This window comes from Lepeophtheirus salmonis, chromosome 1, assembly GCF_016086655.4.
Source record: "Lepeophtheirus salmonis chromosome 1, UVic_Lsal_1.4, whole genome shotgun sequence".
Taxonomy (NCBI): Eukaryota; Metazoa; Arthropoda; class Copepoda; order Siphonostomatoida; family Caligidae; genus Lepeophtheirus; species Lepeophtheirus salmonis.
In genome coordinates, this window is record NC_052131.2 from 54,540,425 (window position 1) to 54,601,372 (window position 60,948).

At 34.0% G+C, this 60,948-nt stretch overlaps 1 protein-coding gene across 1 annotated transcript; it reads right to left on the reverse strand.

Moving 5' to 3' along the window:
• Positions 1-50,195: 50,195 nt before the first annotated feature.
• BBS8 (tetratricopeptide repeat protein 8) lies at positions 50,196-53,015 on the reverse strand. The gene is made up of 3 exons (XM_040727498.2): positions 52,362-53,015; positions 51,992-52,306; positions 50,196-51,333 (listed from the first exon to the last, which is right to left on the reverse strand). Exons 1-3 carry the CDS (start codon positions 52,962-52,964, stop codon positions 50,749-50,751), a joined length of 1,503 nt encoding a protein of 500 aa, XP_040583432.1. The 5' UTR covers positions 52,965-53,015; the 3' UTR covers positions 50,196-50,748.
• Positions 53,016-60,948: the final 7,933 nt, after the last annotated feature.

Below are 60,948 nucleotides of genomic sequence, written 5' to 3' on the forward strand. Positions count from 1 at the left end.
CTATGTGAAAAATCACTTGCATTGCATTTCTAATTAAGTACTCTTGAACAATGGTTCGATTTAAAGAAGTTGTATAAAATAAACATGTTAATAAGTCTATTTTTCAAGATACAACGAGGTAATAATAAAAAATGTTAAATTTGGATTTCTTTGTTCCAAATGAAAACAGTAAATTTACTTGTCAAACATTTAGCATTTATGTTATCTACAATAATATATATTTACTTATATAGTATATTTTAAAAAATGAGATATTGGTAGAAATTTCTCCTTTTCATAAGTAATTTTTATCTTTTTGTCTATTTTTGCACTTCGGCAAAAAATTACATAGCGTGCAATATCATAATTACCATGCTGATTTCGGTTTTTTTCAATATACTCAATATTAACAACATTCTTATCAATAGTCTTTTCCATGGATTAAACAAACAAAAGATAGGAATAAGAACATTGGACATCTATATCTAGTGGTACACATTTTATTATTTTCATTTTGGGAGAATAAGTTAAACGAGACGTTTTGTGAGGACATTTATTTAATAAAATCAGCTACAAATAGTGTTCAGCACACCTTCTATTCAATATGTGAACCATCATCTCAAATAATTGCCTCATAACGAGGCCTAAATCCCTTGTAGGCCTTGACTATGTAGTCAGACTCGAACTTGGTCCATTTCTTTCTGGTGGAAGCCTCTAGATACTCGACACTCCTGTGAGGAGTAGGACACACCCTCTCCTCCAGAAGCGCCTACATAGAGTAGTGCAATAGGTTTTCACGTCTAGAAGTCTCAAAAGGCTGGAAAGTTGTCTCTCAGGAAGGCCTGGGTGTTAGCAGTGCAATGACACGGAGTTCTGTCTTGAGTGATCACAAAAGTATCCCCAAACTCTTTTTTGGACCAAGGTAGCACTTTCTAATTCAGAAGTTTGATATAAACATCTGCATGGAGCCGCTCCTTTCACTCAAAAAAAAAAAATGGGAGGCAGACTTCGCCTATACTGCCCCCTAATTTTCTTGATCTGAAGACATGTATCACTGAAGCTGAGACATTGCTTGGATGTTCGGTTCTGATGTAGCGGCTGTTTTGCTTATTCAGAGTGAAAAAAAAATCGAAATAAAACAATACAATTTGCCAGAATTTTGGTTGGCCTCTTCTCTGTTCTTTCCAATCGTCTCAGCTTGCTCTGTTCAGAGAATGGATGTCTTGTTGTCCGCCTCTGTGATTTTGCACCAATGTCATTCCGGATTGAAAATAATAAAATATGCACCACTAGATCAGATCAACGCTGTATTCCACGATTGTGGAATAAATATTTCATTGATCCGTGCCATTTTTTTAGACTAACGCCAAACACTTCAGACTAGCCACCAAAAAACAAAACAAAGAACGTCCCACCTGTACAACTATTGATAATGTAAACATCGTATTTATTCAAAAATCTACTACGTTAGTAGTCCTAAAGATCACTGTAATTTCATCATCCTATAACAACTACACCCTAAATATAATATATAATAATTTATTTCCTTTCAAAAGTTGTTAAAATAAAAACATATTAAAGCGAATAATGATATCATATCATATTTTCTAATAATGCATTTCCCCATGATGATATTTGAAAAAGAAAAGGATATAAAAGAAAAGAAAAGGGTTTTAAAATATCAGATTAATAAATGACACTAATAAGTCTTGAATTTCACTCACTTAACTCATAAGCACGTCTATCTCTCTCTCTCTCTCTCGCTATCTCATTTTCTTTTTTAAATGTTTGCCACTTATAAAATACACGTAATATGTATACTTTATCCTTTTTCCATTTTGAGTGAAATTTCTCTTTAACAGAAAAACAATTATCTTTATGGTTATGTGTTGAGGAAATATAAATGGATAGAAAATAAAAATAAATATATCTTATCATGATTATATATACAGCCCCTCAACACATAAGCAGGCTAGAACGATTTTTCACAAAATATAATATAGTATCAACAAATTATTCTTAAAAAGTAAATAATAATAGGAACTTTGGAATAAAAACTCTCTTAAGACTTTCTGACTAGAAAAAAGCCGCTCCCGCGTTTTAAGACATACTTTATACACTGCGTATCTAAAGTGATCCATAAAATATATCCTGCCAGTATGTAAGGATAAAAGAAACTAAAATGAACATGACAATCCCGATAATTAGAAGAATGTACATGGAGGAAAGGAGGTTAGCACTTATGACCTTACATTAGATCAGCTGCAACCAGCTGTCAGAGAACCGAAATATCCCATATCGTAATTAAAAACGACAAATTATATTATAAAATTACTCGGATGTCGATTTTCAATTCTACTCCGAGTTCAGTAAGGTGACTTGACACTCTGAGCAAATCCTCATTGTTCCTCTTTGTCTTTTTTGAGCACACCCACTGGTGATGACTTTATACTTAGACGTTTCTTTCTTAATAATTATATAAATATGTAACAAAATAAAGGTGCATCCAGGCTGAACCCCACATTTATTATTGTTATTTAAGCCATAGAACACAAATATGACCATTAAGACTTTCATCTGATAAAGGTTTGTCCTGTAAAGCTTTTTAAACATCTCAAGCTTCTAAGGTATAGCAACGATTCAGTGCCTTATTTTGACATGAAAAACTATACAGAATAAAGTCAAAGTAAATAACAAATTAATAAAAACATTTGAGCATTTGAAAAATGAATTATTTATTACTTTATCTTGATTACGATTAAAGTCTTTAAAGGCCAAAACTTTATCGGATGAAAGTTTTAACTGTCATACTCGTGTTCTGTACAATTTAAATAAAAATAAGAAATGTTGGTTTCAGCCTACAGGGGAAAATGCGGTTGCATGGTGTGGTAGGAGCGTTGGAAGATAAACTAATTATGCTATGATTACCAACTAGAAAAAGCGGCTCCCGCGTTTTAAGACATACTTTATAAACTTCTGATCTATAGTGATCCATGAACATATTCCGGCAGTATGTAAAGGTAAAAAAACTGCAAATGAACTTGGCCATCCTGACAAATTGATGAATGTTTGGGAGAAGAGAATCTTAGTTGTCATAACGTGTCAGTAAAATAGTTGCATGCAACTATGACAGGAAGGACATAAACTCAAACCCCTCTCCGCATATAGCAAAAACATATATGCTGGAGTTTATTTGAGGTCGATCCTCAATTCCAATAAGGGCTTACACATTTAACTCCTTCACAAATGGGCAGTGTTACTATCCTTCCTTCAAAAATATGAACGTAGACGAGACGGACACTTTTTGTAGTTGTAGTCTGAAGAGTGGTTTTTTATTATCCAAACCTGTCATCATTATTTTTTCATTCTGGAGAAAGAAACATCCATGTATAAAGTGATTGTGGTTATGAAGGATGGAGAGAAAAACTGAGAAAAATTAGGAATTATATAAAGTAGAAGTCTTTTCTACCTGAGGCACAACTTGATTTCATATTTTGCAACGCGATATGATTTCACAATCAAATACTCTCCACTCGACTTGGACGCCAAAGTTACTTTATTCTGAACTCAAGAATACTTTAATATTATAGACAAAATATTATTATTCATACTATATAAAATGTTTATTTTATTTTCTAAGAACTTAAACTGTTCTTAATTAAACACTGATAACCCTCCATTAGTGAACATCACTTTTATAACGCAGTTAGTGAACTACAGAGTGAAACACGGAACTTTTTTTGATCAGGAAGCCAAACCAAAAACTTTTTATGAGAAAAGTATATTAAAAAATGTTATTCAAAATTTGTTTAGCTATCTATCTTGGCAAGAATTATTCAATATGACAGCTTCCAGTCTCTATCACACACAACAAAGACTTGAGACTGTAAAGTATGATATATTTTTTTTCCATCTCTGATATTGATTAAGACCCATGTTAACATCAGATGTGAGTTTTATGATTTATAAATCTAGAAAATGAATAATCTTCTAGAGAGTAAAATACCTTTAATGCTATAAAAACACTCTAATTAAATTAATTTTATTATGCACTTTACTAAAAATGTACATCAAAGATGCATTCAAATTATTTATTTCTTATTTTCAAAGGATATACTTTCTAAAAATATATACATATTTCCGAATAAAAAACAAATACAAAAGTTAACTTGTTAACATTTGCGCAATTTGAAAAATGTTGGAAATAGAGATGATTAGCTGTAACAACGTTTTATTTAATTAAATACAAGTAGCAGCTATGATTGGAGAGGGGGTACACAAATGACCAAGGTTATTCCCAGTTCAGGTTCACCGGTTCTATCGGTGCCGGTCTCGTTTCTTTCATTTCAACGGTTTTGTTTTCAGTTCAACTTTATCGGTTCTTTTTTATACATGATCAGTTTGGTAATAAGCATTAAAAAGAAGGGGCGTCGCTAGTTAGGGTTATCGAAACCCTATTCGATGCAAATAGGGCAGCAGCTACCTATGACGAGAGTACATGGTACCTCAAGTTCCAGTTGGGGCCTCAGCTTAAAATGTATTAGTGTAAGGTAAGCTTGGCATAGTGAAGTTTGAGAAACCCTGGCTTCAGAAATATTATGGTTATTATATCATAGGCCCTAAACCCACCACTTTGTAACTCGACTAGGGCCAAACCCCAATATTTTCTAAGTCCAATCCACTTCTAGCATCAATATCTTCAACTATGGCAGTACCCTTAACTTTTGCAGTGAAAAAGGAAATAACAACGAAGATCTATTTTTAGGACTCCAATGTTGACTTTGAACTATTTTGAAACTAATCAATCAAATACTAAAAAGCTTAAAAATACAACTTTATCCACAGCTGTGTACAAAAAATTACAACTACAAAAATTGGGTTAAAATTGCATAAATCCATATCTATTACTGGAAATTCAGTTTTTTGGAAAAAGAAACAAATGAAAAATTAACCTTTAAACAGACCCTCCAGCCACCCCTGGAGAAATCACCTTAAAAAAGACCAGAATTGGGGAATATGAGCCTCATAATGGGGAGAAAGACTTTTAAAATTTGCAAAAAAAATTTTTTGTAGGTAGAATTAAATATTTACCCGAAAACAAGACAGTTTATTGAACATATGCTATAAGAAAAGAAAGCCCCATTTGGACCTCTTGGTCATAAAAACAAAAATAGATTTTTTTTGTTTAATTTTATATTTGCAGTCAATAAAAAAACATAATGATAAAAAAACCCTGGTTTTATTACGTTTAACTCCTTCTTCCTCATTTAATGATCCCTTAATGGATTTCAAAAGTTTTTTTTTTTTTTTTTTTTTTTTTTTTTTTATTGTTAGTATTCCTCCTCTTTTCTTTTATTACTATGTTATACCTTAGAGCCTAAGGTAAACATGAGTTCTTCTCTACAAAATTCAGCTCATTTAATATGCAAAAAGATATCAAAGGATTAGGATATAACCACAAATATATATACATTTTTAAATGTACCCTGGGGTAAAATCAACCCCAATACTAGTGTTACGTCTCATTATGCAAAAGCTCTTAGACGGTCATAAGTAGTGCTCTGTTGGTCCTTATTTGAGACCATGGTCAGGTTCAGTGCAGTCCCATCCATTCCAATTACACCTTTTGGCCCTTAAAGAAGGTAAAATTGAACCTTTGTGACGTCATTGAGGGTGTATCTCGTATTTTTAAAATTATACAATAAAATAAATTAAATTAGGTTGGGAACAGAGAAATACAGTATTTCCGCCATTATTTTTAAATAAGTATATCTTGTTTATTATTGATTATTTTCTGATTGAATCATATTAAATATCGGAAGAAATATCACTTTTTCTCAAAATTGTCTCCAATACGCATAGATCGGCTCACGTTTTCACGGGTTTTGTTTATGTATTACTCCGGAGAGTGTAATTATTTTTCTTGCCTTGAATTTAACAGTGTTTTAGTTGTTTATTGTATTGAAACGGGATATGAAAGGGAAAAAAGCTTGTCTGGATCTGCTTTTGATATTTAATTAACCAACATTTTGTACAGTTTTGTCGGAATTTGAGGATTTGTTAACATATCTGAGGCTGAGGGGTGGAAAAGGTTCTTACGTAATACATGACGTAAGATTTAAGTTTACTTCATTGATATTATAGTATGAGGGAAACAAGGATAGCAAAGTGTTATATTCGCTCGGAAAGAATGGCAGCGCTCCCACCAGATAAACGGCCTGATGAGGGTGTGTGTGTGTGTGAAGAAGATCAATGAAGAAAAGGAAAAAACTTGAATGAAGACAGAGCTGTAATTGAAAAGCGGGCTGTATACTATGATAAGAATAATGAAGCATCATATTCTAATAGAATAAAAAGAGGTATTCAAAGTTGTCGAACAATTTGTGAGGATCCTATCTTGGGAAAATTTATTTAGATTAGAAAGATTCTGAATGTAAAAGCATGAAAAGATTCCATCCAGAATTAAAACATTATAAAAAAATTTGGTCCAACTATCCCTTAGTGAAGATGACTTGCAAAGAGTCAATGACTGTAAAAGTAGACGTTTAAAAAACCAATAAACATCCTCACCAGATTTTCAGAAGTAAGGGCTAAATTAAAGATAGACGATGGAGTCTTCCTTAATATTAGAGGAATGGAAAATATAAGGAATAGAAGTTATTGTTAAAAACAGTTCAGAGGATGTCTTGTCTGGACTTAGAAAGATTTTAGTGGAATTTGGCGAAATAATTGGCGATCTAGAGGACGTACTACAAAATGTAACATCTGAAAGGGATGCTGATATTGAAGGTTCAAAAGTTTTGAGCAACATAACGCACGGTAAACTGTGAATAAAGTTAAATCCCAAAAGAAAATTGCCCGCATTTCTTACAGTTAAAGGGTGGGAAAGTCGAATTAATATCTGATATGCAGCTAGTGCAATGCTTTAGGCGTTTTAAGCCAGGGCATACCAAATCAAAGTGCCCACTAACTAGTAAAACTACTTCTACGGATTTTGAAAAGTATTTTAGGACAGAATTGGGTCTACCGCTGAGAATTGGAGGAGTGGAAGAGAGACTAATGACAGAGTGAACGATACGCCAAGAAGAACTATAGAAAGAGGGTTTCAATTTAGATCACCAAAAAATATGGATAATCGTTTTTTGAATCAAAACAAAAATGCAAAAGAAGACGATCAAGTTATAGTTATAATTGAAGACCCCAAAATTAAGACAAATGAGAACCAATTAAACCAAAATAAATGTTCCTTGAGAGAGAAATAAGTATTGAGGAGAAGACCAGTGGAAAATCAGAATCAAGAAAAAACACTCAATCAAAAAAAAAATAAGTAAAGGAACTTTGGGGAGCCCAAAAGAGGAATCTAAGAAAAGAACACGGGAAATCAATCAACTGCACCTTGAATAGGAACCTCCTCACAAGGAATAATTTAATTTAATGCGTTTAAAATGTGTATCGACCAAATTTTATTTGTGTATCAAAAGTCATGAAAAGAAGTTTGGAAGGATATGAACTCTTCAAGTTACTAAATGAAGAAAACATTGAAATTGCATTGATAACAGAACTTCCTATGAAAAATGATAATTTCCAACAAATTAATCACGGTTATAATGTATTTACTCCCAGGTTTCCAACAGGAATTGCTGCAAGGGTGAGCATAATGGTTTCAAAGGATCGGAATGCTATAGAGCTTTTGGAATATGGAAGTCAAGATATGATAGCAATTACCTTGAGAATTCAACAAAAGCAAGTAATAAGGGTATCGTATTATGCAGATATAAAACTGAGGTGCAGATTCCCGATTCTAGAAAAACGTTTAATTAAATGTAAAGAAGAAAAAATACCCTTAATAATAGGTATGGACACCAATGCTGACAGTTCTTTGTGGGGCTCAGAAACGACCAATAGAAGAAGTGGGAAGCTTCTAATAAGCCAACTAAATTGGACCATAAATATGAATTATGTTCCGAATGAAATTAGAAATGGAGCCGGTCCTAATAAGAAACCTCATGACTGTAAAATAGTCTGAATTTTCGAAGAAAATACAACCTTTTTCATTCTTTTTTAAAGATATTTATTTAATAAATATTACACCAATATACACTTATTCAATATTATTGATAAAATTATGTACTTTCCATAAAAAATTACAGAGTGTGAATCTATATTAAGTATATTAAAATTTATAATATGTTCATCTATACATAAGGTGTACAAAGTACATTTTTATTTGCGCATGCCAAACGCAGCACAGGTAGTACTTGCCTATAAATACTTTATAAACGCCTCGTGTGACGATTGATGTGATTTCTCACCCTCCAACGCACTCGTAAAGAGGTGTATTGGACAAGAATGTCTACGGATCTCTCACCCAAATTTGGATTTGCTCCAAGCTACCATCATGACAGTGGGGTACAGCACGAACATAGCTTTCATCCTCACGGGCTTTTAATATGTTTACCATTGTATTGAGGCTATTACTGCTTGTGAAGGAGAGGATATCGACTGAAAGATATTGTAAAATACAGTTATTAAAAGTATCACAAATATATTTTGAGTTGTTTTTTCTTGATTCTATAAAAATACTACAAGTTTTGGGTACCCTTCCGTATACATATATATTTTGTTTTGTTTTGTGAGTCATGGTTTGGAACTTTTCTATTCTTCATATCAAGGCTGCGCAAACTATTTATGCCGCCACTTTGGTGCAACTTCTTGGCTGACGCAGACACTTAGACTCCTGATTTTTTGTTATATATCTTGTTCAAACCTGCACCAGTTGAAAAAAAAAATGAAATCAATTTATATTTGGAAAAGACACGAAGCTATCCTTGGAATCTACGACGTGAGAGACAACATAACAACCAAGATGAAGCCCTGGATCAACATAGTTTCCAATGGAAGGCCATACATGTGGCAGCAGGACTTGACTCTCAGTCAAACCTCTACAAAAAAAAAAAGTATCAACTGACTTTTAGACAATTTTGACGACTTCATCTCGATAGACTTTTTTGTGTGGTGTCCAATGGAACGATAAACCAACCAAGACACCCCCCCCACTTCCCCACCCTGCAACCAAATATACAAATTTATCACTCGGATCAAGAAGGAATGGCAAGATTTGTCAATGGACCAGTTGGCGAAGGGCTACTCATGCTTTTAGGCCTGGTGTAGAAACTGTAATTGAGACTGTATGTGATTTTATTAAATAAAATAAATAAGAATCTCTCAAACTTTTAAAATCAGTTCAGAGAAAAAGACCAATGAAAAAAATCATTTTCACAGTACCTATAGCTTGCCCACCCTGTATTTCTTTTTTTTTTTATTTAAATTACGCTGAATCTTTCACGTCCATTATTTCCTTTAATATTTTTAGTCAGGCCGAGTCCTTCTTACATATTACATTTTACATAATATGAAGAAAAGATCCCTAATATCTTAATGGAGCTTGCGGCATAATTGTATGCACATACTAAATATAATGGACCCCTTAAAATTACGTATGCAAATCTCTATCAGAAGTGTAATTTATGAGGTAAATGCATATTTTGGATTCTATGTATCGTATATATCTAAAGATATTTATATTTCTTCTAAGGAATTAACAATTTATCTTGGCAAGAGATGTACAAAATAGACATTAGTTGATATCAAAATATTGGAACCAGAATATACATAAATACAGGGGTGGGTAGAAGCATCTAGTCAATATTTTAAAGTAAGTTTAAATAACACTGTCCAACACCAAAAATGGTACAAAAACAGTATTTCCTATATTTAACAGAGTTTGATCCCTTGATTCCAAATATGGCCTTATTTTTTCTCTCATAGCCTTCAGGCCTTCAGAAAAAGGTCATACATTTGTTTGATACTTTTGACTATTTTTAAGGTTCAAAACAGTTTTAAGCCCTCGATGATGAAGATAGGCATAAATTATATTTATATATTTTAATGCCGACTGTTAAAAAATTCTAAAACAATTTTTAAAAATGTATGCATCATACTTGTAACTCTAGTTATCTGTGTTTAAAGTGGAAAATAGATGCTTTTTATTCAGAGGCTCATAGCTTCAAGACGAATCGATTCAAAAAGTTTAAAAGTATTGCATTTGATAGCTGAAAGTATGACCTTTAATTTAAAAAAATAGCCTTTTGAAAAACACTCTATATCGTTGTCAATTTAAGATAATGCCACGAAAATATTTCAAGGATAAAACTCATTTTTGAACTGATCTCATAATAAAAGTCCATAAGTATTCGTATGCCCCAACTACAAGAGATAGAAACAAAGAGAGAGAAGAAGAAATGAGATAGAAACAAAAAGAGAGAAAAAGCAAATGGTTTTGCTACAAGGACTCCCTTGAATGTCTGTTTTTTGGAATCCCTTACTCACTACGGTTATGCAAGGAGTCCTTTTTTGTCCATGAAGCTTGAAATAATTTATTTATACAGTTTGAGACATGAGGATAAATGTTATAACAAATTGTTTAATATATTTTTTCTTTTTCTATCTTTTTGTTTCTATCTCATTTCTTCTTCTCTCTCTTTGTTTCTATACAATAAAATTTCTACACAAATAGCTTCAGGGATCTCAAGGAGTTAAGGAGATGTTCATTTACTTTCCTTCTCAGCTCTGCCTGCAACTAGAAATCACACTGTTTAAGGTCAGGGTGTTGTAAAGCTAATCATCAGCTTTGATAACGACGAGGAACTGGCTGTTGAGGTAATGCATGAGAGTTTTTGCAGCATAAGAAGGTGCTAAGTCTTGACTCTGAATGAACCTTGTATCTGGAGGGTATGTGGCTTCCAGCCTGAAGGGTACCTGTATCGAACAGGTAAAAGATAATGTACAAATATATACTGAATGGTCAGGAGCTACTAGAGGGTGTCCACGATAAATTGGAACTACTTTAAACTTGATCCAGATCCATAATGTGGATATTCGGGGTTAAATCATACTAATATAAAAGGTTGCGTGAACAATACACTGTAACTTCCACTACAATTGTTTTGACAACAAACAATAGTCATCTGAATGAATCAGATTCTGAATGGTCTGGAGATCATGACGATAGGAAGTCAATAAATGGATATATTTTCCCATACAATGAAGGACCTATATCTTGGAAAAGTCAAACACAAAAAAAAGTGTTATTTAGGAGAGGGTTTTCTCCCCTTAAAATGTCAGTGAATGTGATAATGAATTACTTAGCCTCACATCCCACGTCTTCCTGTAGTACCGTTGTAACAACAAAAGTGGCTTTACTAAAGAATCAATAAAGGCTGGAGGTGTAATCATCAGAAAAGTGGTTGACCAGATTCATGTAAGTTTCATTCAATTGAAATCCTCTGTTACCTCAATATATGTGGGATGTTAAAATGATGCTTCATAATTTATAAGATTCAGGGTATCCAAATAGCTTTATCATATGAAATGATGGCAAAAAAAGACCCTTACTTTAATAGCTTTTTATAGCTGCCGTTACTTCTTTAAGTTTATTAAGTTCAAGCTACAGAACAAATATCGATTGATCTAATTTTCTCCCTTTTTGTCTCTAGAAAAATTCAAGTTTATTCCATATTAGAAGTGGTATTAATTTCGCAAGTTTTGACAGCCAGAGAGACTGGATGCTGTTAGATATATCTTTGAATATGTAAATAAGACTAGAATTCAACGATAAATTGTTTATTATTTTGAGGGGTAATTGTCTCCCCTTTGCAACTCAGACTGCTCGTAGATGGTTAAGAGAGATCTTGCAAACGGCAGGTATTAAGATTCGAAGTTTACGACGTATTGCAAACGGATTTAAAGATATTTAGTAAAGTATATAATAATTATGTTTTAATTTGTGTTCTTTTTTTTTTCGACTGGCTTGGAGTAAAACAACTATATAGAACTATTTTATGTAATAGATACGCTATTATATAAAATAGTAGACCTTAACTAACTGTCCTAAATTAATGGCATATTTATTTGAAGCGGAGCTATACATTTGTCAATAGTCCCTCCAGTCATCCCTTTTACTTTGTTGAAGGTACGCCTATTAGCAGAAAGAGGAGGAAGTAAGAGAGGTAACACATGTCGTAGAGGGAGAGATTCAGGATTTTCAGTTTTAGTGTCTGATTCTAAATTACCTAGGATAGAATGGAATTACAAATTTAAAGCAACGCTGTTAATAAAATATGACATTAATACAGTAGACTTAGTTAATGTCTACTATTCATTTGAACATAATTACATTATTTTTCCTGTACTTAAACTATTTTAATCTAGAAAGTTCTCCTCTTTATGGCATTAATTCATTTTCTCACGCTAAAATCATAAAAGAGGCAGCTGATATCAACAAGGTCCTAATTCAGGTGTACCATATGTCTCTCCAACCTTTATCCCTCGTTATTACAAAAAAAAGCAATAACTGTACTCTGTTCAATTTTAGTGCAGTGTAGTCTAGTACCATTTTTTAGTCCTTTTAATAATAAGGAAAACTTGATCCCCCAGGACGTTATTGAGGCGTTTCTTCCTTATTAATTAATGATCATCAGCTTTATTTAAGGATCAGCCATACCCTTGATCGAATAAATTAGTATCAACACACCCCTAATTAGCACAAAATTGTAAAATAAAACGAGACATTTAAGACTTTTTCGAAAATTAGAAGTTTGTAATCCAGAATGTTACTCAGGGGTTTCATTAATATTCCTAACAGGCGATGAACACCCCTGGGTCTTCAAATACGGAAAAAAGAAAGAAAATCTTTGTCTCATCTACGATTTTCTCCAACTACAATTGCCATGATATAATCACAGAAAATTTGTTCCAATGTCCCCTAATTATATATTTGAAGGCCGCATGCGAAGATATAAAAATGATATATATAACTTTTTAGACTTCTGTTCTATTCAATACCAACACTTTAAAGTATTATTAAACCCGTCAAGCCACATAATGGACTTTCATTTTGCAGAAATTTTGCATTTTTTCGTCACTAGTAATGGTAAAGGTCACAGAGTATTGGCGGAACTGAAGTTTCATTTTTCTACGCAGTCAATCTACAAAACTGAACATAACTTTTTGTAGAGGAGGTTGAACATTGGAACCCTTACTGAGTAACTAGGAATTTTCAATTATATATGCCTGAAATTCTCCAGAAAATCTGAACGAATGAAACAATGAAGTCACTTTAAATTTTCTCCGCCCTCATGGTCCGGCATTAACTTATAGTTTCACTAAAAAAAACTATAAATAAGTATGTACTTGTCTGTTAATAGAGTGAGGAGCTTCGCAAAACGTTTTAAAATCAGTGGTAAAGGACATAAATAAATCACTAATTAACTTGATTTTGCCAAGATGAATGTGGTTTCATTTGGAGCTGCCTCATGGAGGAGGTTTGGAGAGCACTGTATCTAGGGACAGACAGATTTGGATGTGACTACCAAGCCAACCAGCGAAATGACACCACTCTGTAGTCTCTGGGTTAAGGTACATGACCAGAGAGTATCTGAACTCAAAGCAACCATACTATACATACTTAACAATAAAATAACAGTATATTAAATATATTTTTTCTAAATACCCAATGAACCAGAGTTCATCAGTCCATCTATTATTAATGGATTATACCACGGCAGAGTGGAATTTCTTGTGAAAGGTTATCTTTTTTTTATCTATTTCATTATTGATATACATTCATTTATATTATTCAACATATTGAGTTAAAATTCCAATTTAATAAAACTGTATTTCCGAAAATATCTTGTGGTGGAGAAACCCCATAAATCAGAATACATCGCTGGCCATGCCCCTTGGTTTGATTTTACAGCTCATACTGAATATAAGTTTAAATGACAATGCTTTCATTAAGACCTCTCTCTAATTTTTTGCAAAAACACTATCCTTTTATAGAAATATAATGGAAGTACTTGCTCTTGAAGTACATTAAAGCCACTATTTTTTGAAATCGGTTTACTCTGAGCGGAGTCTCACTGAATTACGAGGATTCTTCGAACAAATCCCAAGCTTTGAGGGACTCCCAAACAGGCTCTCATACTCACATCAGTCAAAAAATTCAGACATGTAGGGTATGCAAACTATCCATGCCACCACTTTGCCGCGCTCTCATGGGCAAAGGAGTACACTGAAGCAGCTGATTAATTTTTTTAGATAGTTAGTACAAACTTGCAACACCAAAGACAAATTTATCATAGGAATTCCAGGATTTGCCAAGGCACTCAGTGGGAAAGGCCTGCTAAAGCTTTCGGCCTCGTATAGAGGATGTAGTTGAGGCTGATGATAATTTTATTATATAAATAAATCAAGCTTTCAGAATCTGGTTTTATCTTGGTAATTTGATAAAAGGTTCGGGAGAAAAATTGCATTTAGAAAAATATTTTCATGGAACAGATAGTTTTCTTTTGGTCAGATAAAAATCCTGACAAAAAGTTATCAAGATTGGTGATCATGATGTCGTTAAATGCAAAAACACACATTAGACCCCACTCTACTCTATATAATATTGATTTACTTGACTACTCTTTTGACTCCCTTTGTCCAACATACAAGTAAAGAAAGAGCAAAGCATATAAAAAATAACAAAAATCATTTTGTTTTTTATTATCATGATTATTCTTGTGGGTAAATAATGAGGTTTTGATGGGTTTTTTTCGGGTGTTAATTGAGTTTTAATGTCTATTTATATATATGACTTGTGTCTACTCGTCTGCACCGTTGTATTATTGGATAAAAAAATGATTATAGTTAGTAGGCTAACAAAGAACTTTCAAATACGCGGGAGAGACTGATGACTGTTGCAAAATTCCCCTTTTCTTTAACATAACAAAAAAATCTATATATTAGAACTATTGTGTAATATAATGCAAATTATTATCATACAGGGTTGATATTATTTAGTTGTACTAGGATTTAGGTATCTAGGATACAGAAGTGATGAAAGTATTGATATTTTATATTTGACAATGTCCATATCATAGTATCAGGAATCGCCACCCATCCTTTGTATTTTCAAAGAAAAAGCATCATATGTTGCTGAAGAGGAGAAGGTTACTGCTTTTAAGTTTTCTCTAATAATTGGTTCTCCACAGAACAAAGCACTCATGGGTAAATTCGTGTCTGTGGGAAGGGCAAGAGTATTTTTCTTCAGCTTGATGAGAAGGATTTTGTGGACACACCTGGAGAACTGCAGATCTGCGTTGATCCATGTTTTTGGTTAAAACGGACTTATTTCTCGGTTGACATTGTTCATTTTTTGTTGAAAGTTTTTATAGACAATGGTTTACAATCATTTATTCGTGTTACACATCGAAACAAAGGAGCACCATTTAAAAAAATGTTGCATTTTAGAGGAAGGGGCCTTAAAAGATTCAGTTATTATTTAAGCTATATAATTTACGAAGAACTATAGATCACAAAACCTTTTTTAATCAAAGTACAAACCTACATACGATTGAGAAACACATCCATATTTTCATAATTGAAAAAAAAAAGTTAATGACGATAAATAAAAGTAAATATTTATATAATATATGTATTTGTTAAACGAAAAAATTAAGCTCATTTATATATATATATATATTAATTGTATATATATATATATATATATACAATTAAGTTATGAATTTATATTTGCTTAATTCCTCTCTTAATATTTATTATTATTATAGTTGATTATACATTTCAAATAAATATAATTATTCAGCTGTTATATTAATATGTTTATATCTCATTAGCATATCAATACCAAAACAATATTGAAATAAATAAACAGGGTGTAATAATCAAATCAAGATATTTTTTTTTAAATCTTTAAATTGTCACAGAAGCACACACAATTTTTTTGGCAAAATTATTGGGAAATTGGCTTGAATTGCACAAATATGAATGTTAAAAATGAGCATATTTGATGTATTTACCTCTATAATCAATCACGGCCTGCATCCGGGACCGGAAGGAGGAGCAAGCATTGACGATGTAGTTCCTTGACATGTGGGTGATTGTTTCCTTGATGGAGGCAATCAGAGAGCCTTTAATGGTAGGAGATGTTCGATTTGGTATAGATTCAACATAGTCCTAGACAAAATAATACATAGGATTCAGATCTAGACTGTTTGGGCCCATATCAGTGCACATTCAGCCATTTCAGCGCCCTGTCTAAGACAAGACAAGGTAATGAGTCGGGCTGCTAGTCCAAAAATCTTATGAGACCTCCCGATTTGAAGTCTCCATGTTGTTGTGGACAAAAATAATCGTCACGGTGCAACGGCACTCTTCCACTGTACATTCAATCTTCTTTATATCCGTAATAGCTGTTGTTATGATGCCCAAAACTTCACTATAGAGTTTGTTGTTCCGTATTTTCAATTGCCTAGGCACAGAAAGTGCAGAATTTATTCCCCAGAGCTGATGCATTAGTGTATAGTATGGATGTAGTCATCTGATATGAGAACCATTGTTGTTCATAGGAAGAAAAAGGTAACCCAATACTAGTTTCGGATCTCTGTTAAAGTCTAAGACCTCCATTCTACTGCAGGCCCTCTAACAATCAATGCACCACTGTGTAACCTCTGAGATTTGGCCATTTTCAATGCGTCCATGACTTACATTTGAGAATAAAACTACATAAAATACACTCTAACTGTATGCCCGCACGCCATCCCTTATTTTTCTATCTTGAAATGGGAGACAACGACAGGAAATAGTTCAAATTCAATCATTGCAACATTTAAAAATAAGGAAAATAATTCGCAAAGCGAAAAATATATGATTGGAGTAGACGGAACTTTTATTCATTATGTGAGGCCTCAGCTCTTATAATTCCCTGAATACAAGGCCTAAATCTCTTGAGGACCTTGACTATGTAGTCGGACTTGAGCTTGGTCCACTCCTTCTTTGAAGGAAGCCTCTAGAAACTTGACACTCCTGTGATGAGTAGAACACATCCTCTCCAACATATGTACACGCCTAGATTGAATATTGCAAGAGGTTCGGATCTGGAGAGAAGGGAAGTCACATGTTGAGTTCTCAAAAGTCCGGACAATTATCTTTCAGGAAGGCCTGTGGGGGCTGAGTCGTGTGATAATACGGAGCTCCGTCTGGAGTGAAAACAAAGCTCTTACCCTGTAATTCCTGTCAAGAATAACTTGTACGGGAGTGGAAATGTGCAAATTCATCTCTGTCTGTTAATTGCGGCATTTTCTTCTTGGGCATAGAAGAAATTGATTAAGGAGTGAATTATATTAATAAATCAAATATTAACACAACGACAATTTGAACAAAAAAAAAAAAATAACTCCAACATTTTTCCTTTCCTAATGTTAAAAGATATTATTTTACTCTACACTTTTCCATCCCATTTCGCATAAACATTTTATCTTATTTATACATATATATTTATTTATTTTCCTACAGGGAATATCATTTGTATTTTAGGAAATTAGGAAAAACGATTAATAAAATGAAAATATAAGTAATTGTTGAGCGAAAGGTTTAGTGGAATTAGAGAAAAATTTATTTTCTCCAAATTTGTGATTTAGTAAAGTGTATCCTGCAACTCCCATAGGAGAACCTTACTTCTTCATTCTTCCTTACTTTTCCTTCAAAGCCCAACGTGAATCCAACCTTTTTGAAGCTATTAAACACCTTAAAACAAATAAGTATTTTCTGACTTTTTTTGAACAAATTATTATACCGGCCGTGCAAAATTATTTACTGATGATGTAAATATACTTTTTAAAAGGTTTTGTGGCAACCAATCTGATTGTATCGTATTTTTACTGTTAAAATAAACAAAAATCCTTCCTGTGAGAGCGTAACAACTTCCACACGTGAGACCATGTCCAATCAGGAAACAAAGAAAATCGAAATTGCAGCCCTCCTCCGAGCGGGAGTGCCTCATAACAACATTAAGGAACAGGTTGGGGCCTTTTTGAAGACAATTTACATCGTTTCCAAGCGCTTGGAGGCTGGGGGTGATCTCAAGTATTCCCTTGGGGCTGGCAGGAAGCCCACTGTCTCAACAAGGCAAGTAAATGCAGTGTTCAAGAGGACTCCAAACAGGTCCATTGCCGACATGGCCAGTAAGATGGGAACGTCGACATCAACTGTTTCAAGGGCATTGGAAAGTTCTGGAGGAAAGTCCCTGAGGCGTACTGAACGCCCTCTGCTAACTGAACGTCAGCGAGAAGTCAGACTTGAGCGTGCCAAGAAACTCTTAAATGATGGCAAGAGCTCATTTAGACGCATCATCATTTTTTCAGATGAAAAAACTTTTACGGTCGCTCCTGTTTTCAACAGGCAAAATGACCGTGTTGTGAGATGGAGATGTTTGGAGATCCAACGGGAAGGTCATGAAGCCGATATGGTTCCCCACTGGCTCAGATTTTACAGTGGAGGATTATGTGAAGATTCTGGCGTCCAAGGTCCTTCCGTGGATCAAATCCATAGTCGGAAACTCTCCTTGGGTTTTTCAACAAGATGGAGCACCCGCCCACGCTTCCAAGAAATCTCAGGAGGGGCTCAAGGGCAACATTAACTTTTTGCCAAGAACTACTGGCCCCCTCAGAACCCAGATCTGAACCCACTAGACTTCCCTATCTAGGCGCAAGTGGAGATCAAGGCCTGCAAAAAACGACACACGAAAATAAATGCCTTAAAGGCTGCTGTCAACAAGGCCTGGGCCTCCATGGACGCCGATTACATCCTGCAAGTCTGTGGCAGCTTCAGACGTCGCCTGACCAGTGTCATTGAGTCAAATAGTGGCCACATTGATTAAATTTGATCACAAACTATTTTATTATTCTAAAAATGTATGAATAAATTGTTTCTTAAGTCATTCAAATGTCATTATTATCCGCGATATGTTCTGAACAAAAATCGGTAAATAATTCTGCACGGCCCGGTAGATCAATAATGACTGCGTATTGATGAACAATTTGAGCATTTTTTTCACTTTTAATCTCATAGAAAATTGATCTTTGTTGAGATATTAATGCCCCTAAGGAAAACGGCAACAAATTATCATTGTGGGAACACACCTAATATTTTTATAACATAAAATCAACAGATTTCCAATCAATCTTCATCAAAGGTCTTAAAAAATAAAACATGACAAAATACCTTTATTGAAAACTACGAGATAAATAGTGATATTTAAATTTAATCAAAGTAATATATCTAATGAAAATCCTTATATAATTGGTAGATTTGTATAATTAATTATCTTGTAGATCAATTAGCAGTAAAAAAATTAGTAGTTTAATGACAGGGTGTGTAACCTATCTATGACACTACTTTGGCACACTCTGTTGGGCAAACACTGGAACTTAAGCAACTGATTATTTATTTATTTTGATAGCTTGTTCTGATGGAATCGATTAACGAATTCGTGGTTCCATATATTTGTAAAAGGCACAGGCCCTCCCTTGACAATCTCGTTGGGAGGACAACATAACAATTGCTTGAACTCTGGGACTCAGTGAGACTTTCATTTGTAAGATTAGGAGGGAATTTGAGGGTACTTGGAAAACTGCGCTGCTGTAAATTGCCCGTGCAAGATTGCCTTGGAAAAAATTGCCAGTTGGAAAAATTGCCCGTATTTTGTTCAAACTTCATGATGAATAATAACATATTTTATTATTCACGTAATAATATTTATGACAAATATCTAAATATATTTGTTTCTTCCATGCCCCAGGGAGCACCTTCAAGTGTGAATAATATTATTGCAATACAATTTCCTTGCAATTTTTTAAATTCAATACAATCTTCTGAGAAATGGATCTAGATGATTGATAAGGAGGGGGAGGGATAAATAGCTTAGGGGCTCATAAAATACGTTTGAATACCCTTTGACCTCGTATTGGACCGGGGTAGAGTGGAAATGCTAAAAACCACAGCCAATTAATCCAATACATCTAAGACCAAAAAAATAGTTTCAAGACCTTTGGTTGTGCAGGGTACTTAGGGGTACCCCTGGATCCTTAAAAATCAATGCATCCAAGGAACCCCTTTGATATAAATAAATAAAAGTTCCAACCCCAATGGTTGTGTGAGGTACTTGGGGGTACTCCTGTATCCTGAAAAACCACCTCTAATTCATCCAATACATCCACGGAACCCAGCCAAAAACTTGGAAGCTGTGTTGCTGTGGCTGTGGTTTTTAAAGATCCAGAGAACCCTCAAGTACACCGTGCAACCCGTGGGCTGGAACTATTTTGTTATAAAAGTGGGGTTCCTTGGATGAATTGGCGGTTGTTTTTAGTAATTCCAGACTACCTTTATCAGTAACACTTATACTAACTTATCAGTCGAATCAAGAAAGAAATCCAAGAATTTGCCTAGGCGAACCCTTGCTCAAGCTTTTCACCTCTATAAGACTCTAATTTGAAGCTGGAGATGATTTTATTAAATAAAATAAATTAGAATCTATCAATCTTTCAGATTTTGGTTTTATTTTTTTAATCTGATAGATCTAAAATTGCGTTTGAAAAAAAAAAATCATTTTCGCAGCATAGATACCTTACGCACCTTGTATGTAAATTTTTCAAATTATTTTCATTGTAATCGTTCATTCATTGGCTACACAATGTATAAAGATGTAATTGCATATTTTAATACACCATGCCATGTAATAAAACTAGGCTGATTAGATAGACATATTTTTGATCGACAAGAAGGTTTAAATTCTTTTATTTTTTTATCCAGTTCATTATTTCCCATAATATTTCTGAACAAAAGGGTGGTTAGTATTGCTGTTTAGGTCAGCGTTTCTTAAAGTAGATATCGTAGAAAAAAAAGGGATATTTCTATTCCCTTTTTTTTGGGGGGGGGGCAATCAAGGACCCCCAGAAAAAGAGGATGATTAATGAACAACCTGTAATTACATAGTCTTTGAGGAATCTGTGGGATATATTTCCATTGGACGTACAATGCACCCAGGTGTAAAAAAGTAATTGTATCACTTCAAGTTGTAGATTTCGTGTAAAATATCAATAGTGACAGAAAGCTTAAACTTTGTTTGCAGGCAAAACAAAGCCACTTTAACTGATGCGGGATTGACACCATCAGGAATTTCCAGGCAGCTTGGTCGATGGTCCAAAGGATCAAAAACCGTGCTGATTCCGCTGACAGCCTTGACAGAAATGCGGGATGCAGTCGCAGGCCCAATCTCGATTACAAAGACATTAAAAGGTGCATTGAAGCTGATACTAAGAAGTCCATTCCAAACCATACTGAAAACTTCAGCATCTCAGCCATTTCAGTTGCCCGGGCCGTCCCGAAAGAGGACAGGAAGAGCCTTGTGATGAAGAAGAAGCCATTGCTCACCCCTTGAATAAAGCAGGAGCATTTACATAGTTGCAAGACCCTCTTGAACGACTTGGAGTTGGTACCTACTTTAAAAAATGCCTGGAGACGGCCAGCGATGTCAACAAAGGCCAAATTGATGTTTAAGATGGAGGACGCTCATGAAAATTTATCAAAAAATGTCACCAAAAAATAAAAGATTCAGCCCAAGTATAATTTAACTAAATTGTTGTGACAGCACCTTATTTATTTGGTCCATTCCAGGCTTAGGACTGTTCCTATCGGTCCTTAGGACTGAGGATCATCGGGACCAGTCCTTGGGACAGTCGGTCCGTGTGAAAGGTCCTTAACTGTCGGATCTTGGAATTTTCATAAAAATATCGATACTTTATTAAGCTAAATAAGATAATCTTGGAAATTATCTTATAATAATAATATAATAAATGATCTTTCTTTAATTATAATACGAACACATTATATTGTAAATTAGTTATATAATATATTCTATAATATAACTGAGTAAAAAAAAGGAAAAACGCCCTCATTGACGTCATGAGGGATTGATTTTACCTTCTTTAAGGACCGACAAGTGGGACTGAACTGGACTCTATAGGGCAGTAGAGGATTGGATTACGGTCCTGAAATAGTGGCCGACGCAACAATAATTACGGCTAAGTATTGCAATTATTTCCGTAGAACCGGATGTAAACAGCCCTAACGTTTCTATTTTCATGTCGCAAGATCGGAAATATTTTGGCGAGATATTTAATAATTAATTATTTCCTATTAGAGCTTGATGCACAGTCTGACTAGGTATTTGATCCTTGAAGCACAAGTACACTGGAGAGTGCCAAAGACTCGTCACTGCCAACACAGCAGCAAATGATAGAGATGGGAGAAGATAAATCACATCGAAAAATTGAGTTGGAGACATAAAACTGTTCCCAATGCCTTCAAATAGTGCTGTTGTTATTATATATAATATAAGCTTGCAAGGAGTCAAACGTGTTATGTGCACCACAGCATCATTATCTATGTATGTATTTATTTACGTCCTTGGTCGTGTACACCGCACGAAGCATACAATAATGTCCGCATGGCGTTCGTATTTGTAGGACATATGAAGATTTTTTTATTTTTACTTATATAGTTTTGTGAGCTGAACCTAATGAGAAACATTCATAAAAATAGATCTCAGGGTTGCTAATATATTAACTTGTTCCAGATTTAATTTACCCTGTTGATCTTCAAAATGTATAATTTAATCTTAGAATACCGTGTTGTCCATTGAAATCTGAACACTTACTAATTAAACAATTAATAAAGGTCAAGTGGTTAAAATTAATTCATATTTTCATATATTAAAGCATTCACAATTAGTTATTAAAAAAATCCTGAGCTCTTTAGCTTACATACAAGTCGAGAAAATGACACTTGAACGTAATAGACAAATTCCATTGGCGACCTCTAAGCAGTTTGGGGTCACCAGGACCACTGTTTACGTTGTCACCAAGTCCAAAAAGTTGGAGAGAAAGCAGAGTTCTGTAAAAAAGACCAAACCGTACCTGGACGAGTTAAATAAAACAGCCCCGAACAATTCCCTCAAGTTCATGAGTGATCATACAAGAGATCTCAGGTTTTCACACCACACTGTCCAGAAAGCTATCAAAAAAGTGGGTGGTTAGATCCTTGTGAGGGTTAGGAGGGCACTTTTGACACTATCAATGAAAGAAACCTATCTCCTCCGTCGCAAAAATCTTTTGAATGAGTATTTTGAGTTCTTTTGAACTATTTTTGACACTTTTGGCCCAGAAGCCAACTTCCTCAACTACACCTTTTGAATGCATGTCGAGGGGAAGACCTGCAATGCCCGTCATCCAAACACTTAGGTCCTCCATTGTCAGCCATCACTTGGATTCAATGACAGAGTGCAGAGGGTGCCAGGCCTTCCGCAGGCCTTTTATAGTTAATTAATAAATTATATCTTGCTGAAGTTTCAAATTCAAAGTGTTCATATTTTAATGGACCACTCGATAAATCTTTAAAATGTATTATTAATTCCTAAAAAGAAACCCTTAGATTTCAAAGTATTTATTATTTAACAAACGAGATCCCATTATTTTAAAATGTGGTTCCCGGGAACCCGGTCAACAACATTTTCACGGGCAATGAGATTCCTGGTATATATAGACAAATATGTACACAGCCCCACCCTTGTCAAATTTTGTGATTTGATTCATTATTTTAATGACATGCAATGAACCAATTTGAATATTTTGCATTTAGACATTGCATGATTTAATCATATGTTGTACAATTAGTCTAATTATAAACGTACTATGTAAATAGAGAGGGAATATCAATTATGCTATCAATCAGGGTAAGTAAATAATAGGCAAAGCTGTATCAAATATGTTCTAGAATGACGGGAGTGAGTTTTTACAGTTGGGAATCTGAACTGGTTTTTTGGTTTTTTACAAAACTATTTTCAATATTATAGAGAAAGAATATCTAAGTTAAAAGAAATAACAAGGGCACAATGAGTACATCCGCGGGAGTTAAACATTCTTGGATTTGAGTTTAATTAAGGATCCACATCCGAGTAACTCCAGCCTATAATATGTTCTTGGCATTTAAGGAGTTGGTTATGTGTTTATTTCTTTCTCTCACGACTGTTTGCAGCTGCTCCAATCAAACATCAAAACAGCCAAACATTCTAAAAATTGTCAGGCTTACCAGGTTATAGAGAAAAATAAGTTTCAAAAAATAACTAATAATTGTGCTCATGATAGACAGAGAAAAAACATGAGGATTTGCGAGAGCGTTATATGGATAAGTCATTTTTGTATTTAGAGTAGAATTGAGGATTCACATTGGAGTAATTTCAGCAGCATATATGTTGATCCTTGCTAAATAAGAAGTGGTATTTGTATTTATTTCCTTCTTCTATACAACAGCTCGTAGATGATCTAATAAAACGCCATGACAGCCAAACTGCTTTTCTCCGAAACATTCTTCTTCATATTGTAATTTTAGGTCTCTTTTATTTTACATACTTTTTTATGGATCTCTATTGAAGAGAGGCAAAGGTGGAAATCCAGTGTGGAATGGGCATGTTTAAAAGAAATAACCTAACAATTTGAAAATTATTTTGGAGGAGAGAAAGAATAATGCTCATGACGTTTCATTCGATAAGCTACAATCAGCTGCGACAAAAAAGGAAGGAAAAAAGGGTATAAACAAGGACATTTGATCCGATGTCGATCCCCAATTCTACTTTGAGTCCAACAAGGACTTACAATTATAACTCCGTAACAAGTCCTCAGATTTACGCTCCCTCATGTATGAGGACACAGGAACGTTCAAACAGGTTTTGAATTTAATTGTATCTATTTATGAAAGGATCAAATTAAAAAATAATGACAACTGCTAAGGAAAATAAAATTCCTTCTTTATTCTAGCAATTACAAATTAACTGGGAAGTAAAAAACATACTGGATTTATATTTATGATCAGAGGGTATCAAGTATGTCCTTAAAAGCGGGAGCGGCTTTTTAGGAACCCCAACAGAGTTTTTTGGGGTTTTTTTTTCCAAACCTATGATCATAGTTATTTAATTCTTTATAGGAGAACCTTAAAGTATAATTTAAAAACTAGTGTGTTTTCTAATGAAAAAGGGAGATTAACAATGATGGGTTCATGGGAAGTTATGGGTGTAAGTTCTTGCTCGACTCAGAGTAGAATTGAGGATAAACATCAGAATAATCCCAGGCATGATATGTCCGTGTTATATACAGGAAGCGGGGATCAAATTCTCGCCTACTTTAAACCTTGATAACTTGAAGACGACATTATCAAATAAAAAACCGGTTATCAAATAGGAAAGCCATTCTCGTCAGCTGACGATACGTAGTTCAGTTAGCATCATGCCGTCATCATATGAGGAGATAAAGAGCTATCAGTGGAACGAGGAGCTTTCGAGGTCCGCCGTAGTCATGACATTGGTTAATAATGGAGGTGAAATCTCCAATTCAAAGATTGCTTCAACCTTAGGAGGGAATTTACTGACTGTTCAGCGTATCCGTAAGAAGCTAGAGGACACCTGGGATGTTGATGCCACCATAAAGAGGGTACCCAAGGAGGAGAGCACCGACAGGAAGGTCAAGGACACCAACTTTGTCGACAAGGTGAAGAAGATGGTTGAGGATGAACCTACCAGGTCCATGAAGGCCATGGCGAGGGATCTGGGCTGCCATGAGATGTGGTAACAGGCCTCAGCGCCCTGCCATGTGTCCAAAATCTCCCTGCAGTGGTTAACCGAAAACTGTTATGATGTATTACCAATTATTTGTGGCCTCCTGACTCTGCCGACCTTAATCCTTTGTACTATTTTGTCTGGGGCTATGTCGAGAGACATACCAACAGACATCCCCATAGCACCAAGGCCAGCCTGATGGACTCCATCAAGGAGGTATTCGGCAACATGGACAATGAGATGGTGAGAAGAGCCTGCGGCCGGTTCAGAGCCAGTATTGAGGCCGTTATTGATGTCAACAGTGATGATATCGAATGAATGGCTACTCTATACCTATATCCTCGTCATAGTTTTGGTTTTCAATAAAAAAGTTAAAAAATGTATATTTTGTGTTGTTTTTTGTAGAAAAATATTTTGGCGACAATTTGATCCCCACTCCCTTTACATATTGGGGTTTGTGTTTACTTACTTTCACTCACAACTGCTTTCAGCTGATCTAATATAAGGTCATAACTGCTAAGTGCTCTCCTACAAAACATGCTTCTAATTGTTGGGATGATCCTGTTCATTTTCGGTTTCTTTTATCTTTATATACTGGCAGAATATATTTTATGGATCACTGTAGATCAGCTTTTTCTTGTTGGAATTTTTCACAGATTTTTTTTAATTTTCCGAAAATATTATCATTATTATTAAATTTTGTGAAGACAGAACATCTAAGTAAAGAGTAATAACTAGTGAGTGTGCTCATGAAAGACGGAGAGTAACGGTAAGGGTTCGTTTGGGAGTTGTAAGGGTAAGTCCTTGTTGGACTTCAAAGTAGAACTAAGGATTGACATATGAGTAAATCTAGCCAATATATCACTGCTATATAGCAACAGGGATTCGTATTTTTCCCCTTCATCTTACAGCTGATAGACTACAACGTCATGATAGCTAAGCAGCACTCCTTCCAAACAATATTTAAATTCTCAGGGATACCATATTCTTTTTCGATTTCTTTTATTTTTACACGCCGGGCCAATTTATGAATCCCTGTAAATGCCCCATTTTCTTTTCTGTCTTAATATGATGTGCCCAATCACTTACATAGTTATTTCTTAGATCAAGTCTCTACGCAGTCTTATAGTTAGAGTTAAAATGTTTGTAAGGATATAACTACCTATAAAAATGGACTAGGAATGATATTGAGGATCGACAATGAAGTTGAACAGAGATTATATTTTTGCTCATGTTTGTTTGTTTGATGTTTACCAGGATTACGGCAAAAGTTACGGTTCAATTTTGATAAAATTTAGTAGGAAGATTATACATGGTCACAGTAAGAGGCTATTAAATGTTGAGAGGTCTATGCCTAAGTTCAAGGTAACAAAAAAGTTAATTAAAAATGCATAATGGACCATAACTTTGAAACATTTTGAGGTACTGAGCACAAATTGGTGTATTTATGAAGGTTTAATAAAAATACTAAATATAGCAAAATTTCCAATTGAGGAAAAATGAGCATAGGCGGATGTTTACGTACTACTGATTGTCCATCCTGGTTTGTCTTCTTTTTAGTTTATTATCTTGTTTTTTTGATAATAACCTCTGCTACCAAAGTTGAACAGAGGTTATGATTTTGCCTTTGTTTGTCAGTCACCAGGATTAGAGCAAAAGTGAGAAATCGATCCAACATCGTACGAATAGTATATATGGTCACAATTAGAGGCTATTCAATTTTGAAAGGTCAGGGGAACATAAACGTAAAAAATGTAGGTATCTAATTAATTTCCCAAATATAACTATTATTAATAGCTTGCGTGCTTACATAAAATGGACTCATGTGTTGAATAGAAAAAATGGTAACTGCCCATGTTCTACATTATCAAAAATAAGTCATAATTTCATTTAATAATAAAGTTTTCTTTGACTTGTTTGGATCTTAATAAATCAATCGTTTTTCACAGTTTCCTTATGTAATTTTTTTTTTTATGTAAAATAATACATCATTGTATAGTAAGGCAGACAAGGAGGAGTCTAACACTTCTGGATTTTGTACCAATTACCTGGAGTCAGTTACACTCAGCCACTCAAAAAGTTGAATCCGTCTGTGTAATTGAAAACTAGACATTTAGAAATTTAGTATTTTAATAATTTAATTTTTGATAAACTAAGGAAGCCAAATTTACTCAACTTTGTACAGATGGTGGCAAATATGTTCCCATTTCTAATCTTTAATGTAGCCTACATTGGACTTTAATAATGGTCTTGATGAGTGGTTGGAAGCTCTGATAGGAGGTCATAACGTGGTTTGGGATCATGGTGTTCCAATGCTTATAAATGGATTACTTTAGTTCTGCGATATTTGGTGCCTTTGTCAGGTAGGTCCTGACCTCGACACAAGTATTGTGGCCATATTGTTTTCGCCCATACTAGAATATTGGTCTCCAAAAAGAACCGTGCAACCTGTGTAGTATTTGCCGATACATCATCTTGTTGATGCTCGATGCAAATACCGTCATTAATAGCCATCCTGACAGTTGTAATAGTCTGCCGGCTTTCCTTTGTCAAGTTTCATATCTTTATTGATGGGTGTTTCGAGCAAATCTCAATTCCTTTGTCTCTTTGTGAGGCAATTTTTCGCTCGACTGCATTGTTATTAGTTTTGGGAAGAGGGTGTCAATACACACAGTTCGTCAACTGATGGAATTATCTATCTCTCTCATGTGTTTTTCAATTTCCCCTCTTTAATAAGTGTCCAGATATCAACAAGAGAGGTTGTAGAAACATTATATTTTATTGAAATCAATGAAAAAACTTTTGTAAGCTATTTAATATTCCTTAACCCTTTCTCTCATGAATTAAAAATAGGTGAAATAAAACAAAATTATTATTCTTTTTAGCAATGTTTTGAGTATAAGAAAGCTACCCAAAAAAGAAAAAAATACGAAATTTTGCCCTCAAGCAACATTTAAAAGTTAATGAAAAATGAAATTACTTTATTTTCAAATTTATAATCATTCTTATAGTTATTAAATATGAAATTTCATTTCATAAAATCCAATTTTATTATTATTTTAGTAATAAATAATTGGCATACAATTTCTTAGGCAAGAGTTATCCAAAGATTTTTTTTGAAATTAAAAGGATTGAAACAATCGTAAAACAGATAAACTCTGATATTTCCAATTCTGAAATACATATATATTTGTCTTTAAATACATATTAACACGATAATTCTTCCAGATTAACCTTTTTAATATATTTTTTTGATAATAGAAACCATTTTTGGAAGTGTTACTCCTTTGCAACGTTATGATTATCGATTTTGAAATTTGAAAGAAAATTATTTCGCCCTTTTTTGAGGGAATTGATATTTTATTTCCAAAAAATCCAGAGGTTCCATTGTTTGGAGAGACAAGAATTAATTGAAAGAGTCTGAACGTCTCAGAAAGACTATTTTCAATTATTCACTCCATAGAAAAGGTTGACTTGGTTGTCATAGCTTGCTTTTTTTTTTTTACATTGTTGGACCCAGTTTTTGCACTCCAAGCTCACCAGACTTTAACCCCATGGACTTTTATATGTGGGCTTCAGTTGAGACACACAACAACAGATCCTCCTGCAATAAATATTCCAAGCTGAAATCCAGGATCCGGGAATAATTCCGAAATCTCTCAGCGGAGACAATTATATTGAACAAAAAATAATTTTTTTTATTCAACTTTCATTTTTCATTGTTTTTATTAAAATTGGATGATTAGTTTAGAAGAAACTCATATTTTTTTAAACCAAGTTGGTTGTCAAATAGAGGTCGCACCCTGTATTTTTATTCAAACATACATTTGTATGTACATACAGATCAACTTTGTTTTAATTATATAGATATCAATAGATGATATTTTGAATCAAACCACATTTTTTTTTTAACACATTTGTTCTAGAAGTAAAAGGTAATATATTTGTCATTTTACAAACAGCCAATGTATAGCTCGTTTTTAGCTTATTCATTATGAAAAGGTTTATTATTTTTTGATGGTCCTCAAAAATTTGAAATTTAATCTGACGACTGTACGTATATCTTTTTGGCTTTCTTTGTTTTTTAATTGAATTTTCTAAATCTGATATACTAACTAACTAAAATGTCCAAGGGATTTGAAATTTAAATTTGGGGATATTTTTTGATACAGATCTGTATCATATTGCAGGGGCAAAACTTGTCAAACCTTATTCGAACAGAATTAGTATGAAACGATTTAGAAACCCGATTGATTGTAGCGGTAAAAGTTTTTTAAACAAATATTTTAAACATCTGGTTGGATTTGTAATATTTGAATTGAGGAAAAATTGGATTCAGTAATTAATGTATGTCATGAAATAATCTGAAATGTAGTTTGTATTTTTTTATATTAAAACGATTAATTAAGTAATCAATAAATTAAAATGCAATAGAACCATATGCATTAAAGCTTATTAAAGGCCATGATAAAATTAACGACATGAAAACATTTGATGGATTATCTAATCATAAGATCCATATGCTGGCAAACTATTTAAGAACAAATATGGTATGCAGTCAAAATTTGAGTGTAAACCTGTAATAAACTCGGACAAGCACAAGCATTTCTTCAAATAAAACACAATTTCTCTTTGAAATTCCATTGATACTCTAGGATTAGATTTGGAGAAAAAGTAATTTCGTATTTTTCACTTTATTCCAATGCTTTATAAGAAGTCTTGTACAGGATGTCCACAATAAATTGGAACTACTTTAAACTTCATCCAGCTCCATAATGTGGATATTTGGGGTTAAATCATACTAATATAAAAGGTTGCATGAACAATACACTATAACTTCCACCACAATTATTTTGACAAAAAACAATAGTCATCATGGAACAAGCAAGGAGAGACGCCATCCTCGAATTGGCTCGCGCGGGACACAAGCCCTCTGCTATCTACAAGCTTCTTAACTACCCCAAGACCAGGGTGTATCGGGTCTTCAATGCCTGGGAGATTGAGAGGAAGGTATGCCGCAAGGCCCACAACATGAGAAGTGACCAAATCCGCACTCCCTGCTTCCTTGAAGTCCTCCGGAAGTCCATCAAGGTTTCGCCAGGGACTTCCTTGTCTAGGTTGGCCAAGATCCGTGGCAAGCAGCTGGTCTCCAAGGCTGTGAATGAGGACATCGGGTACAGGTCATAACGAATGGCCAAACAACACATCCTCACGGCATCCATGCAGGCCACCAGGCTCACCAACGGTAAGTGTCTCCTCAATGACCTGAAGACAAGGAGAGAGAAGAGGTCCCTGCAGTCTTCACCGCAAAGTTCCCGGCCTCTGTGATGACCCTGGGTGTCATTTGCAGCACCGGTGAGGTGATGCCTCCTTTCTTCTTCAATCCCAATGAAAGAGTTAACGCAATAAGGTACTGCGAAGTCATGGAGGAGTTCGTCATCCCCTGGATGAAGGATACGGCCGTTGAGAGGGAGCTCATATTCCAACAAGACTCAGCGCCCGCACACATCGCCATGAGGACCACTAACCTCTTCAACTCCCACGACATCACTTTCTGGGATCGCAACACCTGTCCCTCCAACTCACCCGACCTCAATCCGTGTGATTACTACAGGTAGGTGAAGTTGGAGAGGGAGGTGTGCAAGGTCAGCCACAAGAGCATCGCGGCCCTGAAGGGCTCCATTACGAGGGAGTGGAATGCTGTCGATTCCGCAGAAGTCATCAGGGCATGCAAATCCTTTAGGGACAGGATGGAGAATATCGTGGCTGCTGAGGGAGGACATATTGAATATATTTATTGTTTAATATCATGTCTAACTTTTTCATATAAACAAATACACTCCAAATTCCATTTTTATCAAGCAGGTTGAGTTTTAAGATAATTCCAATTTATCGTGGACACCCTGTATATAGATAGGAACAGGTGGTTGTTACTTGGTCCCAGGTTTAGACTGTTGGTATATGCGTAATTACTTTCCATCAGAGCTCCCAGAGCTTTAGGCCTGTCATCAAAGATGTGTGCTTCTTTATGTTGTCCTGATAAAACAAGATTCCTCTCCTATTCACCAATGCCGAATGCTTCATGTCGGTCATCTACCAATCGTCGAGTTACTTGCATTAAAAGGGCAGAATTGAGCATAAAAAATAATTTAAAAATCGCTCGAGTTGCCGAGATTAAATTTGTTAAAATTTTAATTTCAAAATGTCTAGTATATACGGTATTAACTACATTGGAGTTTTTACATAGTCAACAGAGAGAAGTTTTCATAAATGGGAAAACATATTTGTTTTGGAGAAAGTTGGGATGTATACTATTTGTAACTTGTACAAGTTACAAAGAAAAAAATTATATGAAAAATTTACATCGAATTAGTATTATACAGAGTGGTGACCAAAACTTGACGAAATTGCAAAATTAATTAAAAACTAATTAAAGATCTTTAACTAGGGAGGGGGGACCTAAAACAGACAATCGAATGATGAAATTACGAAAAAACCTTATTTTTATAGAATAAAGAAAAGACAATTCCAAAACAATTTGTGGCATACCTAAATACTACACAAGGGCTGTTTGAAAACAGCATTACTGGAGAATATTGAGTTTTTGTTTTGTTAGTAACCTCGCATGGAAGAACACACACCAACTTTCAGCCACATCCGGCTACTACAAGTGCATATTATTCATCGTTATTGGACCGTTTGAAAGCCCAGCTACAAGGAAAACCCCCCACGATTGCCCCACAAAAAAAAGTGTTTTTCTATCACGACAATGCACCACTTCATATCTCAGAGGATGTGATCCCCAAATTGACACCACTTCCTCTATTCAAACGAAAGAAATGGACCGATCAGACTTAAAGTTGTTGTGTGTTCTTCCAAAAAATGCTACTAACGAATCATAACCTTGATTCGCGAACGTACTGACATCTCTCAGACTTTGCACGGACTTATGACTCCCGTATTTAAGTATATTTTTTATTCAATATGTCCTCCTTCACAAGTAAAAAAAGTCTCGATATGCTGCCGAACAGACAGTAACTCTTGGCAATGAAGGCCGTGTACCACACTGTCATGGTGGAAGCTTGGAGAAAATCCAAATTTACATGAGAGGTGCGGCAAACATTTTTCTCCAATATACCCAAACTGCTATCTCAAGAGACTTGGGGTCAGGTCGGGAGGAGGGCCAAATGGAGGCAGGCCAGAAGTTTTGTTTTCTTCTTGAATGTAATAAAGAGTAGACTGGACTTCTTGATGTTGTAGGCCATCCATATAGAAATAGGAACGGTTTTTACAGTCTTTTTGACTGTTTTTCACTGGCACATTCGCAAATTAGATTCCACATACATTGTCTTTTATGTTGTTGCCTAGACATTTTTACAGTTAGCAGCATGGGATTAAAAAAACCTTTTTTTTTTGTTACGGCTGCCATTTGGTTACATGATGAAGTTGTACTTGAAAATTTGGCTTCATTTCTCCGTTTTGGTTTTGGTGTCCACTTTGTTCTTTTCTGTTTTGATTTACAAGATAAACCAGATAAAGTGGGTAAATCTTTAATGGCTTATAAGGAACGAACCATATTTTTTTTTTTTTCAAGGCTCATTTAATAGCATCCAATTATTCATATTAGATCTGCCTCTCTTGATAACCTCAGCCACACGGCGCTGAAGCTATAGTAGACCTGGGCGACTTTGTGAAGATCCAGCTTTGCTATGGTACGGGTAATGGACTTCTTCAGGGCCTCTACAGACGAATGATACTTGGTACATTCCTCATGGTCGACCCTCTCCCAGAGATAGAAATTGCACAAGTTCAGCGTGGGCTGTTAGCAGTCCCAAATTCGGGGCTTGTGTCCTGCACACTGTTTTGTTGGAAGGTTTAATTTCTTCCTTGGGGGACTCAAACCATACGAGGCATATAAATTAAAAGTGCAAAACCAGTACCAGAACAATGGCAAAGTTGGATCCACGCAAGGTCCCCCGGTCCTCCCAAGGTTTCTAGTACCATGTGGCCGAGGTTATCATGAAAGGTGGATAGCATCATGAATAGTTGAATGTCATTAAATGTAGCTTTCAAATAATAATAAAAATTTGGTTTTACTCTATCTTGTTCGTTTGTTATATACCTTTAAAGATTTTCCTATTTTATCTGGACCACCCTGTACACTCACAAGGATTTAGACCATTTTCACATCTCTATTGATGAGAGAACAAAAAAATCAAACCACATATTTTGTATATATATTTATGTCAATGATAGAAAATGAACGTTTTTCAATTTATGGGATGAGTTAAGATAGCCGAGTATGTTCAGTCTAATTCATACTTGATTTGATTGATGAGAACTAATTTGATATATTTTAGAACCAAATACGCCTTGTGTATGAAAACTTGGTTATTTACGCTTCAAATGAGCTCATCATAAAAGCATAGTTTATTTTTAATCTTTATTAGAGTGAACTTAATTTTGTTTCCCATGCACTTTTTGGGGTTGGCTGGCATGCTCTTTTATTAGTCATTGATATACTAGGTATCTTTAATCTCTCGGATTTATTCAAAGCTACTTCCAACATGTACTCCAATATTGACGATGAGTTGAGATACCCTACTGAGTGGTATATTAAATATGAACACTTTGAATTTTAAACTCCGACAACATATAATTTATTAATTGACAGTATAATTTCAACAAAAACAATACTATTTAATAGAAATGTGTATGAGCTCTCTCAATCATTAACATAACTACCTTTAGCGGCAATGATTGATTCCAGGGGGGTGTATAAGGCCTACCACCCACTGCAGATGTAGTCATCTGTCATGGCTGCATGTCTGTGTCTACATTAATGATTAAGAGAGCTCAGACGCACATCTATTTATAGTATTATTATTTTTTAATTATAATGTTAACTAATAAAAGATATCTTGTTGAAGTTTTAAATACAAAGTGTTCAGATTTTAATGGACCATTCGGTATGAGAAGTTATTCTCTTGAATTGAATGTGTGTATGTTTGTTCCACGGTTGTTCCTGGAGAAGGAAATATACAGGTATGAGCCTGCCCGTTCCAGAGTCGCATGGGGGATGATAATGAAAGTGTGTGTGACCGGAAGTTACGCCCTGTGCAAGTTTCTCCAGGGAAAGTTTCGCACTCATACATATAATATAGCATAAATATATTTTCCGTATATAATTAAGGTATTTCTTCACTTCAGCTTGAAGTCCTTTGTAATTAATTATGAAATTATGGCATTAGAGTAATTAATATGAAATAATTGTAGTTTCTGATTAAAATGAATTCGAACCATTTGATATGTTCTACTTTAAAAATATTAAAATTGAATTACATGCACTCATTTTACAAACCTGAATGCAAAAATACATTACAAATGACTTCAATTGGGAGGAGACAAATTTTAAATCTTAGATTATAAGTAGAAGATATATTTATGCTATAATATATGTATAAGGGCGAAACTTCCCAGGGCGAAACTGCTTGGGACGTTATATGTCTAGATGTTTGTTTCAAATCGTCTTAAGTAATCAAGAAGAAATATTACAAAAATTTGTCAAAATAGTTTTACAATGTCACTATTTGCCTTTATTGAAAAGATTAAATTCTTATAAGCGTTCATTTGAATTGCAAACATTCCAGACGAATCAACTGGTTAATGTAATCTTCCCTTCTAATTTTTAAAAGTAGAGTGAAGAACAAAAACTGTTGCTAGGTAGAAAAAACGGAGGAGGAGAAAGATTCAAAAGTTTATTTTTGTATATATAAGATTTCAAAGAAGATTCCTAGGTCAGATAGAGTAAATGTAATACTATGATGCTTACTTATCCTTAATCAGTGCAACTCCATCTGACCAATTAAAGGAACGTTAAAAAGAACACACACGGATTAACCATTTTTCTATTTCAAATCATTAAAAGTTTAAATAGAATTTAGAGAGACGTGTTCTCATGATTGAAGCACCTTTTTAAAGAGAGGGAATCAAACCATAAACTATTTGAAAGAGAAAGGCAAGATGCTCTAGTATATATATAACTAGATTTTTTTTTGTGCAGACGAGCTTGATATATGAATTTTCATGAGTTTTCTTTTTACTTTTCATTTAAAAGAAAATGGAAACCATTTAAATATGAAAGTTTAAAGAAAACGTAGAGAAACATGGTATCATGATTGAAGTAGCTTTTAATAAAGAGAGGGAGTCAAACCATAAACTAGTTGAGAGAGAAAGGCAAGATGCTCGTATATTTGTATTCCTACCAATGTAAGTATAGATTATGGTCTTAAATATATATACACAGGGTGTGTAAGGAAGTATGGCCGATGGAATTGTTTCATATTTATTTACAAAAATAGTGTAACATGTGGTAAATCTGTTATAGGTATATTCCATATTGATCAAACTATTATTAAATCATGAAACCTTTCCTTCAAAAAGACCAACAAAAAAAGCACAAACTAGCTGATAACTAAAATGGGCACTTAGTAGAGCGAAAAAATTACTAAAATCAGAACGAGTTGTGTACCTCAACTTGTTTCAAAGTTATGGTAGATTATTCATTTTTGACGTTAAGTGTTAATTTAACTTGACTTCTCAAAATTTAATCGCCTCTTACTCTGATCATATTTAATCGTCGTACCAAGTTCGATCCTAACCAATTTGTAAGTTTTCCTGTAATCCTGGCGACTAACTAAAACACAACCAGGGGCAAAAACAAACGTTCAAATTCGTTGGCGAAGGTAAAGAGCCAATTCTTACCAACTATGAAATCATTTATTTTCTCCATCTTTCAACTAAATAATGAAGCAATTACGTAGAAATTTATGCGTAAATAAAACTTATAGTCTAAAATGAAAGCTTTGGGGAAAGATTACACCACAATCTTATTAAAAATCTACAATGAAATGAGTAAGTTCAACTGATAAAATCTGCAATATATGGGATAAAAATAAAACAACATTAACAAAAAGACCAAAATAACACTTCTCAATAATAAAAAAAATGGTCCAAGGGCCATATATGATGACCTTTGTAAAGTTTGATTATTTTTTCTCTATTAGGCGCCTTTAGAAAAAGGTCATTAAATTTTTGTTACTTTTGGCTATTCTTAAGATTAAAGCTTTTTTAGGTTGAAGAAAGGGATACATTATGTGAATATATTTCAAAGGATAAACTTAAAAAATTCTAAAACCATTATTATAATGTTTGTATCATGTTTATAACACAAGTTATCTCTTTTTACAGTTGAAAATGGGTATTTTTTGTTCAGAGAATCGTATCTTGAAGAACAATATATTTAGAAAGTGTAAAAGTATCTCATTTGATGAGTGAAAGTCTGAACATTAATTTAAAAAACAGGGCCTCTACTAAACCACTCTATATTGTTATCAATTTTAAATAAGACCACAACAATATTTAAAAGTTAAACTCATTTTGGAACTGATCTCACAAGAAATGTACATATTTTTGTGTCCCATAGATAGAGATGGGTCTTTTGTAAGAATACTAGGACAAGGTGGGAGGTAGACATAGTGGCTGGAAACTTGCAATGTATACACTTGGTAAGAAAATAGCCGGCCATTCGTTAATAATACATTTTACCTTAATAATCTTTTTCTGATACATAGAAAATATCAAATTGATTTATTCTATTCGGCCAAAATTGGCCTCACAGATCGCGACAAGCCTCTTGCGAAAAGAGTTGCAAGTATTACAAATTAAGCTTAGGTCGAGGTGAATTACACCTGGACTATATGGTGGCGGCCTCATTCTCTTGTCCCTGAAAGCTAAGTTGTTGAAGGAAAGTCTGTGTAATTTTCGTAGTAATGGAGAGCCCATTTTGCTGAAATGCAACGTTGCCGTCGGATAAATTTTCCACTGCCTAGGGTCGCAGGTTGGTCTTAAAAACGTCGATGTACATGCCTGCATTAGGCCTGTAATCCTCCGGGAACCGAATCGGGGCATCCCTGAGGGGATCTGTATTAATTATTTGTATACTTTTTCTATCATAGACCTCTTTTCTCTCATGGTGCCGTTGTGGTCTAGTCTCTTCTTAGGATTCTAGATGGTCTTACAAGCCATTCCTATAAGCCTGGACACCTTTGTCAGAGTGTGTAGCGAAGAAGCTCCATCATCAAATATTGTCTTCCTCCCTTCGTTTTTCTTTATTAGTTAAAACTTTTTATTATAAAGACGGGAGGATTTTAAAGTACTGTCTATATAAAAGAATTACCATAAAAGGTCGAACATGAACACAAATAAATACATTATCAAACTTATTACATTCAGCATAGATTGGTTTATTTTACTCTTCCTCACACGTACTACAAGTGTGAGGAAGAAGAGTTGATGTACTAAGCCTTGAATATCGCTGCGATGACATTCCTAGTCCGATTTAAAAAATTCAAAAAAACAGTAGGTGCTTGAAATAACATGGCTATTTATACAATTATAGATTGTTCTAATTTCCTTACACATAAGCTATCAAATCAATAAAATACAAATGCATACGTTTCAAGTTTCCACCCGCTTTAGCACACTTAAATGAAACCCCTTGTTAATATCAACTGCCTGTTATTTGATTGGGGGTGAATTACTACTCTAAACAGGAGAACCTTCTACATTTAAAATAGTATTAGCTCAGAAAAAATATTATAATATAATTATCTTTAAATTCATATCTATATATTTTATCATTCATTGTTAAAGCAATGTACACCAAAGGTACACGAGAATTCTTCTTTTAGAGGGAGATATTAACACACATGCGAACTATTAAATAATGAAGGAAAAAAGAAGAAACTGTTTTTCCTTTTCTAATCCCTATACTTAGTTGTTGTTTTTTTTTTACGCACATCCCATAGCTGGGAAGAGAAGAATAGTGGAGGAAAGAGAGAGAAAGAAACCGAGAAAAAAGTGGAGGCAATAGAACTTAAAAAGTGTCATATCAAATCCCTTTTGATAGTGGGATGCTGAATTCGGTATTCATTAATGGAGAAGTGTGCACTTGTAAGAAGGACTTCCTTGTGAGGAAATCCCTGCTGAACTGCCTCTCGCTACTAGGATTTGATTTTGAGATGATTTGCTCTGAGGATTCCTTGAATTTCTATCTCTTGGAATCCCTCCGGATCTGTAACGGGGTTTTTGCTTTTTAAAAAGCTTGAAATGGTAAATGTGATAATCGTGGAATGTTTCATGCTATTTCGATAAATATTTGTTTAGTATATGCCTTAGACTTCTATCATTTGTTATTTTATAAATTAAATTAAAGATATATTATCTAATTTGTAGTTACATTTATCTTCATGTCTCACTTTGTATAAATAAATCTTGATTACAGCAACTATTTGGTTCGAGCGAATATGGTAGTTTGATTCAGACTTACAGAAAGAGATCTGGATAAACTTCGATGTAAGACTGAGTCCCTCAGATTGGCTCATTGTAACGTCCTCACAATATAAAGGGTAGTCTATTGAAATCTGAACACTTACTAATTCAATAAACGAAGAAGGCTGAATGATTGAAATTAATTTATATTTTGCAAAATTAAAGCATAATTAATTAGTTAGAAAAGGAACCTGAGCTCTCTACCTTACCTACAAGTCGAGAAAATGGCACTTGAACGTCATGACGAATCTCCATTCGCCCACTCCAAGCAGTTAGGTGTCTCCAGGACTACCGTCTACACTGTCAACAAGTACGAAACGTTGGAGCGGAAGAAGGGATCTGTTAAAAAGACCAAACTGGACCAGGATTAGTTAAAGAAAACAGCCGAGGGTAATTTCCTCAAGTCCATGACGGCAAATGTAGGAGATCTCGGGGTTTCACACTAGACTGTCCAGAAAATATCAAAAAAGTGGGTGGAAAGATCCTTGTGAAGGTGGACAGACCCCCTTTCACAGCCGCAATGAAAGAAAACTATATCCTCCGTTGTAAGACTTTTGAATGAGTCTTTAGATTTCTTTTAAACTCTTTTCTGACCCTTTCGGGTCCCCTACAGCTCTGATGCCAACCCTTCGACTACACCTTCTGGGTTGATGTCGAGGGGAAAGTTTTAATGTCCTTCATACAAACACTGAGGCCCTCAAAGCCACTGTACGACAGCACTGTTTTTAGTGTCCTTCATCCAAACACTGGAAAGTCATGACAGAGGGATATATCTACAGGAGGTGCCAGGCCTTCCGCTGCCACATGGAAGGCGTCATTGCCGCTAAGAGAGGCTACATTTAATATTTAGGAGAGTTCAGACACACATCTACTTATAGTATTAACTTTAATGAAATTATATTGTTAATTCATAAATTATATCTTATTCAAGTTTAAAATTCAAAGTGTTCAGATTTTAATGGACCACTTCGTAAGGATAGGATGAAGATTGAGTGGCTTTCATCCAAAATATAATATACGTAGTGAAGCAGCAGAACTCCTTTCGTGGCTCTATGATTACGTCTCTCAAACAATTATAATCTTAAACTCAATCGATGAGAAATATTAATACAAGATATAGAATGTTTACCAACGATTATTAGTCAAAAACTTGTTGAAGCTAGTTCCCACAAATAATTATTTCTTCTTGATCTGATTTACTGATTAACATATCCCTGGATCATTCAATTTTTCTTTTTTATTGTCCTCCTTGTGTCGTTAATCTTATTTTGTATCAAGTAACAACGTGTGAGTGTGCACATGAAAAACGTTGACTAATGACTGCAGACAAGGCAGAATACTATTTCTAGTGTAGTAATATTGTTTGTTATTTTCCACAAATGTCAATTTTACCTCCTGGCAATTTTTTTGCAGCAATTTACCTCAAACCTAACAGAATTTTAGGTGGGAGGGAAAAGTAATTTCGTATTTCCATCCCTTTTTAACTAAGTATATCTTGTTCATTATTGGTCACATCGGATCATAGGAAAATGTGTTATAAAGGTGTGACTGTATACAACAAACGCTCTTAGGCCATTATTGCACGTGATCGGTTCAGTGGTGAATTATCGTACGTCCAGTATGGAGGTCTGATAAGACGAAATTCGCCATATCTTACATTTTTAGTAGATACAAGGGAAAAGGAGTCGAAATCGACGAAGAAAATTAAGGATATATACGGGGCCCATAATCTTTCGGTTTTGTTGGACAACAATGGTTCGAGCGATTTTTTCCCTGCTTAATTATGTCCTCTACTGTGAACAACTCGACCGTTTGAAGCTTTCCATCGAACAAAGAAGATGAGACAACAATACATTATCAAGATACCATCAGGCCGCGCACATCTTCGATGACGTGTCAGAAGCTCCGAGAACTCGGATGGGAAGTCATATACATCCATACTACAGTCCAGACATGGCACCAAGTGACTACCATATGTTCCTGTCTATGGAAAAGTCGTTTAAGGGTATAAATTTGCCCTCAATAAAGGCCTGTGAAAATTGATTTTGTGAGTTTTTTGCCAATAAGGAAAATCGCTTCTACTAAAAAGGGTGTTATGAAGTTGGATTCTCGTTGGCAATAAGTTATCAAATAGAAAAGGGCATACTTGGCTTTAATCGAATTATTTTTAAACTTCTGAAAAAGCATTGAAAAAAAAGCAAAAAATACGAAATTATTTTTTCCCCTACCTATTATGGAAAATATTTGTTTAAAAATATATTTATTTAATCATCTTTAAAATTTAATTGTACTAAAAATTAATTAGTCTATAAAGTGTAGGCTATCAGAAACGACATTTTACGAACAAACTCTGTACATATAACTACATAAGTTTCCTCTTTTTTTTTTTTTTAATTGAATCCAATCAAGAAACTTGTCTTTTTCATCAACAAAGAAAAAAGAAAGTTAAACAAAGTCATAGAAACTTGTATTAATAAAAATATGATTAATAATGTAATGGAGATATTGTGATCCTCAAATAACTGAAATGTCTTTAACAGAATTAATTATTATTTTCCTTTCTTTAAAAAGTAAAATATACAAAAACAGTGGGGAAAAAATTAACAAAAAAGGTCGTCAATTTAAAGAGAAAACGAAAAAAATAAAAGTTTTGAACAACTTCACTTTAAATGCAATACTCCTTGAACCGACATCTTTTCCTTTTAAACATTTTCTTATAAAGGATCCAATTTACCATAAAGTGGTTCTTATTTTTTTTGTTTTTTGTTCGAAATGTTCCTTTAAAAAAAAAATAAAGATATGCATTTTTCACTATTAAAAATGCTTCATTTGCTAACAAAAAAAAATTGGACAAGGTATTTTCATCCAACATTAACAGTGATGAAAATCCAGTATAGAATGGCTATGTAAAAGAAAAAGAAAGCGAAATCAACATGTTAACCCCGACAATATAAAGAATATTTTAGAAGAGAGAAAAAATAATACTCAAGACGTTACATTCGATCAGCTAAAATCAGCCGTGACAACAAAGGAAGGAGAAAAGGATATAAGCAAGGACATTTGCTAGAATTACTCCGATGTCGATCCCCAATTCTACTCATAGTCCAACAAGGACTTAACATTATAACTCTACAAAAAAATCCTCGGGGTTTTGCTCCGTCTTTTATGAGCCCTCACGAATGTTCAATCAGTTTTTCAATATAAGTGAATCTATTTTAGAAAGGATGTTCAATACTCATGAATTAAATAATAATGAAAACTACAAAGCAAAAGGAAATTCATTCTTCAGATTAACAATTCCAAAAAAAAACGGGCCAGCTAAAAAATAGACCGGATTTTCATCACTGAACTTAAGGCTCATACATTTTTGACGTACAGATGACGGAGGGGCGTAACTGATTTAAAGATTTTTTTGGAGGGGGTATTGGATATTTTGGAGACTACTACATTGAGAACGGATCATTGTTGGAATGATAAAAAAAAACGTTTCAATGAGCATCATATCAATGGTCTTCAATATAACAAATATACTTTATTTACAAATAAATAGCACAATATAAAACACTTTTTTAAGTGATAACCTCTAGTGCATAAAATCTATGAAAACTTAAGAATGAAGGATATAGAGGTAATTTTTTAAGTTATAAGCAATTGCACTTTGACTCCTCGCAACCCGATTCCATTTTGAAAAAGTATCAAAATGAACAAGGAAGCACAGTATGAAAAACGGATCGAAGTGTATTATCGAACTTATCTCCATTTAAAGAAGCAAGAATCTTAGAAAAAAGCTCAGGAGGAGTGGAACCGAATTAAAGAGTCTCCCGAGGAGTACAATTACATTATTCTTTCATTGGGGTCTTGGTGCAAGAAGAAAATCCATTCTATTGAATTGGTGGGTTATCAATTTAAAAAAATACTCAAATCAATTTAAGTAAAGATGACGTACAACCCTACAATTGATTCTAACACAGCATTAACATGCAAAAAAATAGAAAAGAATCATGAAATCGACTAAAATTGTCAAAGAAGAAAATAAATATACGGCTCAGTTCCAAGTTTCCAAAGGGTGTATTTTATTCTTTGCACCATGTTGAGTGTGGGACGATATACAATTCTGTCCTACATGCTTTTGTCGAGACTCAAACGGTATAGGAGCTCCTATATTTATTAAGGTATAATGTGGATTTGTTAGACTTGGTGGGTTTGCCTTCAAACCATATAAAAATCCATATTTTGTCCGTGATTCCTCTGCAAAGGAATTCCACCCCAGAAATGTGTGCAGTAAATTATGTATTAATAAGTTCTAAAGCTCTTATAGCAAGTCGATTTACTTCCGGCAGTGAACTACCATTGGGGGAAATTAGGAAGGTAATTATTGCATCTGCTGTAAGATATACCACTTCTTCCTTGGGTATTTCTAGGGGAAACTCCACGGATTGGAGCTTTGTCTTGCATTTAGTTCGATATTTTCCTTCTTGGTTGGTTAGATATTTTCCTTCTTGGTCGGTTAGATATTATCATCAGTGATGGATATCCTAATTCCAGCCAGTATGTTAAAAAAAAACGCCAAAATTAACGTGGTAACCCTCACAATTTGAAGAATGTTTAAGAGTAGAGCAGCTTAGCTGTGATAACGTTTCATTAGATTAGCTGTGAGCAGCTCTGAGAGAGATGGATAGAAAACACAAATCGTACTCCGTATGACGCAATCTCTGAAGCTCACCTTTTCAGTTAGTTATTCAAAGTATATTGTTTATTACTGTTGTGATACTAAGGACTTTTAATAATGACATTAATTACATGTGTGTCACTTGTAATAAGTAAAGGAAAGGAATTAGTTTCTGAGCAGCAGCAAGTCTTCGGGAGTCTTCATTTCTTCCTCAAATCACGAGGCGGATAAGTATCTACTTCATTGTCGTCATATGGGATTCAAGATGTCAAATTTTACTGCGAGACAGCAAGTGTATTTCCTTAGTTATATTGGCGGAGGATATCCCCCTCTTTAGGGAAGGACTTGAATGAGAGGTTGATGAAAAACACCAATCTGATCCCTAATAATTTGAATGGTCTATTCTGACCTTGAAATTCATCAAGAAAGGATAAAATAATATATGTAGCTGGATACATTTCAGGATAATTAGTACACGAGTTTTCCTAATTTACATACTACAACGTCAAAATATATGATTATATCTACGATATCTTTATAAATGAAAACACGTTGAGGTTTGAGGTTTTCGAGGAAGAGTTATCAGTATAAGCGTACGAAGATATATCATATTCTATTCATAGATAGCCTTATAAAGTTATAGGGATTTCCCAGTGGTACGGCGGGATGGTTTTCCTCGCCACAAATGAAATAAGCCAGTCAATGACTCTTCCTAAGTCATTTTCCTGATCCAATTCATTCCAAACCTTACTCCCATCCTTTGGCCATAATTCCAAAAACTTTTAAAACGCAACGTTCATATGGCAACTCCTTTTGTCGTTTCCTTTACTGTTGATCCCATCATTGAGTCGGCATAAGCCTCATATCTATATATTTATGAGTCGGAACGTCTTGATTGATAATTTACTAATAATATAAATTTGACATTTGAATTTTTTCAAATAGTGTAGAATTAAAGCTTCAGGAAAAACGAAAAATCCATTGCTGAAGGTTATCCGATTATGGTATTTGTGAGCTCCTTAATTTGAAGTATTGTATTAAGATGATTATTAAAATTTCAGATTTTGTGTCTCTGAAATCTTCATTTAAAATAATGGACACTGTGACGGGTCAATTTAATTGCTTGCTCGAACTTCAAATAGTTATTAAGAAACTTACAATGACTTTGCTTCATCAATATTTCAAGAAAGTTAGATGCCAATTCAGAATCCAACTACTAAGAAAAATGAATACCTATCATAAACGATCGGAAAAACGGGACAGAGTCCAATTAAACGAAGCGTATCGTCATTTTAAAAACGTTAATATTATATTAATTCAACTATAAACCTAGTATTTACTTGGTTTCTTCTAAATAGTCTCTAATTATTTGATTTTAAACCGCAAAACCTAACCAAATAAGGAAATTTGTGTATAATCTAGTGATGATTATTTTTTATACTTTTATAATACAACTTGTAAAAACTGAAATATATTGTTAAAATTTCTTGTTGGTTGTGTTTAATAGTTATTGTATAATACATTTTTTTTAATAATTTAATTATTAATATTTTTATATAAAACAATACATAACTTACTACCTTCAAAGCTCTTCATTTTTGCTAAGAAATCGATTAAAAGAAGATTTTTATGCTCATTAACATCTTATAAGCAACTTTTCCAATTTTTTAAGAAATAACTATTCATTTATGTCTTCATTTATGAAGGACTACTCAGGAGTTAACATATTTTTCCTTCGTTATTATTAATAGCAAAAGGTAAGCTTCTGAGATTTTGTTGACATATAAAACTTCCATTCATCCATATATCTAGTAATTAATGTATAATGGTAATACTCTGAACAAAGGTATGGAAAGAATTGATCTTATGCATAAGAAACTACTGTTTACAGTTTATCTATCGAATCCTAAGTCATCGACACGTTTTTGTTACATAATTTGCGTTGATACCATTAATAATTTAGTTCTTCTTATTTGGAAAATTGTTATTGCCAAGAATCAGACTCAATATTATGAAGTGCAAAATAAATAATTTCCATTGTTATCGTTGAGACATTTCACATACATATTTACTCGAGTTTCATATAAACAAAAATGAAATTGTTAACTGTACTAGTTAAAAATAGATCTTATGTTAATTTGATAGTTTGTAATCGTCCTTTACCCATGTCAAAATAAAAAATCATATCATATAACGCCACTAATACATATATTTTCAAAAAAAAAAAATCAATTGTGTTTATTCAAAGGGACTTTTCATTGTACTTACAAGTTCAATATTATTTATTTTTCCATTGAAGAAAGTATAATCCATTTAAAATTAAAATAAATATAAAATTAATTAACAATGTTGTATTTAAAAATTATTTTATATTTATATAATAGCTTTTAAAGGCTAAATAAATTGATAAATATTATTTGATCGCTGATAATTTATGTAACAATATATGGAGTTACGTCGAGGATTCTAGATTTTTGGTATGCCATCATTGTAATTATAGTTCAAAAGATGTTCAAAGTAGAACAACACAGTCACCCCAAATTCACGAAAGGGATTTGAAACTGTGTACAAGTCATATAATTAATTCCAATTATTCCAATTTTACAGAAGATATAATCAAAATGCTTATATCCTCCAACATTCCACTCCATATCGTTAATCCTCTAAATTTTGTTTAGTTTATGGAAGTTTACAAAGGAAAAGTAATTCCCCCTCGCTTCTCAATCGCCAATTCAATGGTGTCTGAAAGTAAAGTGGTGTTGACCAAGATTTTTAAAAAAACTTGAGGGGAAGGATATATTTCTTCCATTGGACGAAACTACTGACACTCGAGAGCGGTCCATGACTGCAGTGTTGGTTGGTCCTTTATATGGTTAATTTTTGGATCGTCCTTATCTCATTAATTTGGAAGGTATCCAATGATTACAAGTGTTGCTGTAAAAAGTATCAGCAACGTTCTTGTCTCTTATTTCAGAAGCGAAAGACTGAAGGTTTTCATTACCAACGGAGCTTCATATTGTATTAAAGCAACGGAAACCCTTTATCAACATTATCCAATTATGTTGCATATCACTTGTCTTGCTCATAGACTGAACAGAATAGCAACGCTAGATCCGATTTCTTTTAAAATACAAACATTATCATCTCTGAAGTAAATATATATTTTTTTAATTCAGGTGATCTAAAACAATTGACTACTACGCCAAGCACTTCAACTCAGTCAAAGAGTATATGAATGTTATGTATGGAAACTATGATGCAATCTATAAAATAAAAGATGTTTTGAAGAATGGTCCACTTTTCTATGAAATAATGTTTATTCAACACAATTTAAATCCAATACAGGTAACCAATAAAGCTTTGAAAGATAAATTATCCCTACTCCCAAGTGTAAAATGTCGTAGAAAATCCATGCCAAGATATTACGCTTGAAACTTTCAAAATTAATGTCTGCGTACGGATACATCAAATTTAGAAAATTGGCACCATAAACTATGAATCACGATATAGAGCTTTTAACATACAAAAACACTTCTATCGTTAAAATTCAAGCCGAGAGGGTTTCCAACGAGATGTCGTACATAAATGTACCAAAAAAATCCAGTCTGACGAATGCTCACGTCAAGAAAAGGATAATCAAATGGAGTATCGGTTTTAACTATGAGGATAGTTAAATGATTTCATAATTTTTAAATATAATAGTATTAATAAATAATTAAAAATTGTTACTTTAATTTTAAATAATACATACCTATTATATTTTAATTCTTTCATTGATTGATGAAATTTAACTACTTAAAGATATAAGGAATTAATTAGATACAAACTAAGTAAATAATAATAATAATACTTGTATGATTTTTAATAACATTTACTTATCTGCATAAATCAATGTTCCATTTCACTCTCATAATATCCTTGACATGACCCTCCGTCAAACGGGACCTTTTCGGTATATATATATATATACCTGGCGTCACACTGAAAACTCTCTCATAATCACAGTTAACAATAGGAGTGTTTTGTATTTAAAGAAATCGCTATCGCGATTGATGGTTTCAGGTGCCGATTCTCTCAATTCCATGTATCCCTTGTTTTTCTCTATCACCTCCAGACATTTAGTTTTGAAATTTTCAATCTTGGCATAGGTTTTCAACGATAGTTGCACTTGTGAGTAGCAGCAATCTCTTTTCCAATGCTTTGATGGCTACCTGTATTGGATTCAAATTGTTTTGAATATACACTATTTCTGACAAAAGGGACTCATTCTTCAAAACATCTTTTACTTTTTTTATTGTATCTTTATATTCATCCATACCATTAATATACTATATGGTTGAGTAACTCTAATAAAGGGTGATTCAAAACCAGCAGTTTTTTCCATTAGGGATTTTTGGACAGGCGCGCGTTTCTGTCAAATTCATACGTCATTTTTACTCAATATTATTTTACAATTAATCATGGAAAGAAATACCCCACAATAACGTGTACAAATTGTCCAATTGTACTATGAAAATCAGCGTTTTGTGAATGAAGTTTTTCGCAAATTACGCCCAAATTATGGTCCACATAATCGGCCTCCAGAATCAACAATTCGCAGAATAATCGAAAAATTTGAAGGGGTAGCAACTTGCTGGAATGTCCCGTTGTCTGGTAGGCCACGTACAGCTCACAGCGTAGAAAATATTGCAGGCGTAGCCGAGAGTGTAGCGGAAGATCGTGAAGAATCGATTCGCCACCGCTCTGAACAACTTGGCTTGTCGTATAGTCAACATGGTCTCCACGATATTTGGTTCCAACAAGACGGTGCCACTTGCCACACAGCGTGCATAACAATGGGATTATTGGGACATCATTTTGGTGAGCAATTAATTTCACGTTTTGGCCCGGTGAATTGCCCACCAAGATCGTGTGATATCACACCTTTGGACTTTTTTATTTGTGGCTACGTAAAAGCAAAAGTCTATGTGGATAAACCAGCGACGATTGAAGCATTGGAAGCAAATATTGAGCGAGTTATTCGTGAGATTCCGCTCACAATGCTCGAATGCGTCATCGAAAATTAGCGCTAAAGAAACGACCATTTAAAGGCCAGTTGCAGCCAACATATGAAGGAGATTATTTTCTAGAAATAATTGTAAAGGATTGTTTTTTCAGTTCATAATAAAGTTTTGACCATAATATAATATTTTATGTGTTTTATTTGTACAATCCAAAAACCGCTCGTTCTGAATCACCCTTTACAATCCTCTTGATAGCATTTTGATGAAGAAAGGGACTGCATATGAATGTCAATTATTCTTTGCAACAGGCCGTAGCAATAGTATTCCGTGATTCCTTCCAAATGCTTTGAAACCTACGTATTAGAGTTTGAACATTTTGATTGGATGAGGGGATAAAGGATATATTCTAAAGATCTTTTACCCGTCCCAGTATGATCTTATGTCGAATGATGATGATTGTTATAGAATTCAATTCAGAGGTGAACTTGAAACAAGGGAGAGTAAGTGATCCTGGAGAAGGGAGTGAGGGACCCGAGCAAACTTGTTTATTGTTGACATAGATTTGAATTGTAAAAAGAGGAAGGGAAGATGATGAAATTGATGATGCTCGATGGATGAGCAGGAGCGAGTATTGATAGACGGTGAAAAAGAAGTAGAGTAATGACGGGATTTACTTCTATTTCCCAAGTTATAAATAATATCCACAGATCGGATACTCACTATTAAAAATCTATTATGACGTCATTTCTAATCCATAAACACCATAACTCATTCATATCCGTCTCCCATCCATCACTAGGCATCACTCCTCTTCATTGCCGACCGTCGACTGTCGAACCCTCCCTCTACAGCCCTACACAAAAACTACTAACTAGTCTAGAAACATTAATCGTATGACGTCCCTAACTATCTCTCTTCAGAGTGGGAATGAAATGTCTGGGAATGAATTTTACAGGGAATAAAGTTACTAGGAATGAAAAGGCAGAGAATGAATTTACTGGGAATTAAATTACCGACCACGGTATTTATGATATTAAAAAGTAATTTTAATACCTTCCGTGTTCGTTTTAGCTCTCTCAATGTTTGCATATTATATTGAGAGTATCAGATCCTAGTTTATTGTGGAAATATCCTAAATCAAATTAACTAAAAGTCTTGGGAGACGAAGAGGTCTGAAGGTGGCTGGAAAGCAAATTTGTCAAGGCTTTACGAACCCTATTTTGTCTCCACCTGAAAAGTGGTTTACTTACAGATTCTGTACAGGTATACTTGAATTGTCTTCAATTATGAAACGATGTTTTTTCTGAAAGTTGGATAAGGAGACACATCTCACATTTTATTTGATTGCAAGGCCCTCCATCGTTGCAAAGGAGGTGGAATTATATTTTGAAGGGAAATTCTGGGCACAACTTTTTCGCTCTGGCGTCCCCAAAAAAGATCCTACGCCATACCGTTAAAACGAAGGTACAATACTGCCTTTATTCGCTTAAAGCAATTAATGACACCACAATTTTTTTATTGGAAAAAATTGTTAAAGACTATATTAGATTGTTTCTCCTTGTTTAAAAATATATATAATTTAAGCTTTTATTTTTTTATTAGGTTTTTTTTTTTTTTTAACAACGTATTTATTAAGGATTATTGACTGTTTTTTAGGTTATTAATGTTTGTATTTTGTTAGTTTGTTCAAGTTGTCCTGAAATAAATGGTAATTAGAAAAAAAAGTTTGCATATTTTTTATGAAAATGATTTTTAAGTGGTTTATGTTTCAAAGGAATAGAAATGGAATGGTGACTATAATTGATTGGGAGAATTTTAAACTAGAATGTTTATTTATGAATTTTATTTTCTAATTCACTTTTAATAATATTTCTTAATGATATGAAATATGTTTGATATATATTTTTGTAAAATGCAGCTCATAAAAAAATTAAAAGTTATATCCAACATTAAAAGGCAAGGGGACTACAAATTTAAGGGGTCCAATTGGAGGGGGTATCAGTTTTGGACAAGTACAGACAGGGGGGTCAAAAATAGTACTTTTTTGGGACGACATAAATGTATGACATTATTGTGATAAAATCTGAATTTAATATCCCCTCAAAGTTACATACATAATAATTTAATCACAAAATGACTCATAAATTAGCAAAAGATGCCTCCAACCTTTTGATTAGAGCCAAAGAGTCCTTGTGCTCAGGGAATATCTCCAACGTCTTGGATCCCATAGTAAAACTAGTTTCCATATCACCTGTTTTAAATGCAAAAGAAGACAAATTAAAGTTCGGTTCAAAGAGATGTGTTCCAAGGGTTGAGGATGTTTTAAAGTAGGCTAGAGCCTGCTCTATGTTTCCTTTCCTAGATTCCATGACTCCCAGGTTATTGTATGCTTCTGCATGGTTGAAATTATGAGAAAGGGCGAGACGTGTGGCCTGATAGGCAAAGTTGGTATCCCCAATCTCTAGAGCAATGTGTCCAATGTTATACCAAATATCTGCAAGGACTTCATCCTTCCCCAAGTTGAGTGCTCGCTCAAAACATGATAGGCTCAAGTCGTATTGTCCTGCATAAAAACAGGAGAGGCCTAAGTTATTGTATATTTCTGCATTGAAAAGGCCCATTTGAAGAAGACGGCGGTAGTATCGAAGAGAATGTTCAGGAGAGTCAGAGTAAAAGTGGCTAGTGGCAATGCAGGCTATTGCCTCGATGTTAATGGCATCCTCCTGAAAGGATTCAAGGTAATATATGCTTTAATGCCCATTTTATATGTATCGTGAGCGGAATATTGGGCGAAAATATTTTTGACGAATGAACATGTGGGACATTTGCCGGAAAAATGATATCGATAATATACTGATATATACAATTGTATATTTTAATTCATTTTAAAATGGTTCTATCATTATTGTTGATATAGGTACTATATACGAGTTTGTCATATAGGTAAATTATTTTAGTGTTCTTCTGCAGAATAATATGTTTGTCTCTAAATATACATACTAATAATCATTATATAAACATATCACAGTAGTATGTGGTTTGAATATTGTTCGAATCTAATTCTTCCATTCAAGTTGCTGTCGTGTTTATTTATTATTTTTTTATTTAATGTACTCCGACAGTAAAGATTCGAACAACAGTCTACTGTGTTGAGTTTTTAGTGAGATCACTTATGAAAATAATTTTATAAAAAAAAAATATTTTTATCCAAAAGAACACTAATTAATTTACTTATTAGACATATAGCATATGAAAAATATCTTACTTTTGGCGAAATATCCATTCGGCAAATTGTCCTTCGATAAAAATTTTATTCAGCAAATTTTTGTTCGGCAAAGTATTTTCGGCCAATTGTCAGAGAGCCGTATTGTATATACATACCAATAGAATGGCCTGATAAAAGGCGTTTGAGAGCTGGCAGTTCCCAACTGCTTCATGTACTCGTGCCACTCCCGTCAAAAGACTTACTTCATTCGGAAACTTTTCGAGACCAGAATTGTAAATCTCAATGGCAGCCATGGGCTGATCAAGTCGTAAGTAAACATCTGAGAGAAGCAAATAAACATCTACAGACTCATTGATTTTAAGAGCAGATTTGAACATATTATCAGAGTCCCTAAAGAGCCCAAGTCGAAGATAGCATTTCCCGAGCTGAACTTTCCAATAACCATCTCCATATGCTGAGGCCTTGAGTGACTTGAATAAAGAGGGATATAAATTATAATTTTGCTTACAATGAGGTAAAACTTACCTGTGCAGCCAAGTCCATGGCCGTTCGTATATCATTCTCCTTGTGATAAATATACTCAAATAAAGCTTTCCCGATCTCTGGACGAGAAACATACTTGGTCAAATTAAGCCTTGACAAATTGATAAACTCCTCTCCCCCAGAAAGGAGAGATGACGTTCCTAGTCGTTTGACCCGACCCGTAGAAGATGTAAGAGGCCTTGCATTTGAACCCGTTCGTGGAGTCCGCAAAACACCTTCAATATTAGCAGATCCCCCTCGTGATATTCCAGGGCGAAGTACTCCAGACATGGGACGCCCTGACTGCGTAGAAGGACGGAATGTTCGACTCACTCGGTTTCCTTCAGACTCTGAGAGTGCGGATTTCAGTGAGGTACCAGGTCGGGGTACAGAAGATATGGCATTATCATCCAGTACATTATCAATAAGTCCCTCCTCTTCACCTTCGAAAAAATCCACTTTAACTTCCTGTGTTAGTGCTCGGGTTTTAAGAGTCCAAATGGCTTCGTCACATGGATTTAAATGAAGGAGCTCAGTGCATAAATTAATACAGGCCTCAAAATTCCGTTTCCGGAACTGAGTCACTGCCATGTAATAGGGATCCATGATTTACTACTTCTCCTTTTAGTACTCAAAGATCAAGTCTCCAGGTACGTTCCGTCATACCAAGGTAAAGGGGAGGGCTTTCTACTCTTCCTTAAATGTTTTTCCTATTCTTTTCGACGTGCATAGAAAGCTTTTTATCATACATAGATATGCAGATTGTCATCAAGCTAGGGAGAAAAGGAGAAATAGAATAGATGTGCTTTCATAAATAAAAGTACTTTTAACGGTTAAACTACTAGACCGAGTCAGTCCACATTTAATAACAAGATTTAAGACTGTTACTTTTAGTTAGGTGTCATATGTTATTGAAATTTTAGGACTATGCCCGTATGACTAAATGCTGATTTTATCTGAAACAATTTTGCCTCAGAACAGTTTTCCTTGAACCATTTTGTCTCAAGGAAATTTCGCCTTAGTATATAAATAAATGAGTTAAACACGTCGTGCATACTTAATTTTTGGTTGAAATTGATGTTCCTTTTGAATTTTCTAAATCAAAATATGTAATATTTATTATAACTAAATGTTTTTTTTATGTTGGAATATTTATGGAATCATGCTCTTGCCTCATATTAGGCTTGTTTGTCAACACTAAGACGGAAATGTTTAGCCACTCTCCAATTCCAATCTCGGCCATGTTTATTTATTTTTCTTATATTACTAATTTTATTACCTTTTTTGTCTATGGTTCGAATTCATTACATAGAGAGATGTATGCATTGAAACTTTGGGCCCTGATTCCATCATTTTTACAACAGAAAACAACCATTTAATGCGTTTTATAGTAATCCACACTACATATATTGATTTAAAAATTCCAAAGACACATAAATTTTGAGCAAAATTAACAAAAAATGACCTACAAATCTAATTAATTTATATATTAAGGGGAAATATTTTAAAGCACAATGGCTTTAAGGCAAAATACTTTAAAGCAAAATCCCCTTAGGCAAAATTAATTAACACTTTGTATGTTATATAATGTTCAAATTTCAGAACTTTAGTCTGTTCTGTTTTTTCTTTAAAATGATGTAAAGTGGCACATTTGACAAATAAAATTGTGAAAAAGTGACAAATAGCAACATGTTAACCTTTATTTAGATACATTTGAAGAAATATAATTTTTCTAAATTTGTTCACCATATTAAGGCTTACAAACATAAATCTTCATAATTCCAAATTAAAAACATAAGCGACCTAACAACAATATAGCATCTAGGATGTTAGGCCCCAGGAATTTTGGCCTTGGGCTTTTGTGTCCAGAGAACTTAAAACATATATCTTATCACAAATCATTTAAAGTTTAAAATGTACTTAAAGTTATTTGTTATACATTTTTGCATGCATTCTCGAATATACCTTGTAAACCAATGGAGAGAACTTCTTCCAATTCGACCCAATTCGACAGTGAGCAGTTTGATGAGGATCGTATATTAATTTTTGGAGTAGACAGTGGGATTACAAGCATTGGGCTTGCGAGAGAATTTTCAAATGCTAATCAAGCATATATTATCAGCTTTTTACAATAAGTGGATTTATAGGACAAACATGTTTACCTCATCTTAATTGCAGGAGACATACCACTGCCTTTTGCTAATGTTGAAAGGACTAAATGAACCTCCATAACCAGATTCCTTCATGATTGATTATGAGAAAGCCCTGTTGAATTCATTTGGCAATATTGTCCCTTTAAAAAAATGAATTACATAGGAATTCAAGTAAATGAACACACATTTTAAGCCCGAAAAAATTAGCACGTATATCCATTTATGCCCTGGGAAAAATGGTCATGGAGAAAATTGCTAGTTAGCAAAATTACCCGTATTTTGATTAAACTTCATGATGAGTGATAACACATTATAAATTCCTTTAATATTATTTATGACAAATAGCTAAACATATTTGGTTGTTTCCTCCCCCAAAGGATTTTTTGAAATTCAATCCAATCTTCTAATAAATGGATCGAGAGGATTGGTAAGGGGGCCAGGATAAATAGCTTAGGGCCTCTTAAAATATAGCTAAATACTCTCCGCTCTCAGATTGGCCAATGTCCCGGGGGTAGTGTGGGATTGTTAAAAACCACTGCCAATCCATCCAATACATCAAATGAACCCCTCTAACACCACAAACTAGTTCAAAGCCCTTGGGTTGGCCAAGATCCCAGGGTAGTGTGGTATAGTTAAAACCCACCGCCAATGCATCATATACATTCAAGGAACCCCTCTAATATCAAAAAATATTTCCAATCCCTCAGATTGCGTGGGGTACTTGAGGGTACCCCTGGATCCTTAAAAATCACTGCCAAGACATCACATACATCCAAAGAACTCCTCTAATAGCAAAAAATGGTTTCAAGGCCCCGGGTTGTGCGTGAAAGTCTTGGTAGTGTTAAAAGGCAAATGGCACGGGCGGAATCAACAAGGTGCATGTCTCACATTCGCTATTTAAAAAAAAAATCTTATAGGCTATGTTAGTGCAATGTATACTTCTGTAATATGACTTCAGCACGCAGATATTGTTGACATTTTATTTAACCCTCCTTCATGGCAAATGCAATATAATCAAAATGCAATTTTTTTTTCAAGAGGAAAAGTGTGAGGCCCTTTTGTGGAGCGAGGACGATATCTATATTTTGTACAATCTATAGGATGCCTCTGGCATTAACTCAGTACTTGTCCTTTTACAACCTCCGTGACTCTTATAGTACCCCCACAAAATCCGAGAACTTGTGTGATAATAAATTTCTTAACATAATTGTTAGAACATACACATAAATAATATCTTCAATGTACTTTTCAGTGCGATCTCTGCACTGAATTTTTTCTTTGTTTTACGTATGACGCATTAATTGTTTGGGTACTCTGTTATTAATCTTCTTTATATTTGCCACGCATCATTCAAATTAATATTAAGTTTTCTTTTGATTGCTCTACTATCATATTACTTATTTCTACAAAATGACAAAGTTTATCAAAAGTGAAATAAACAGTTTGTTACTTGTTGATTAATTTCAATACATTTATCACAAGAATGGCAAAAATTCGACTGGAGGTAAAATTTATTGGGAATGCTCTCAAAGAAAGTTAAAGCATTGCAAGGCAAGAGTTCATACTAATTCAGACTTAGAAAATGTCACAATTCATAAATTTATAAATGAACACTGTCATGAGGCGACAAATGATGAATTAAAGACTATTGAATTAAAAAGAGATCTGAAAGAAAATTATAAAATCAACCCTCATCCATCAACACGCTATCTTGTATGTATGTTATAATGTTAATTTATTTGAAAATTTTTATAAAATCCGGTAAGAAATAGTCAAAGAAGCGTTTACTTTTTTTTCTCTCGGCTTGCAAAGGTTTATGTAAAATAATCCTACAAATTATTATCGATATCAAGACGTTGTGCTGTCGACATGATGTTCCCTTTGTGGCTAATTAAGGACTCTATTCACGGGAATTAATGAAAGTCCTTGGATATACAAGGAAAGAAGAGAAATTAATTCGTTTTGACAATGGCTTACAGATACTAATATATATATATTTATAGTTTCACGATGGAAAGAACAATGCTGATAATAATTAAGCTGAAAGAAATAATTATGATATATAAGTAAACAGTACAAATAAAAGTTTATCCAAATTTTCATTGCTTAGAACAAGAAAACAGTTGCATTAATGAGGCAAAAATGAAGATAGAAACTATATTTATTCTCATGTGTGTGTGTGTGTCTGTGCGCCATTTTTGTTTTCTTGTTTTCCTTCTTTTCATTTATACATAGAAACTTTAAATTAAATTAATTACTGTTTCTTTGCTCTTATTTTTGAATAGCTTGAGGTTTGCTCCCGTTTTTTATTTCAGTTTTTTTCTTTCCCTAAAATTCTACTAATTTTCCAACTTTTATGTACTCTTTATGAAACTGTGAAAAGTACGGAGACCTCTGACGTATAAAAGTACATTTCAACCTCGAGACGGAAATAAAAACTGTCTCCCGGTGTGTGTAAAATAACAATAAAAGTTTTTTTGTTGGCAGCCTGTATAGATGTAAAAAACATTATAGTCAAAGGTGTTTAATACATATCTTAGAAAAAGGAAAGTGTTTTTTCTAGTTGGCAATCTGAACCGGGTTTTGTTTTTGTTTGTTTTTCAAATATATTATTATTTAATTATTGAAGACAGAACATCTAAGTCTAAAGCAATCACTACAGCTTAGCTGTTAGTTGTAAAAATAAAATAAATCGAAAATGAATATGGTAACCCTGAGAATTTAAAGATTGTTTGGAAGGAGTGCCGCTTAGCTATCATGACGTTGTAGTCGATCAACTTCTAGCAGCTGTAAGATGAAGGAAAAAAATACGAATCCCATTCTCTATATAACAGGGGTATATAGACTGGATTTACTCCGATGTCGATCCTAAGTTCTACTCTGAGTTCAACAAGGACTTACACATATAAATCCCAAACGAGCCGTCAAAGTTACTGCCCCTCTTTCATGTTTCATAGTTTTATACTTGGATGTTCTCTCTTCAAGAATTAAAAAATAGTGATACTAGTTTCGGAAAACTAAAAAAAAAAATTTAAAATTGCCAACAATAAAAAGCCGCTCCCGCTTTTTAGGACATACTTTCTTTTCAATGCTGGTATTATAGCTATTCCATTCTTGAAGGGTTAACATCTGAGTATAAAACTATAACTAGTGAGTGTGCTCATGAAAGACAGAGAGTAACAATAAGTGTTCGTTTGGGAGTTGTAAGTCCTTGTTGAATTCAGAGTAGGATTGACGATTGACGTCATAGTAATTACAGCCTATATGCACTTGATATATGAACAAAGAGTATAATGTAACCTCTCTGAGCGGCAATGATGGCTTCCAGGAAGACCTGACACATACTGCAGATGTAGTCCTCTGTTATGGCTGGCTGGCAGTGGCGGTGTTTGGATGAGGGGCACTGCAGATCTTCCCCCTCCACATGCACCCAAAATTCAAAATAACTCAAAATACAAATTCAAAACTAATTCAAAAGAGTCTTGGAACGGAGGAGATGGGATTATTTCATTTCTGGTGTCAAAAGTGGCCTCTCCACCCTCACAAGGGGCTTTCCATCGACTTTTTAAATAGTTCTCTGGGACGAAACCTGAGATCTCTTGCATGGACCCTCACGGAATTGAGGCGATTGTCCTGGTCTATTTTCTTTTACTCCTCTGGGTCCAATTTGCTCTTTTTGACTGAGCCCCGTCTTCGTTTCCAACATTTCTGATTTGCTGACGGCGTAAATGGTAGTCTTGGAGACCCCCAAATACTTTGGAGTCGATGAATGGAAATTCGTCGATCATGTTCAACTTGTAATTGTACGTAAGCTAGAGAGCTCAGGTTTTTTTTTGTTTTTGTTTTTTTGTAACTAATGGTTGATGTTTTCAAATATCGAATTATGAATTAATTTCAACCACTCAAACTTAATTAATTATGGAATTAGTAAGTGCACAGATTTCAATGGACCACCCCGTAATAAAAATACAAAAAAAAATAGTTAGATTTTTAGAATCAATTTTGTTTAGGATTGATTAATAGGAACTAGGGAATTAGGATAACTTAAAAAAAATTATATATCATAGCTAAACTGTCTAAATACAAAAATATAATGATATGATATTTTTTATACCAATATTAGAATTTTATATACTTATTAAAAGCCACCCATTAGAGGGATATATTTTTGAAATGGTATAACATCAAATCCTTTATTTGTCAGTCATATTTTGATATCCAAATACACGGTAATCTAGATGGATAAATTATATTTTTTTGTCTATATTTTATATATGCAATCCGTAGTCATTTTTGAGTGTATCATAGAACTATTTAGAGATTTTTCGTAAAAATAACTAGTGATGGGACTATTAATCAGAATTGGGATTATGAGAATCGGGTGTATTTTCTGAAATTTGGATCGGCATTCGGAAAATAATGTTTCATTTTGCAATTCCGATTCAAATTTATTACATAGCACCCCCAAAAAAAAAAAAAAAGAAGAAGAATTTTCGGTTTTTACACTGGAAAATTTAATATTTGAAATTTAATTTAATTTTTCATATATTTCGTAAAAAAAAATTAATTTTTGAAATTTTTTGGGGAAAAATTTATTTTTTGCCAAAATGTATAAATTTTTATTAAAAAAAATTTATATTAGGAATTTAGTTCTTGAAATTTTTGGCTTAAAAAACAACTGGGGATTTTGGAATGTTTTTCGAAAAAGTTCATTTTTTTGTCAGCAGCTATATATTTTTGAAATTTTTTGAGAAAAGCCATGAGTTTTTCAATTTTTCCCCCAAAAATATAACTATATGTGAATTGTTGTAGATTTTTGAATATTTTATTTAACTATCAAATATTATATTTCAAATTTTTTATCAAAAATTTAATATTTGAAATCTTTTGTTACTCTCTGTCTTGTCTTTCATAAGCACACGCATTATTGATTAAATTATACATAGATGTTCCCTCCTCAAGAATGAAATAATAATGATAATTGGAGTCCCTGAAATCACGCGATACTGTTTTGTTTTTAGTATTAATATTCTTTGCTGATTGCCGGCTCGTCCTTGAATATCCCTCTTGAAAAAGACTCCAGACGAAATATGCTATTTCAAGTACATCTGCTTTAGTGGTAGGATTGGATCCCAAACACCTGTACTCTCTTTGACTGCCCTGCAGCCTCCTTAAATTTGTTTGTGTGGTTTTACTCAGAGATATTCTCCCTGATAGTCGATGTGGCAACATTGAAGGGGTCCCCGTCTGTGCTTCTTTTTGGATAGAATGAGTATTGCTGGAGTTGATTCTTCAGCATCATCAATAGAGGATTATCTTCTCTAGCATTTAACACATCTCCCACTGTATCTAACCCCAAAATATTTTTCACTTTTTCAAGTAAATATAGGGTGATCGTTTCATTTCCTTAGATCGGGCCCCTACATCTAAAGCAAGCTGCTATGTTTTTCGCGTTTTAATCGAAACGCTATTCCTTTATCTAAACAGCAACCATTTTAAACAATCAGGATTCTTTTTACCTTCTACTTATATGATCTCTCTCTCTTCCACGGGAATCTTACATTTGGGGTCCTTCCCCTCTAAGAAGTCACTCCAATTTTAAATCAAGCACTCCATAGCCTTCATGGATCCTATGAGTAAACTAACAGCTTGTCCAAACCCTTTCAAAAACAACATGATCTTAAGGGATAATAAGTTTTTATTTGGTCAGGTAATTTCAAACTTCAGTGTGGGATATAAAATTATGAACTTTTTGATAATGAACAAATGTGGCAAACTTTTGCAGGATTAAAAAGGAATATAGCATTGAGGCTTTATCACAGACTTCTTTATTAATAGATCTTTCCGCTTTACGAAATTATTACATTTGGCTGCTACCATGGCCTCCACTTCTTGAGGATTACCTGAAACATGGCCACTCAATGCTGATCGACGGAGGCCTTGAGTTCATCCTAATTTCGGTGTGGGATGAGTAAAGGCTCTCATCTTGTTTATACCCCAAATTAAATAGTCGAGGAGCTAACAGTGTGGGGAGGAGGGCAGGTAAAGTTATGTTTATGCTTTAACTAAGTCAGCAGTTTCTGCCCTCTCTTGACCCGGTTGGCCTTCGTTGCTGTTGAAATCAGTTGTCGATATCTTTGTACACAAGAGGTCATTCCTGAATCCTTGGCATACCTCCTCACAGTGCAATAACTGACATTTAGAGCCTTGGTATGCTGCCTTATCGACTGCATTCTCCGTGATCCCGATTTTCCAGCGTCTGACACTCCTAGGGAACCTCACAACGCTCTCACCTGAAGTCACAATATTTTTAATTTTTGTAAATAAGAATCCAGGAGTACTCTACGTCCTTCATGATCTCCTTGACACTCACTTGATTGTGGAGTAAATGAGACACCCTTTGCCTGTTGATTTTTGTAAGTTTGTTTTCTTATTAT

Coding starts and splice junctions, on each gene's coding strand:
- BBS8 (XM_040727498.2), bottom strand. CDS start 52,964: ATGGATCCCTATTACATGGCAGTGACTCAGTTCCGGAAACGGAATTTT. Junction 52,307..52,361: donor CCATGGACTTGGCTGCACAG/GTAAGTTTTACC, acceptor TCTTTATTCAAG/TCACTCAAGGCCTCAGCATA. Junction 51,334..51,991: donor TTTATCAGGCCATTCTATTG/GTATGTATATAC, acceptor GAATCCTTTCAG/GAGGATGCCATTAACATCGA.